The sequence below is a fragment of the Sapajus apella genome, unplaced genomic scaffold (genome assembly GCF_009761245.1).
Source record: "Sapajus apella isolate SASKATOON/1434 unplaced genomic scaffold, GSC_monkey_1.0 scaffold51, whole genome shotgun sequence".
Taxonomy (NCBI): Eukaryota; Metazoa; Chordata; class Mammalia; order Primates; family Cebidae; genus Sapajus; species Sapajus apella.
The window spans coordinates 16,710,894-16,773,251 of record NW_022436991.1 but is presented as its reverse complement, the minus strand read 5'-3'; the positions used below and the strand labels follow the sequence as shown (position 1 = coordinate 16,773,251).

At 40.0% G+C, this 62,358-nt stretch overlaps 2 protein-coding genes and 2 pseudogenes across 10 annotated transcripts; 2 read left to right on the top strand and 2 right to left on the bottom strand.

Moving 5' to 3' along the window:
* The first annotated feature begins 1,783 nt into the window (after positions 1 to 1,783).
* ZNF720 (zinc finger protein 720) lies at positions 1,784 to 37,700 on the top strand. 3 transcript variants are annotated; one of them, XM_032243336.1, is made up of 4 exons: positions 1,784 to 2,168; positions 2,686 to 2,781; positions 19,053 to 19,187; positions 19,743 to 22,127. In XM_032243336.1, the coding sequence occupies exons 1-4, from the start codon at positions 2,135 to 2,137 to the stop codon at positions 20,834 to 20,836; spliced, it is 1,359 nt and encodes a 452-aa protein (XP_032099227.1). In that variant the 5' UTR covers positions 1,784 to 2,134; the 3' UTR covers positions 20,837 to 22,127. The 3 variants fall into 3 exon arrangements, with proteins under 3 accessions (XP_032099227.1, XP_032099228.1, XP_032099229.1); XM_032243337.1 differs by lacking the exon at positions 19,743 to 22,127 and adding an exon at positions 37,611 to 37,700 and having other exon boundaries at positions 1,801 to 2,168; XM_032243338.1 differs by lacking the exon at positions 19,743 to 22,127 and adding an exon at positions 24,988 to 26,435 and having other exon boundaries at positions 1,807 to 2,168.
* Positions 9,336 to 11,189, bottom strand: LOC116526724 (annotated as a pseudogene).
* A 263-nt stretch (positions 37,701 to 37,963) lies between the features above and the next one.
* Positions 37,964 to 39,770, top strand: LOC116526433 (annotated as a pseudogene).
* Positions 39,771 to 52,659: 12,889 nt separating this feature from the next.
* Positions 52,660 to 53,789, bottom strand: AHSP (alpha hemoglobin stabilizing protein). 7 transcript variants are annotated; one of them, XM_032243328.1, is made up of 3 exons: positions 53,503 to 53,789; positions 53,251 to 53,329; positions 52,660 to 53,004 (listed from the first exon to the last, which is right to left on the bottom strand). In XM_032243328.1, the coding sequence occupies exons 2-3, from the start codon at positions 53,323 to 53,325 to the stop codon at positions 52,771 to 52,773; spliced, it is 309 nt and encodes a 102-aa protein (XP_032099219.1). In that variant the 5' UTR covers positions 53,326 to 53,329; positions 53,503 to 53,789; the 3' UTR covers positions 52,660 to 52,770. The 7 variants fall into 7 exon arrangements, with proteins under 7 accessions (XP_032099219.1, XP_032099220.1, XP_032099223.1 ...); XM_032243329.1 differs by having other exon boundaries at positions 53,251 to 53,325; positions 53,503 to 53,720; XM_032243332.1 differs by having other exon boundaries at positions 53,458 to 53,556.
* Positions 53,790 to 62,358: the final 8,569 nt, after the last annotated feature.

Here is a 62,358-nt window from a genome sequence, read left to right as displayed (position 1 = left end):
CCCCCCAGGTCCTGTTTATTATTATGTTCTGATTATGACTTACTTTTTTCCCTCACTAGTATCACAGCAGTGATTATGGGTCCATCTGTGAGTCAGCACTGATACCAATTCATCTCATTACAGCCGATGCTAACTTCATTCACCTGGTTCAGGTGCTCTCTGCCAGATTCCTTCACTACTTAGTTATTTTTCTCTTTGTTGTTAATGAGTATCTAGGAGGGAAGATTTACTGAGAGATGCGTATAAACCATCATGTCGAATCCAGAGACTCTCATTACTTTTTAGCTTCCCTTTGCTTGTAGGTTGCTTTAGAAAGTGAAGGCTCTCACATTTGTTGACTGTAGATCCCAGTTTTTGAAACTGTAAGTTCTGAAACAAGGCTGAGCTCTGTAGGTTTCCTTTTATTTTACTCATATCACAGCATACTCTCCTTATTCTCTGTATTTTCAGAGAAAGATGACAATTAACATGTAATTAATATGTCTATTATCTTAAAATTCTAAAATATAACACAGCACATAGAAAAAATAAAAACTTGGGGGAAAAAAAACAGACTCAGAAAAACAAGCTCTTATTTTAGTTCATATCATTGTATGTATTGGTCTTCATAGTTTGTTTAAAAAACAGAAAAAGGGATCATTCACGAAAAGTTTTATAGTTTTAACACAATTTAAAATATTTCCTAATTTTATTAAGAAATGTCCTGTCACTTATCATGTGTGTATAGTTACCGTTTCTATGTACATGTGTGCTTATGACGTCAGCAGCATTTGATCAGTTTTGTGTTGCTGCCTTCCTGTTGTCATCATTCTCAATTATGACACCTGCTCTGAACATTCTTTTATGGTTGTCTCTGCATATTGGCCTGCGTGTCCCTTTAAAATGAATTCTAAGTTACATACTGGGTAAAATATAAGCTCTACTATGTACTAGATATTTGGCAAAAAGAAATTTTCAGGCTTCAGAGCAGGGGCTGGTTGGCAAAATGTTTTATAAAAGAGGAAGAATACTATTGTTTCTAACATAGATTATTTTTATGGTTTTATCAATACATGAAGAACTGCTAGGATGACATCTAGTATATAGTAAATGTTCAAAAAGGATTCTACTGTTCTTGCTATTATGTTATAACCTGTAAATTTCATAAAACTCTCAATTCTACATCATCTCTGAATTCTTTCCTCAGTGTTCTACCTCTCTACTATTCAAAAGTGTGGCCTCTGGACCTGAGGCATTGGCATCACTGATGAGCTTGTTAAAAATGCGGAAACTCAGCCCAAACCCCAGACCTCCTGAATTAGAATCTGCATTTGAACAAGTTCTCCAGTTTATTGTTGAATACCATAAAATTTACGAAGTATGCCCCTAAGTCACCACGACTTTTCCACCTGACAATTATATACAACTGATTGTAGATCATGTAAATATAACTCTCAAAAATATATATTCCTATGTTGATGCCTTAGTTTTTTATTTTTGGGGTTTTTTTGTTTGTTTTTGTTTTTTGAGATGAAGTTTCTCTCTTGTTGCCCAGGCTGGAAGCACAATGGCGTGATCTTGGCTCACTGCAACCTCCACGTCCCAGTTCAAATGATTCTCCTGCCTCAGCCTCCTGAGTAGCTTGGATTACAGGGGTCCGCTACCAGGCCTGGCTAATATTTTGCATTTATTAGAGATGGGGTTCCATCATGTTGACCAGGCTGGTCTTGAACTCCTGATGTCGGGTAATCCTCCCACCTCAGCATCCCAAAATGCTGGGATTACAGGCATGAACCACTGCACCTGCCCTTGATGCCTTAGTTTTATATTTTATATTCCACATAGGCATAGAATCTACACTGGTTCTGTGGATCTTACATCATTCTCTTTCCACAGTTAGAGAATATGCTAGAAAATATTACTGTGTTTAAAAGTGTCTTATTGAATATTTCAGGTCACTCATAAATCAGTCAGTTCTCTTAACTCTCTTATTTCATCTTGGATCAAGTGATGAAGACTGCCCGTGGCCACATGGTCAATGTGTTAATTATTTTTATTTCAGGGACTGCTGACATTCAGGGATGTGGCCATAGAATTCTCTCTGGAGGAGTGGGAACACCTGGACTCAAATCAGAAGAATTTGTATGGGGATGTGATGTTAGAGAACTACAGAAACCTGGTTTGTCTGGGTGAGGATAACTTGGCTTTGGAATGTCTAATATCTAATAACTAAGGGTTTTATTTCTTTCCTTTGTAGAATGTCTGGGAGCTTATGCTTGGAGCTTATGCTTTATATGAATGAACTCAGATTCCTACTTCCAGGAAAAAAAAAATGTGGGTTTGTTGTAGAAAAAAAACTTCCTAATGTTTGATCTTAATATTTTTGCCTTCTTTCTGGGGTGATGTGCAAGCTTCACTCTAGTTTAGTGGTGATTCTAGAAATTGAGTGATATAAACTTATCATTGCCCACAGTTTAAAATCCAATTCCTTCTTCTTATTTTTGATTCAGTCATACTTGGAAGTGAATCTCAGGATTCCCATATTTAAAATACTTTCTAAATATTTTAAAGAAGCTGACAGGAAACAGATTTGGGGAAGTAATTTTCTAGAATCCTCTATAATGTTCCCTCTTTACTGAGTATTCTACTGAGTTGGCAATTAAAGAACGCCCAGCAAGAGTCATGTGACTTTTTCTCATAAAACAGGCCTTGCTGTCTCTAAGCCGGACCTGATCACCTTTTTGGAGCAAAGGAAAGAGCCCTGGAATGTGAAGAGTGCAGAGACAGTAGCCATCCAGCCAGGTAGGCGGGAGTGAATGAATAGGTGACATGAGTGAGAGGTCCAGAGGTCAGGAAAGAACCAGACATCGAAGTGTGGATTGGGAAGTTCTCCCGTGGAGATGATTTTTGAAATGCCTGAGTTTATTTCTCTTGCTGTCGCAGAGGGATATCTTCTGTCTCACACTTTGAAATTATCTTTTTTTTTTTTTTGAGACAGAGTCTCGCAATGTTGCCAGGCTGGAGTGCAGTGGCGCAATCTCGGCTCGCTGCAACTTCCGCCTCCCAGGTTCAAGCAATTCTTGTGCCTCAGCCTCCCATGTAGCTGGGACTACAGGCGTATGCCACCATGCCCAGCTAATTTTTGTATTTTTTAGTAGAGATGGAGTTTCACCATGCTGGCCAGGACAGTCTCGATCCCTTGACCTCGTGATCCACCCTCCTTGGCCTCCCAAAGTGCTGGGATTACAGGTGTGAGTCACCGTACCCAGCCACTCTGAAATTATCTAATGATTCTCCTTCACCTTCTGTGATCCACCATCGAATTCATAGTGACAGCTAAAGTGCTCCCGTTGGCCTGTGAGGGCCTGCGTAATCTGGCTGCTCTTCCATTGATTTGGGGGCTCTGGGGAAGTCTGTGCCTGTTTCCACCTCTACATGAAACCATTTTTAAAGTTCTGTTTTTGCCTCATGTCAGAAGTGTGTGAGAGCAGTGATGGAAAGTGGGATTTCTTTTAGAAGTTCCAGGAATTCTGTGGACAGATGTCACATATTTTCTGATATTTGAATTTCTAATCCTATAGTGGTTTCCAAGATGATCCTACAAAAATTGAGACTCAGTAATTTCATCAGAGCACAAAGCATTTTCCTAAATATAAAAAAAACTGATCTTGTATTTCACTTCAGCTTTTCATCTTTCCTAGCCTAAACTAAGATTAGTAAGCTCTACATGCACAAAGTCCACAGATATAAAATCATTTAATATGTTACTTATTATGTAGAATTCTTAACTAAATGAATGTCTATGGGGAGCTCAGTACATTGCCCAGTATATAGTAACCTCTCAACTCATATTTAATAACATTTTATAATTTTATCTGGTTAAGTGTGAAGCTTAATGAGTATGTGTTATATTCATTTTCTTTCTTTTCCTTTTGTTTTCCTTGCTTCCTTTCATGTGGATTTTTTCCCACAATTGTAAATTATATATATTTAAGGGATACATCCTGATAATTTGATTTTGTATGTGTGTACATTGTGTAATGATTAATACAATAAAATTAATTAACACATTAATTATCTCATATAGTTGCTAGGTTTTTTGTGGAGAGAATATTTAAGATCTACTGTGTTAGCAATCTCAAGTATACAAGAGTATTGTAAAGTACATTCACAGACATATAGTTTACAAGTATATACATCAGATCCCCAGAATTTATTTATCCTTTAAATGAAAGTTGGTACTCTTTGACCAGAATCTCCCTGTTTTTACCACCTCTTAGCTGCTGGGATCTGTTATCCTACACTTTACTTCCACGAGCTCAACTTTTTTTAGATTCTACAAATAACTGGTAATATACAGTATTTGTATTTCTCTATCTTATTCAGTTACCATAATGTCCACTTGGTCTATTCATCCATATGTTGTCAAAAATGACACAATTACCTTCTTCATTACACTGAGTAATATTCCACTATATATTGTGAATAATCAGCTATGAACATAGTGGTGTAGATATCTCTTTAATACACTGATTTTATTTATTTTTGAGATGGAGTTTCACTTTGTTTCCCAGGCTGCAGTGCAGTGGCACCATCTCTGCTCACTACAACCTCTGCTTCCTGGGTTCAAGCGATTCTGTCATCTCAGCCTCCTGAGTAGCTGGGATTACATGCATGTGCCAACCTGCCTGGCTAATTTTTTTGTATTTTTAGTAGAGATAGGGTTTCGCCATGTTGGCCATGCTGTCTTGAACTCTTGGCCTCAAGTGATCTGCCCACTTCAGCCTCCCAAAATGCTGGGATTACAGGCGTGAGCCACTGAGCCCGCCAGATTGTATTTCGTTTAGGTATATACTTAGAAGTGGGATTGCAGATTCATATGGTGCTTCTGTTTTTAATTTTTTGAGGCGCTTCGATGCTTTTTCCCATAATGACTAGATCAATTTACATTTCCACCAACAGTATGAGGTTTCCTTTTATCCACAGTCACCAATATTTGTGATCTCTCGTGTCTTTGATAGCCATTCTAACAGTATGAGGTGATATCTCATGATTTGATATCTCACTGTGGTACCTCTCTGTAAATGTGAGGTGATGTCTCATTGAGGTTTGATGTGCATTTCCCTGATGATTATTTATGTTGAGCACCTTTCTTAAACCTGTTTGACACTTTTATGTCATCCTTGGAGAAGTTTCTAATCAGGTCCTTTGCATCTTTTTAAGTCAGGTTTACTTTTTTTGGCAGTTGAGTTGTGTGAAATTCTTACATATTTTGATGTGAAACCCTTATGAGATAGATTTTCTCCCAGTCCTTAGGCCAGTCCTTAGGCCAGTCCTTAGGTTGCTTTTTGATGTTGTTCTTTGTTTCCTTTGCTATGCAGACACTTTTAGTTTGACGTAGTCACACCTGTTTTTGGATTTTGTTAATTGTGCTTTTTTGGTGCGAAATCTAAAAAGTCAGTACCGGCCAGGCGCGGTGGCTCACGCCTATATTCCCAGCACTTTGGGAGGCCGGGGCAGGTGGACCATGAGGTCAAGAGATCGAGACCATCCTGGTCAACAAGGTGAAACCCTGTCTCTACTAAAAATACAAAACTTAGCTGGGCATGGTGATGCGCGCCTGTAGTCCCAGCTACTCGGGCGGCTGAGGCAGGAGAATTGCTTGAACCGAGGAGGCGGAGGTTGCGGTGAGCCAAGATCATGCCATTGCACTCCAGTCTGGGTAACAACAGCGAAACTCCGTCTCAAAAAAAAAAAATCAGTACCAAGGCAAATGTCTAAGAACTTGTTTCCTTTCTTCTAAATGTTATACAGTTTCTGGTTTTACACTTAAGTGTTAATTTTTTTTTTAGTTCATTTTTATATGTGGTATAAATGTTCAATCACATCTTTTTGCTCATGAATATCCACCTTTTCCAGCATCATTTATTGAAGAGACTGTACTTTACCCATTGTGTATCTTAGTGCCCTTGTCAAAGATTGCTAACTGTGTATACACATGGGTTTATTTTTGGTTTCCTTATTCTGTCCCATTGGTCTATGTGTCTTTTTAGGTCAGTATAATAGTCATGATTAGTATAGCTTTGTAATAGTTTGGAATGAAGATGTGTGATGCCTTCAGCTTTATTCTTCTTTCTTAAAATTGTGTTGGCTATTTGGGGTCATTTGTGGTTTTATAGAACTTTGAAGGCCAGATGCAGTGGCTCACATCTGTAATCCCAGCACTTTGGGAAACTGAGACAGACGGATCACTTGAGGCCAGGAGTCCAAGACCAGCCTGGCCAACATGGTGAAACCCCATCTTTACTAAAAATATAAAAACTAATCAGTCATATTGGCACATACCTGTAATCCCAGATATTGGGGAGGCTGAGGCAAGAGAATTGCTTGAACCCAGGAGACAGAGGTTGCAGTAAGCCAAGATCACCCCACTGCACTCCAGCCTAGGCAACAGCAAGACTGTGTCTCAAAACATATATATATATAAAATTAAATAAATTTTAGAATTTATTTCTATTTCTGTGAAAACTGACACTGGAATTTTAATAGGGATTGCATTGTATCTGTAGATCACTTTGTGTAGTGTGGACATTTTATCAGTATTAATTTTTCCAGTCCATGAACAAGGGTTATCTTTCCATTTATTTGTGTCTTTTTCAATTACATTCATCAATATCTTACAGATCTTTCACCTCCTTTGTTAAATGGAGTCATACGAATTTTATACTTTTTGATGCTATTATAAATTGGATTTTTGCTTTGCATTTCTTCTCAGATCATTTATTGTTAGTATATAGAAATGCAACTAATCTTTGCATGTTAATTTTGTGACCTCAACTTTACTGAATGGGTGTATTAGCTCTATCTCTTTTTGTGTACTCTTGAGGGTTTTCTATATATAAAATCACCTAGTCTGCAAGCAAAGATAATTTTTATTCTTCATTGCTGATGTGAGTGCCTTTTATTTCTTTTTCTTACCTAACTGCTCTTGTTGCAGGGCAAGTGAGCCCCCAATTGGGGTTTATCCTGGCAAGGTTCATGGCTTCACTCAGGAAGAATTGAAGCACAAGCTAGTGGTAGAAGAAAACAGCTTTATTGAGCTGGCGGTGTTGCAGCTCTGTGACTGCTCCTGTGGAACAAGGCTCCCCTGTAGGCAGTGTGCTGAGAGGAGCAGTTCTGCAGCCGTGTACTTACATGCCCACTTTTCCTTACATGCAAACTAAGGGGCAATGGCAATGGTTTTTCCCTTCAATTTTTTGGAAGAATTTGAGAAGGACTGACATTAATTCATCTTTAAATGTATGATACATGTCACCCATAAAGTCATTTGGTCATGGGCTTTTTCTCATTGGATTTTTTAATTACTGCTTCAATCTCCTTTCTTATTACTGGTCAGTTCAGTATTTCTGTTTCTTCATGATTTAATCTTGGTCAGCCATTCATTTCTAAGAATCTGTTTCTTCTAAGTTATCCAATTTGTTATTCTATAATTGTTCATAGTAGTCTCTTATTATTCTTTGTGTGGTATCAGTTGTAATGACTCATCTTTCTTTCTTTTATTTATTTATTTATTTTTTGAGACAGGGTCTCATTCTGATGGTCAGGCCAATGTGCAGTAGCCTGATAATGACTCAGTGTAGCCTCAACCTCCCGGGCTCAGGTGATTCTCCCACCTCCCAGGTAGCTGGGACTACAGTTGCATACCACCATGCTCAGCTAATTTTTGTATTTTTTGGAGAAGGGTTTCACCATGTTACTCAGGCTGGTCTCCAACTCCTGAGCTCAGGTGATTTACCCGCCATGGCCTCCCAAAGCACTGGGATTACAGGCATAAGCAAGCGCACCCAGCCCATTTGTAATTTTTTGAGTCCTCTCTCTTTTCGTTCCTTTGCTTAATCTTGCCAAAAGTTTCTTAGTTTTCTTTTAAAAACTCAACTCAGTTTCTTTGATCTTTTCTGTTGTCCTTCTAGTCTCTGTTTAGTCTCTTTTTGTTCTAATTCTTATTTCTATAATTACACTAACATTGGGGTTGTTTTGTTCTTGTTCGAGTTTCTTATGGATTAGAGTGCTCATTCAACATCTTTTTTTTTTCTTAATGCAGGACTTTATTATTACAAACTTCTATATTAGAACTGTTTTTGTTGCATCCCAGAAGTTTTGACTTCTTGTGTTTCCGATTTCACTTGTATCAGGGTATGTTTTGATTTTTCTTTTGATTTCTTCTTTAATCCATTGATTTTTCAGGAGTGTGTTGTTTAATATTCACATATTTATGAGTTCCCAGTTTTGTTCCTGCTATTGATTTTCAGTTTTATATCAGTACAATCAGAAAAAAAAAAACTTGATAGAATTTTAATCTTTTTAAATTTGAAAAGACTTACTGTTTTTTATTTTTGGTTTCACATGTGATCTATCCTGGAGAATATTTCATGTATTTTTAGAAGAATGTGTATTCTCATATTGTTGGATGGGATGTTATATGTATATTTAGTCTATAGTGTTACAGGAGTGCACTGTTTTCTTAATTTTGTGCTTAAATGATCTATCAATTTTAAGTAGGGTACTAACATTCTCTTTTATTGTATTTCTGTGTATTTCTCCTTCTACTTCTGTTAATGTTTGGGTTATATATTTAGGTATTCCTTTGTTGGATGCATGTATCTATTTAATTGCTCTATCCTCTGGACAAACTAACCTCTCTATTATTGTATAATTAGCTCCTTTGCCTCTTGTGACAGATTTTGTCAGACAGTCTGTTTTGTCTGATGTAAGTATAACTACCCTTGGCTGCACTCTTTTGTTTATCATATGTATGGAATATCCTTTCCAGTTCTGTCACTTTTAGCCTATTTCAATCAAAAGTGGGTCTCTTTTAAGCAACGTATCACTGGATTTTTAAAATTTCGTTCATCCACTCTCTGTTTTAAATCTGTTTTCTGCTGCTATATCAGAATATCACACGGTATTTTATAAGAAATGGGTGATTTAAAAGGAATACAAGTTAATTTAGCTTATGATTCTGGAGGCAGGGAAGGCAGAGTGCATGACACTGGCATTTGGTGAAGACCTTTTTGTTGCATAATAACAAAGCCAAAGGCATGAGGAGAAGAGAGCTCCCTTTTATAACGAACACACATTTGTGATAACTAACCCATTGCTTTGATAAAAACATTATTTCATTCAGGCAGAGCTCTCATGGCCTAATCACTTCTTAAAAGTCGCAATTCTTAATTCTATCACAATGGCTATTAAATGTTAACCTAAATTTTGGAAGTGACATTCAGTCTATATTGGTATCTGTTTATTGGATAATTTAATCTCTTTATAGGCAATTATTGCTAGGTAGGTATTTTTTTTTCCAATTTTATACTTCATTTGTTTCTTTTTTTAAAAAAACTTGGGTTTTAATTATGTACATAAATAGCAACATGAGAACGAGATGTAGGGCTTGTACATTATATCTCTAGGTGAAAGGGCTTCAGATTAGTTTGCTTGTAGGATGGTATCGCCCAAGATAACGGAAGTCTGGTCTAGTTTTTCCTGAAGAAGAAAGCCAATTTAATACATTCAATACTGACTTCTCTGCCATTTTTCTGTAGAAATACTGATTATTCTGTGGAGTTTCCAATGTTTACCTATAACTGATTAAGATGGGCAGAACATGGAGTTTTCTACTTAGTTCCAGGTGAATTCTTCACATCTCCTGACTTTTGAAGGTTCTCCTTCCACAAATCCTCTATGATGATATATCCTCGTAAACCCGTCATATAATCTCTCCCCACTGACCTGGGCAAACACAATGGCTTGTTGTGGATAATAGAGGGAGTCAGCTAATCCTGTGAAACCAGGCGGATACACTGGCTTCTTTATTTTTGAACCTCTAGCCAAAAGGAGTTCAATAAGTCCAGCAAAACCAATAACACCAAGTCTTCGAAAAAAATCCAGGAGGTGCATTTTGGAGATAGTAATAGCTGTCTAACCCCCATTGAACCAAACTTTGCATCTTGGGCTTACTTTGGAAGTAGGTTTTCTGACACTAGCTTGTGTATGGCTCACTGTAGTGTCAGGGCAGTGAGATGCTTTCTTCAAGTGGGCTCCTTGACTCTTCCATGTACTTCAATTGACCCTCGGGAGCTGAGTAGCGTGAAAGCTCATGAACCTCCATGAAATTTTTGGGAGGTGAGTCCTTTTTTGGTGTAGCATAGACTTTGAAGGTGAACAAGCTCAGGCCGGCTGGCCGCATGGACCTCTGAATTACCCTGAACATGTCGATGGCAGCAGTGGCTCCAGCAGGGTCCTCATTTGTTTCTTTTTTCCTCTTATGCTGTCTTCCCTTTGGTTTTGTTAAGTTTTTGTCTTGTTTATGTTGTTTTTGTATACATTGATTACTTTCTCTTCTATGTATCTACTACAGTTTTTTCCCAGTGATTATAAGACTTACATAAAATATCATATAACAGTCTGGTTTAAGATGATAATAATTCAACTTTTATGCACAGAAAAACTCTACAGTTTTCTTCCCCTTCACACATTTTATACTATATATGTCACGGCTTAAAACTTTTTATATTGTGTATTCATTAACAAATTAGCATAGCTATACTTTTTAAAAATATTTTTGTTTTACAGTTATTATACTAAAATTAAAGGTAATTTAATGCAACACCATTACACTATTCGAGTATTCCAAATTTCACTGTGTGTTTACCATTTCCAGGGATGTTTGTAGTTTTAATGTTTTCATATTTAGTTAGCATTTAATCATTTCATCTTGAGTAATTCCCTTTAGTCCTTTAGCATTTCTAGACAGGTCTAGTGGTGATGAATTCCCCTTAACTTTTTGGGGGAACGTGGTCTTGAAATGTCTTCATCTCTCTTTGATTTCTAAGGGATGCTTTTGTTGTGTATATAGCCTTCTTAGTTGCCTTTTTTCCCCCTCTTTCAGCACTTTGAATATATGGTGTCACTCCCATTTGGTCTGTAAGGTTTCTGCTAAAAAATCTACTGATAACATTATAAAGTTTCCCTTGTATGTGAAGAATCTTTTACTTTCTGTGGCTTTCATGATTCTTGCTTTGTCTTTGAATTTGACAATTTAATTATAATATGTCCCAGGGAAATCTTCATTAGGTTCTTCTTGCCGTAGGTATTTTGAGCTTTATGAAACTGGTTGTTCATATCCTTTTTCAGGTTTGGGGAGTTTTAAGATATTATATCTTTTTTTTTTTTTTTTTTTTGAGACGGAGTTTCGCTCTCGTTACCCAGGCTGGAGTGCAGTGGCGCGATCTCGGCTCACCGCAACCTCCGCCTCCTGGGTTCAGTCAATTCTCCTGCCTCAGCCTCCTGAGTAGCTGGGATTACAGGCACGCACCACCATGCCCAGCTGATTTTTTGTAGTTTTAGTAGAGACGGGGTTTCACCATGTTGACCAGGATGGTCTCGATCTCTTGACCTCGTGATCCACCCGCCTCGGCCTCCCAAAGTGCTGGGATTACAGGCTTGAGCCACTGCGCCCGGCCTAGATATTATATCTTTAAATAATCTTTTTTTCCCGCTTTCTTTCTTCTTCTGAAAAACCTAAAATTGTATATTTGTTCACTTTGTGATATACTATACAGCCTGTATGCTTCCTTCTATAAAAAAAAAAAAATTTTCTGGTTGATTACTTTCAAATGAACAACTTTGAGGGTGATGATTTTTTTTTTTTATGATTGAGATAACCATTGTTATCCTACTGTGTAATAGAACACCAGAACTTATGTCTCCTGTGTAATTGTCCCTTTAAACCTGTTATCCAACGTCTTTCTATTCCTCCTCCTTTAGCCTCTGGTAACCACTGTTATACTCTCTGCTTATATCAACTTTTTTTTTTTAAGACAGAGCCTAGCTCTGTCACCCAGGCTGGAGTGCAGTGGTGTGATCTCAGCTTACTGTAACCTTTGCCTCCTGGGTTCAAGCTCTTCTCCTGCCTCAGCCTCCTGAGTAGCTGGGATTACAGGCACACGCCACCGTGCCCATCTAATTTTTTGTATTTTTAGTAGAGACAGGGTTTCACCATGTTGGCCAGGTTGGTCTTGAACTCTTGACCTAAAGTGATCTGCATGCCTCAGCCTCCCAAAGTGCCGGGATTCCTTGCCCTTTTTTTCTTTCTTTTTTTTAGATTACTCATTTGAGTAAGATCACGAAGGGTTTATCTTTCTGCATATGGCCTATTTACTTAACGTGATGTCTCACAGTTCATCCATGTTATTGCAAAGGACAGGATTTTATTCTTTTTTTGATAGCTGAATAGTGTTTCATTGTGCATGTACACATTTTCTTTATCCATGTATCTCTTGCCCTACATTTGGATTGATTTCATATCTTGGCTATTATAAAGAGTGTTGCAGTAAACATGGGAATTCAGCTATGTTTTGACACATTGATTTCCTTTCTTTTGGATATATATCCAGTAGTGGAATTGCTAAATCATATGGCAGCTGTATTTTTAATTTTTCATATAACAACTGTATTTTAATTTTTCAGGAACCATATTCTTCTATAGTGGCCATACTACTTTCAACCACTTTTGATTCTCACCAGTATTTGTTTTAGTTATATTTTTGCCTTTTTGTTTATAGTCATTTTAACTAGAGTGTGGTGGATCTCATTGTGGTTTAGATTTGCATTCCCTTGATGATTAGTGATGTTAAGCACCTTTGTTAGCCGTTTATATGCCTTCTTTTTACTAATGTCTAATGTCTATGAAGGTCTTTGGCACATTTTAAAATTGGATTATATGTTTGTTTTATTTTGAGATTTCAAATTTCTTATATACTCGATATTAACCTCTTGTCATATGTATAGTTTGCAAATATTTTCTCCCATTGTCTACTTTGTCTCTTCACTCTGTTATTTCATTTGATATGCAAAAGTGTTTTAGTTTGATGTAATCTCAATTGCCTATTTTTACTTAGGTTGCCTTTGCTTTGAGGTCTTTCCAAGTCCAATGTTGTAAACTATTTGCCCTGTTTTCATCTAATAGTTTCATAGTTTAGGGCATTACATTTAAGTCTTAATCCATTTTAAATTGGGTTTTATATATGATGAGGGTTAGGGTTAGGTTAGTCTTATTCTTCTGCATATGGATATTCAATTTTCCCTGTACCATTTATTAAAAAGACTGTCTTTTCCCCAAAGGGTGTTCTCAGCATCTTTGTTGAAAATCAGTCAGCTTTAGGTGCATGAATTTATTTATGGACTCATTGGTCTATGTGTTTGTTTTAATGCCAGTACAATGCTATTTGGGATACTGTAGCTTTGTAATAAATTTTGAAGTCAGGTAGTGTGATGCCTTCAGCCTTGTTCCTTTTGCTCAGGGTTGCTTTGGCGGTTCAGGGTATTCTGTGGTTCCATGTACATTTAGGTGTTTTGTTTTGTTCTATTTCTGTGAATAATGTCATTGGCATTTTGATAGAACTTGCATTAAATCTATAGGTCACTTTGGCCAACATACCCATTTTAATAATACTTTTCCAATATATAAGCACAATATATTTTCATTTATTTATGTATATTTTATTTTTTCATCCATGTTTTATGATTTTCAGTGTTGAGATCGTTCACCTTTTTATTTAAGTTTATTGCTGAGTATCTTAATTTTTGTAGTTATTTGTATACACAAAAAAAATTTGAAAAAATTCAACACTCTTAATAGTGAAAACTGTAAGCAAATTGTATATGGAAAGTAGGTATCTCAACACAATGAAGACATATATGACAAACCAGTGTTAATATACAAAACAGGGAAAAGTTGAAAGCTTTTTCTATGAGATCTGAAACATGACAAGGATACTTACTTTCACCACTCCTATTCAACATAGTTCTGGAAGTCCTAGCCAGAGCAATTAGTAAAGAGAAAAAAATAAAAGGCATCCAAATTGGAATGGAAAAAGTTAAATCGTCCTTGTTTACAGACAAAATGACCTTGTATATTAAAAAAAAAAAAATGACGTTTTAAAACTGTTAGAATAAACAAATTCGGTAAAGTTGCAGGATGCAAAATCTACATACAAATATCAGTAGCATCTCTATGTACTGTTAGAAAACAATCTGAAAAAGAAAATAAAAAATGTAAGTTACAGTGGCTACAAAAAATAACTCAGTCCATTTAGAGTCATGTTTGTAAATGTGCAAGGTAAGGTCCAACTTTATATTTTCTCTTGTTGGTTTCCAATATTCCCACCCTATTTGTTGAAGAGACTGTCCTTTCCTCATTGTGGATTCTTGGAACCTTTATTGAAAATAAGTTTACTATATACATGAGGATTTATTTCTGGATTCTCCAATCTGTTTCATCTTTTATTTATCTTTCTGTCAGTAGCACAGTGTTTTGAGTACAATAGCTTTGTAGTATGTTTTGAAATCAGAACATATGATGTCTCTTTGTTATTCTTTCCCAAGATTGTTTATCCATCTGTGGTCTCTTGAGATTCCATAGACATTTTAGACTATTTTAATACTTGTGCAAAAAGCTCCATTAACATGGAGAGTACATTGAATCTGTGGATCTTTTGGGGTAGTATTGGCATCTTAACAACATTGTCTTTAAACTCTCGAACAAGAGTGTGTTTGAGAGTTTATTTAATTTCCACATATTTGTGGACATGCCATTTTTCTTTCTGTTCATAACTTCTAGTTTTATTCTATTGTAGTAAGCAGTGATGCTTTGTGTGATTTTCATCTGCTTAAATTTGTAAGACTTTTTTTGTGGCTTAACAGGTTGTCTATCTGTGATAAAGTGTCATGTATGGTTAAGGGTATTGTGTATTCTGCTGTTGAATGGTCAGTTCTGTATATGACTGTTAGGTCTAATGGTCTACAGTGTTGTTCACGTCCTCTGTTTCCTTATTGATCTTCTGTCTCTTTTATTCTTTCCATTAGTGAAAGTGGAGGATGGAAGTCTCCTACTACTATTGTACTGCTGGCTACTTATTGCTTCAATTCTGTAAAAGTTTGCTGGTTGCTGCATGTATGTGGAAGCTGTGATGTTAGGTACATATTGTTAATATTTATTACTGCTTCCTGGACAATGAACCCTTTTATAATTGTATAATGCTCTTTCTTGTCTCTTGTCACATGTTTTGATATAACATATATTTTAACTAATATGACAGTATTTTACTTTGCACACTATTTATTTTCCATTCTTAATTCCATATGAATTTTAGAATAGTTTTTTTCTGATTCTGTGAAAAATGACATTGGTAGTTTGATAGGAATAGTATTGAATCTCTAGATTGCTTTGGACAGTATGGTCATTTTAATGATGTTGATTCTTCTATGATCATGAATGTTTTTCCAATTGTTTGTGTTGTCTATTATTATTTTCAACAGTGTTTTATAGTTCCCCTTGTAGAGACCTTTAACCTCGTTGGTTAGATCTATTTCTAGGTATTTGGTTTTTTCATTGTGTGTATGGCTATTGTAAATAGAATTATGTTCTTGATTTGGCCCTCAGCTTGAATGTTATTGGTGTCTAGAAATGCTACTAATTTTTGTACTTTGATTTTATATCTTGAAATTTTACTGGAGTTCCTTATAAGTTTTAGGATACTTTTGGCACAGTCTCTTGAGATATAGAATCATATCAGCAGAAATGATGTTACTTTCTTATTTTTCTCTTTGGATGCCTTTTATTTCATTCTCTTGACTGATTTGTCTGGCTCGTACTTCCATTACTGTGTTGAGTAGAAGTGGTGAGAGTGGACATTCTTCTCTTCTTCTTGTTTTTAAGGAGAATGCCTCCAGCTTTTGCCTGGTCAGTGTGTTGGCTGTGGGTTTCTTATAGATGGCTCTCATTATTTTGAGGTATGTTTCTTCAATTCTTAGTTTGTTGAAGGTTTTTTTTTAATCATTAAAGGATGTTAAATTTTATCAAAAGCTTATCCCATATCTATTGAAATAGTGATTTTTTTTTTTTTTTTTGAGATAGAGTCCCACTCTATCCCCCAGGCTGGAGTGCTCACTGCAACCTCTGCCTACTGGGCTCAAGCGATTCTCATGCCTCAGCCTCCTGAGTGCCTGCATGCACCACCACACCCAGCTAATTTTTGTGTTTTTAGTAGAGACAGGGTTTCACCATGTTGGCCAAGCTGGTTTCGAACTCCTGGCCTCAGGTGATCTACCCTCCTTGGCCTTCCAAAGTGCTGGGATTACAGGAGTCAGCCACTGCACCCAGCTTTTAAATTTTAATTCTGTGTGCTGAATCACATTTAGTGATTTTCACATGTTATACCAACCTTGCATTCCAGGAATAAAGCAAAGTTAATTGTGGTAAATTACCTTTGGTTGTGCTGCTGGATTTGGTTTGCTAGTATTTTGTTGAGGACTTTTATATCTATGTTAATCAAAGATATTGTCCTGCAGTTTTCTTTGTTCATTGTGTCTTTGCCAGATTTTGGTAGTAGACTGATGTTGGCCTCATAGAATGAGAGGGGAGGAGTCCCTCCTCTTTGTTTTTCGGAATAATTTCAGTAGAATTGATACCAGCTCTTCCTTGTACTTCTGGTATAATTCAGCTGTGAATCCATCTGGTCCAGGTTTTTTTTTTTTTTTTTTTTTAATGATTGGTAGGTTTTTTATTACTGATTCAATATCAGAACTTGATACTGGTTTGTTCAGGGTTTCAGTTTCTTCCCTGTTTAATCTTTGGGGATTTTGTGTTTCTAGGAATTTCCCCGTTTCCTCTAGATTTTCTACTTTATGTGCATAGAAGTGTTTATAAGTCTCTGGGAATCTTCTGTATAACTGTGGGATCGATTGTAATGTCCCCTTTGTTGTTTCTGATTGTGCTTATTTGGATCTTCTCTTTTTCTTTAGTAACCTAACTAGAGGTCTATCAATCTTGTTTATCCTTTCAAAGAACCAACTTTGGTGTTGCTGATGCTTGCTGATGTATGGAATTTGGCGTCTCAATTTAATTCAGTTATCTGATTTTAGTTATTTCTTTTCTTCCGCTAGCTTTGTGCTCAACTTATTTTTCTTTTTCTAGTTTCTTTACATGTGATCTTACATCATTAATTTGAGATCTAATTTCTTGAAGTAGGCATTTCGTGTTATAAACTTCTTTTAATATGGCTTTAGCTGTGTCCCAAAGATTTTGGTATGTGTTTTCTCTGTTTTCACTTATTTCAAAGAATTTTTTTAATTTGTACCTTGATTTCATTGTTACTCAAAAGTTGTTGATTCAGTTGTTCAATTTCTATGCGTTCTGTGGTTTTGAGAGATCTTCTTGGTATTATTTTCTGTTTTTATTCTATTTTAGTTCAATAGTATGGTTGGTAGTGGAAAAAAAAAGAAAACAAAATTACTTATACCCATTACTGGAGATAGTAAAAAAAAAAAAAAAAAAAAAGAAAAAAAGAAAAGAAAAGAAAAAGAAACAAGAGTATGGTTGGTATGATTTTGATTTTTTTTTTAATTTATTGAGACTTGCTTTCTGGCTGAGCATGTAGGGTCAATCTTCAAGTGTGTCCTGTGTGCGTATGAAAGATATGTGTGTTCTGTGGTTGATAGGTGAAGTATTCTGTAGATGTCTATTGCTTCCAATTGGTCTATTCTGTAGATGCCTATTAGGTCCAGTTGGTCATGTGGAATTGATGTCCAAAATTTCTTTGTTAATTTTCTGCCTCAATGTTCTAATGATGTCCATGGGGTATTGAAGTACCCCACTGTTACTATGTCGCCAATTTTTTCTCAGGTCTAGAAGTACTTGTTTTATGAATCTTGGTGCTCCAAAGTTTGGTGGATAGGTGTTTAGCATATTTAAATATCCTTATTGAATTGAACTCTTTATCAGTATGTAATATATCCTTTTCCTTTTGTGCAGTTGTGGGCTTAATGTCCTCATTTCTTAAAGAAAACAGAGAATGCCAGGTGCAGTTGCTGGTGTTATCCCAAGGCTTTGAGAGTCTGAGGCTATAGGATTCCTTGAGGCCAGGAATTCTTAAGCATCCTAGATGACCTAGCAAGACCCTATCTGCACAAAGAATTTTAAAAAGTATTCAGATGTGGTGGTGCACTCCTGTAGTCATAGCCACTTGGGAAAGTGAGGTAGGGTGACTGCTTTAGGCCAGGAATTCAAGGTTCTAGTGAGCTATGATTGCACTCTGGCCTGGTGACAGTGTAAGACCTTGTCTATAAGAAAAAGATATTTTAAATTATTTTAAAATTAATTAACAGATTACTACTTCTCTAGCTTCACTTGGATATTAATATGTTAGTTAATAGATTTCTACTTCTTTAGATTTACTTTCATTTTGGTCCTTTGATTGGACCACGTTTTTTAATTACTTTTTCTTGTGATTTTGTTAATATTTTGATCAATTAAGAAACAGCTACCTATTCATCTTTTATAGAATGAATTTGTACAGGGGAAAACAGATACCTATCAGGCTATAGTCATTCTGGGTAATTCTTCAAACTGCTGTCAGGATATGTCTTCTTTGGACTACTGTGTTTATTTTCATATATAAAAGATTTGCTTTTTTTCTCTCTTAGGAGCCTTTAATCTCTCCCTTTGATGACTGTCATAGACACTAATGTCTCTCTGTTGTTGTAACAAGCATTCATCTTTGTTCTCAGTTGACCTGACATGTCATTTCAAATATATCACCATTTTCTTCAGCATCATTAAAGGAAGCAATGACCAGTCCTTAGATAGCCCCAGAATAACCCAGAAGTTTGGACATGTTTCACTCCTTTTTTTTTTTTTCTTTCCTGAGGGTGAAACACAATATGAAAAGTTTTAGTGTAACTGCACTGTACTGTGGTGCACAAATACAACAAACTTTCTTCCGTCTGGATGCAACCATTCTTGGCTTTGTGTTCACCTAGGCACTGCAAACTCAACTGGCTTTAGTCACCCTATTATATATAAGTACATATATCAATTGAGAAAACAAAGGGACCTCAAGTTTTTGATTCAACTATCATGGTGTTCTCAACTTGTTGTAATTTTATGTATTAGATTTATAAATTATTTTCTCCTGAATGTAGTAATTGGAATTTTCACAACTTTTGGTATCTTTCAGATATATTTTCTCATGATACTCAAGCCCTCTTGAGAAAGAAGTGCATAGAAGCATCATTCCAAAAAGTGATATTGGATGGATATGGGAGCTGTGGACTTCAGAATTTACACTTAAGGAAAGAGTGTGAAAGCGACGGTAAGTGTGAAGTTCACAACGACTGTTATGATGGACATACAGAATGTAGGACAACTACCTATAACAAAAGCACCAGTACTACAAGAGGTCAAAAACATGAAAAAACTCAATCTATGTCAGTTGCCTTTTCTAAACCATGTATTTCTGTAACTAAATGTCAACATCAATTTTTGAAACATACCTTTTCTTTGAAAGGAAATATGGAAAATCTGAATAGTGACTTAGTCCATGTTTCAAATAATCATATAAACCAATTAAAATATAGAACTGGAGTAAATGTTCAGTCAAATATTTCTGAAAAAGAGAGATTTCAAATTGAAGAGGTGATTTCTAAATATGATCAGTTTGATGGATGCTTTGTTTAAAGTTCGTTTCACCAACAAATAACACCTTGTTCTGCCTCTAATCAATATATAAAGGTCTTCATTCATTCATGATTGCTTAATCAATATCAGGGCATAGATAATTTGGGAAAATATCACACGTATGATAAAACTTTAACAGCCTTTAAACAGGACTCTACCCTAAATAATTACCAGGATATTTGTCTTGCAGAGAAAAATCAGTACAATAAATCTGATGCAACATTAAGCCAAGGCATAAGCCCTAGAAGACATCAGAAAACTCATTTTCTACAGAACCATTACAAATGTAAAAAATGTGAGAAAGTCTTTCATGAATGCACCAACCATATCCATCAGAGTATCCATATTCAAGAGAAGTCTGCCAAATGTAATAAGTGTGTAGAAACTTTTATCCAGTCATCAAATACTCAGCCTCAGAGAATCCACATTGGAGAAAAGTCACACAGACGTAATAATGGTGAGAAAATCCTTAGTAAATTGTCGAGTCTAAGAAAACATAAGATAATCCATAATGAAGAGAAACCTTACAGATGTAGAGAATGTAAGAAGGTTTTTAACTATATTTCACACCTTACTCAACATCAAAGAATTCATACTGGAGAGAAACCCTACAAATGTAAAGAATGTGGGAAAGCCTTCAATTCTAGTTCATATTTTAATAGCCATCAGCGAATTCACACTGGAGAAAAACTTTACAGGTGCAAAGCATGTAGCAAATGTTTTACTCATTCTTCAAATCTTCTTGTGCATCAGAGAATTCATACTGGAGAGAAACCTTACAAATGTAAAGAATGTGGTAAATCATTTAGACTATCTTCAGTCCTTACTCAACATGAGAGAATTCATACTGGAGAGAAACCCTACAAATGTAAAGAATGCAGCAAAGCCTTTAACTGTAGGTCTTACCTAACTAAACATCAGAGAATTCATACAGGAGAAAAACTTTACACATGTAAATCATGTAGCAAATCTTTTTCCCGTTCCTCAAGTCTTATTGTCCACCAGAGAATTCATACTGGAGAAAAACCCTATAAATGCAAAGAATGTGGCAAAGCCTTTAATTGCAGTTCACGCCTTACTCGACATCAAGAAATTCATACTGGAGAGAAACCGTACATATGTAAAGAATGTGGCAAAGCCTTTAACTGTAGTTCATACCTAACTAAACATCGTAGAATTCATACTGGAGTAAAACTTTACAAATGCAAAGCATGTAGCAGATCTTTCTCTTGCTCCTCAACCCTTACTCGACATGAGAAAATTCATACTAGACAATCTCTATAGTTGTAGTAAATGTGGAAAGAGTTTTATCCAAAATTTAGAACTTAAAAATTACCATAGAGTTTATAGGGAAACAGACTTTATAGACTGAATAAATGGGAGGAAGTATTTAATCAACACTCAAGTCTGAATGTGTCAAAACTTACCCAAAAAAGGACTAAAGCACAGATCCTCAGACTTTAAATTAAATAACAAGAGTATTTATTACAGAGAATTACTCTAAAGCCAAAGCAGTTATTTATTTTGTTTCTTAAATTAGTTGTTACACCTTAATGCCTAGTTTATATAAAAACATATAGTCTATTTTTTCTGCATCAGAGCTGTGAGAGGTCATTCTAGGGTAGATGAATATCATTAATATCAATTTATTTTCATGGAAGTTTAATGGCAAATATAAAATGCATAAAGAAAATCTAAAAGATGCTCTTTGTGTTTAAATTATAAAACAGTAATGCATGTAAGCATATACTACATATTTAGGGCATTATTATTCTATGCTAAAGCAAAAGAGGAATAGTCTGAATTTATTAATTACATCAGTTGCCCGTTAAGTAGAAGAAAACTGATCAGTTATTTAAAATACTGGCATACCATTATAATACAGTGAAGTAGTAATCTTGGATATTATTTGATGTGTTAAAAATGTCTTCACAGATATGAGAGAAAAGTGAAAACTTGTATCTGAAAGATCGTAAATATACCTCATATCAATTTTCAAGAGGACTTTAATATTGATAGTATTCTCATAGTTACTATATTGTATTCTTTCCTGCTTTTTGTAGCTACTAGTGTACTAAAGCAGCTATAATAAAGATTATATGGGAGTATACTTAAAAGCCATACATTTAAAATCTTGAATCACTATTTTTAAAATTATATTCAATAGTTTTCTTTATACATGCCCTTTTTCAATCCAATTGAACACTTACAGATTTTTCTTGGCTTTGACTTACATTAAATGGAATATACAGATATATCAAGATAGAAAGAAAAAGGTGTAAGAGAACTATACCAGCAGAAATGCATGTGTGTGCACCTATCTTCAAATGGAAAAGAAAATCATGGATCACAACAGGAAATTTGAGAACTGTTGATTTACTACCAAACTAGAAAATTCACAAATTCTCAAAGCAGAATAGTTTCTCTATAGTACGCTGAAATTTTCTCTCATAAATCTGATGTCTTCTGGGTTCAAAGTCTATCCCATACAAATCCTTTTTTCTTGCCTATGATTCATGTAAGAATAATTATATGATTTTCTTATTTCAAAGCTTATAAAATGTTGCTTATATGTACCCTTGGATTTAAGAACGTTTTCATAAAATTTAATGGTGCTGGCCAGACATGGCGGCTCATGCCAGCAATCCAGCATTTTGGGAGGCTGAGATTGGTGAATCACCTGAGGTTGAGAGTTCAAGACCAGCCTAGCCAACATAGTGAAACCCCGTCTCTAACTAAAAATATAAAAATTAGCCAGGCGTGGTGGCACCTGTCTGTAATCCCAGCTGCTTGGGAGTCTGAGGCAGTAGAATCGCTTGAATTTGGGAGGCAGAAGTTGCAGTGAGCTGAGATCATGCCATCTCAAAAAAAAAGGAAGTTTTAATGGTACTTAGAAATTAATCTGAGAACATAAGTAACTACAGTGATCTATTTAGTTACAATACAAAGTTCTGACCATTTAGTTGAAGTAAAAGTAGTGTCAAAGATATAAAATCTTGAAAACAGCCAGTTCAAAGCAAGAAATTACATAAAAGGAAAAACAATGTAAGTGTAGTATAATAAGTCATAATGGTTGCAAATGACAATGGAATTACATTTTTTAAGTCCAGATAGGAAAACCTAGTATCAACACAAGATTCTGTACTTAGCAGAATTCTTTAAAAAATGAAACCAGGCCGGGCGCGGTGGCTCAAGCCTGTAATCCCAGCACTTTGGGAGGCCTAGGCGGGTGGATCACGAGGTCAAGAGATCGAGACCATCCTGGTCAACACGGTGAAACCCCGTCTCTACTAAAAATACAAAAATTGAGCTGGGTGTGGTGGTGCACACCTGTAATCCCAGGTACTTGGGAGACTGAGGCAGGAGAGTTGCTTTAACCCAGGAGATGAAGGTTGTAGTGTGCCAAATTTGTGCCACTGCACTCCAGCCTGGGTGACAGAGTAAGACTCTGTCTAAAAACAAAAAAAATTATCTGTCATCCACCTATTGACATAGACCTACTGAAGATGATGGGGATTAAAAAGTCTGGATCTAAGTCACTTTGAAAAATGCTATTTTGATTGAATGCTGTAAGAATATACAAACATTGTATTCTACTGAGTAATATTTTCCCACAAGGATATGAATTAGCAATTTTGAAACTATTTTACAGGTTATTATGTAATATATGTAGACTGTTTCTCAGTGTAATTCACAAAAGTTAAAGGGTGAATGCTAGAATGAATCTTGTGATTCTAGCCTAAAGTTACAAATATCAATATGAACCCACGTCTAATATATCTGGATGGATGGATGGATGGATAGACAGACAGACAGACAGACAGATGATTCAGAGATAGAGTTCCAAACTCTTGATGGCCAAGAAGCAGTGACATCTAGTATCAATGAATACACCTAGGCCTACAGTCTTGGTTTCTAAACACCATTCATTAAAAGGAATCAAGGCTACATGTAAAAATGGATAATTCCAGGCTGAAGTTGGAAAATACAAGTTGAGCTAGAGTATCTTGTAAAGCCACAAAGAGAAAAGTGCTTAATGCAGTTGATGGGGACTTGTCAAAGGGAACCAACCTGAAAGACCTCCCAATGGCCCAAGCTGCAACAATACGGGCAATAAATAATGATAGCTTTGGATTATGGCCCAGAGAATAAAGTAATATTCACACATCTCTACTGACATAAAAGTGATTAAATAAATAAGGAAAGAAGGAAGGAAATCTTGCAATATTCAAAATACAAATCAATGTAATTGATAATGCGAAATAACACTAGAACATACCAGTAATAATTACTGCAGGCAAGATTCCCTGAGGGATTCAAACATTTCAGGAAAAACTTAAACATTAAAGAGTATATTTGGGCCAGCCACAATGGTGCATGCCTGTAATCCCAGCACTGTGGGAGGCCGAGGTGGGTGGATCACCTGAGGTCACGAAGTTCGAGACTAGCCCAGCCAACATGGTAAAACCCCATCTCTACTGAAAATGCAAAAATTAGCTAGGTGTGGTGGCAGGCACCTATAATTCCAGCTACTTGGGAGACTGAGGAAGAAAAATCGCTTGAACCTGGGAGGTGGAGGTTACCGTGAGCCGAGATCGTGCCATTGCACTCCAGCCTGGGTGACAAGAGTGGAACTCCATATCAAAAAAAAAGTATATTTTCATATTTTAAGTGTCTATTGTCTAATATTTACTAGTACCATTTTTCTTAATTTCTTAGACTTGTGACTATTTGAAACAAATTATAACACTGTATTGTATTGCTTTGAAAAGGGGTGAAGTTTATATGGATCTATTTATTTGTCTAAAAGTTCCAGTTAAGGTTTATGCTTTGTAATATATATACATCTTCACAAAAAATATCTTTAAAAAGTGAAGTGGGTGGGGGTAGGGAAAGGGTTGAAGTACAGATGAAGCAGAAGTGGTACATGATTAGTAGTTGAGTCTGGGTGACAGGTCTATATACTATTTTGGTTTTTTGTGTTTAATAGCATTTGTACACATGTGCAATATTCATTTACAGTGTTTTCTCAGGATCTTGTTCACCTTTGGACAGGGAGGAGGGGAGAAAGTTATTTTCTGAGCAGGAATAAAGCTGCCTCCACTCCTCAGTTATGTAAAGTCCTCTGTTGTAATCTATAAAGCTTCACATGAATGTTTCTGTATGCATGTTTTATATCAATAAAAAGTTAATTACATATTTGCACAACAATCCTAACTCACTCTCAGAATATTGTCAGTGTTTTCTTTTGTCTTGAAGTGGAACACAATCTCTCATGGTGTTATCAGATGGGTTTGAATATTCTAAAGTATCTGTTAATGTCCTGATCTTTTGGACACCTCTTGGGTCTTTCCATTTTTGCCTTAATTTGGTAAGTGGTGTGGTTTTGATTTTTTTGAGATGAAACTTTTCCTAGCAAAGTCTTTTCCCCACAGTGATGCTCTGAAGGCCAGGACACCTAGCACAGGACCCTGGGCACAGTCTGCACTCAGTACATGTGGAGCATGTTGATCAGGAACAAAAGGAGTAGCAAAGGTCAGTCCTGCAAAAGATGAGTAGATTTAATACAGGTATGACTGAAAGGCAGCAACTCAGGGGTAAACATTTTATATTCATTCAAGAGACAATTTGCAACTAGTACACCAAAAACATTTGGCTTAAAGCAGTACTTTGGGGGCTTGGCTACACTCTGTAATCACCTGGAGAACTTTAAATAATAACTGATGTCTGGACCCCACTCCAGGGATTTTGATTTTATTGGTATATTGCAATTTGGGTTTTGGGAATTGTAAAACCCCTACATGTGACTCAATAATGTGGAGTCAGGGGTGAGACCCACTGTTTCAGGGTGAGGGAGGCATTGCCTGTGTGTGATTTCCATGTGTGCTGCAGGTATTTGCCCTATGACCACTCCTGTGTTTGGAGTCTTGGAAATGGCAGCAGAAGGAAATATCTGTCTACCTATCTGTTTTTTATATCACTTGCTTTTAGAGTAAGAGGTTATTTCAGGCACAGTAATTTGGTTTAATCTTTGTTGAAAGCATAAATAATCTGAAAATACCAAAATGAAAAGAATTTGCAAATGTGAGAATTTGCAAAGATGTGGAGCATGTTCTTATGTGTTTTCCAATTTCTCTGATGATGAAAAATGAATAATGTTGGGCCTTGATGTCCTAAGCTCAGTTCTCAGACACTTTCTCAGATTATTTGAATACCTTCCAAGTTGCTTCAGAAGCATTGTTCAAAGGAGATTATTCCCAATAGTGAAGAGCAATAGATGGATGAGAATGTCTAAGGAATGCTGCTTCTGTGGCAGAAGTGGCACTCTCCAGAACCTCAGGGGCCCACGGAGTTCACGGGTTTGGAGTCAGGCAGAGTTGACCCTGAGTCCCATCCAAGCCTCTTAATAGACTAGTTAGTTGACTTGGAACAGTTATTCAAGAAAAGGCATAATGATACTGATTGCAGAAATGGGAACAATTCATTCCTCTATCCATGCCCTTTGAAATGTGTGCTTTTCGCTGCTCCCATGGAGGAAAAGATTCTGCTTACCCAATACTTGGATCTGACTGGCCTTACTTGCTGTGGCCAATTCATACTAGTTGTTCTAGTGCAATAATTAGGCATGTTTTACTCCTCATTCTAGTCTTTAATTAAAATAAAAATTATATTTTATGAAATTTTATTTCTTCTGTATTTGGCTATATTCATTCCGCTCAGTATTCTAGTTCACTATTCCTCTTATCATCCCTGTTTAGTGGTGAACCTGTACATTGTGTAATAACTTAATTTTGTATTATTCACACTCTATTGGACTGTTGTGCAAATGTGGCTTTTAAACTTTAAGTTTCTTGTTCTTTCCGCAGAAATAAATGTTGATTTTCTACTTTTCATTGTATTCATTTAAACATTTTAAATATAATTCCAGTGTGCGAAGCTGTTGCATATTTTTTCTTCTGACATTTCTTCCTTTTTATGTCACTCAGTTTTTCCTTTGGTTCTCACTTTTGGGAGATACCATGTCTGAGGTGTCTGTAGTCATATGATTTCCAGTGTTTCTTCCATTTTCCCTGGGAACAAGATGAACACACACACAGATTTGACATCCTTGTGATCAGCCTGTATCTGAAGGGAGCGTTTTTTTCTTAGTTTGACTACTCTGGGTCATTCTGTTGATTTCTGCTTCTGTAGAGTTCTTACACTTTCCTTTAACTGCATTCGGCAACTTAAAGATTCTTGTAACTTCACAAGAATTTTTAAGTTGTTTATCTTAAACTATTTAATAATATATAGCATTTTTCCTAAAAGCACAAATATCCACAGTATACATGAGTAAAATATTTCAATAGACATTGTGCCGCATACAGCAGCATCTTATGAGATATCCTGTTTCTTCATTCAGAACATTCCTCTCAAATATGCCATGTGGTAACAGGAATTTGTAAACAGTAGTTTTTTTGATAACTTAAACAATTGTTTTTTGCACACTTCTGAAAATACATACTTCACACCAATGAACAGAACTGATATAGATACAGCCAGAATTACTGTTTTCTGTAACATTAATATTGATAAAATTATTTACCTGAATTTAAGTCTTTTGGCTTTAATCACTCTGCTTCCTTTTTAGCATGTTCCTGAATTTACAAAAAAATCTGGATTTTCTACTTACTCTATAAATTAATTAAAAGATACAAGGGAAATTTGTGTGGCTAGATAGTACCTGGTTACAATTTATAATTTCTAGTGCCGTTTTAGTTGCCTAGAAAATGGTGACCTATTAAATTTCTGCTCTCATAAAATTCATGACATTGCTAGGCCTACACTTTGCCATTTATTTTTTTCACGTCTGGTACTGGAATATCATGTGTGTCTTCTCTTTACTGGTGAAAAATGCTACCCATTTGTCTCTACCTAATTAGTCAAACTTTCACAAAGGTATTTAGAATGTGTATGTTCATTTACTTACTGTATACCAAAACATTTTATTTCTGTGATGGTCTTAATGTTACCTAACAATTGTAAATAAGTCAGTTTGTCATTTTTCATGAACTTCTGTATTATACATTTCAGGAATTAAGTCCATGTGTAAATGGCATAGAATAATCCCTATCACATGGTAGGGGCTACTAAGTAGCGACTTTCCCAACGTGCAACTGATAAACCCCAGGCATGTTTGAATTGTCCCACCACATGTAATTTTTCCATCTCTGTGTTTATACATTAGCTACATGTGATACCAACTCATGACCCCTTGTATTAACTTACATACCCCTGATGAGTTCCCTTAGAATTAGGTAACTCCTGATGAGTTCTCTTAGAACTGGGTAACTAGCATGATCTCCGTTGCGCAGGTTGGGAGAGTGTGGATCCCCTGAGAATCATAATGGCATATCCAGGATGACATAACTGGTAAATTTAATAAAAGGAGGTTCTGACCTAGCTCTCCTCAACCTATAGTCCAGGCTTCACTGAGTCTTCTCATAGGCTAGGGGAGAGGGGTCTGTGTTTGCATAATTGTGTGCAGGTAATAAAATAACATGGGGAAGGAAGATGAGCAGTCAGCATCCCAGAGAAGCCTTTGGGTAGATCTTAGTAAGAGAATGATGAAAACTTGAAGTGGCCTCACTTCCCTGGTGTAAGACCCCCAACAGAACTTAGAACATTAGTAACCAAGCACTCAGATTTCTGAAGACAGTCTCCCATCAAGCTTAGTTATCCAGAGACTGTCAAGAGTGCAAGATGTTCTGCTGTATCTCAACTTTTCAAAGCTCTTGCTTCACTGAGAGCCTTTTCTAAAGATGCAGAATTTGGCTCAGCTCTCAATCTCTCAACCTCCATGCATCAGGCCATTTGGCAAGAGGTACCCCAAAGTAACCACAGGGTAGCCCTTTCCATGCCAGTCCTCGAGATCCCATCTGGAAAACCTCATCCCCTCTCCTCATCCCCATATATGTGTGTAGGGGTGGGGAGCAGAAGGTGAGGTGAGGCTCTTCCTGGGAAGGAGCAGGTTGTTAGGTGCTGGAACTCTACTGCATTCATACCCAGGTCATGACTGGCAGGATGGGAAGGTGAGTGTTGGGGATTAAGCTTGTTTACTCAGATTTGATTCTGAGACCTCAAGCTGTCATGTGGTTTTTGCCCTGGCTGGAAGTTCTTGGAGATGCTCCTCTGTTTCTGATCTAGAAAGTATAACTTTAATCAGAGTATTTCCTTGTGGGAACAGCCAAGCAGGCCACTAAAACCTCTCAATCAATTTGCTGGGTACTCTAATTGCAGAATTCTATGCAGGAGATCAGTGAAGAGCTGTTTGATAGGTGCAACCCTATCTCCTTGGACAAAAGACAGTAGCAACACATTATCAACCATGGGTCACTGCTGGGCAAACATGAGAGTGAGCACAGAAGGGTCAACACAGATAACAACCCGAGATGACCAGAATGGGCCCAGGGCCCAAACCTGAGTACAGAGACTCCCCTGGGCTCTGTCCTATATTTTTGCCAATTTAGTGGCCGATAATCCCATTCTCAAAGGAATCTGGCCTCCATTAGTCCCCAGTGCACCTGACTTGGCTAGGTGCAAAGTCCCTGTCCACGTTTCTAAAAATATCAGAGAAAACACTTTTTCATTGTTTTTACTTTACAATAGGCCAGGAGTATCTTTGCATGTTGTCGCTGTTTATTGTTTTAACTTGCTCCAAGTATTCTATGTAGCAGTCAGCTCCACTGCTCTTCCAGACCTCCCACCATTACTCTAAATTGGGTGGTTTCTAGAGGAAAAGGAGGGGTTTAGGCTCTTCTGTCATTTGTTTGTAACTTTCAGTCTTATAAAACATATCATCATAACCCTGCCAGGTCAGAAACTGCCCTCCCTTGTCTTCAAGATATTCCATAAGCGAGGCTGTTTCCCATGGTGGCGCATCCTTTCTGTGCTGATGCAGATTGTTGTGATTCAGTTCTGTGGTCATCCCAGCCACATTGTAGGGGACATCCTAAGTTTGTTCTGATAGACGATTATCAAGTTTGCTGGGGCTGCCATACCACATTACCAGATTACCACATGCTGGGTGGCTTTAGAAACAAAAATGAACTCAATTCTGGAGACTAAAAATCCCATATCGAAGTGTTAGCGATGATGATTTCTTTCATTCAGTGACTTCCATTTTCATATTTTCATGGTGTTTGAAAAAGAAAACATTTTAAATTTGGTAAAGTGTAGTTTTCTCTTTTTGATTATCCTTTGGTGTAAAATCTAAAATATCATTGCCTAATGTTACAAAAATTTAATATTCCTCCTAAGAATTTTTTAGTTTCAACACTTACATTTAAGTGTATGATCTTTTTAACTTATTTTCGTTGGTTGGGTGGTTTGTTTTTTGATGTGTGATTTGAGTTAGGAATCCAGTGTCATTATTTTGCAGGCCAGTATCCAATTTTCCAGTATCATTTGTTGAAAAGTCTTTTCTTTACTCAGAAATTTCTTGGCCCCTTTGTTAAAATCACTTTACTATAAATGCATGTTTATTAATGAAACTTCCTATGTATTTCATTGTTCTATGTTAATCTATCCCTTTGCTACCTCCATAGGCTTGATTATTGTTACTTCGTAGTAAATAAAAATTAGTTTTATTAAGTTTAAGTTATAGAATTTTGTTACTCCTTTTTTTTTTTTTTTTTTTTTGAAATGGAGTTTCACTCTTGTTGCCCAGGCAGGGGCATAATGGCACAATCTCGGCTGATCGCAACCTCCACCTCCCAGGTTCAAGTGATTCTCCTGCCTCAGCCTCCTGAGTAGCTGGGATTACAGGCATGTGCAACCATGCCTGGCTAATTTTGTGTTTTTAGTAGAGATGGGGTTTCTCTTATTGATTAGGCTGGCCTTGAACTCCTGACCTCAGGTGATTCACCCGCCTCTGCCTCCCAAAGTGCTGGGATTACAGGCATGACCCACCACACCTGGCCGAATTTTCTTATATCTTTTAAGGATTGTGTTTGTGTTTTGGTTTACTTTGCATATATATGTGGATCTTGAGAAAGCTTGTCAAATTCTATAAAAACTATGGAAACTACTTGAAATTTGAAGTGATTCCATTTAATTTGTAGGTCAAGTTGTGGGGTATTGTATTCTTTGCAATATTACTTAATCTGGAATGTCTTTCCATTTATTCAGCACCTTGATTTATTTTAGCATAAGGAAATCTTCCAGTGTAAAGTTCTTGCACTTCTTTTGTTAAATTTATCCCTGGGAGGCAGGGGCCAAGAAGCCAACTAAAAACAGCTGCAGTTGAAGGCTCCCAATGAGAAAAATAAAAACAGCTAGTGAATCCTGCACCAGCAACTGAGGTATCCAGGTTCTCTCAATGGTACTGACTGGGCATGGGCATTACCCACGGGAATTGAGGAATAGCAGGGTGATGCGATGGCCCACCTGGGAACCACACAGGGCAAGGGGAGCAGCCAACCCCATCCAAGGGAGGCAGTGAGTTATTCTGCCACCCTGCCTGGGAAGCCATTGGTTTTTCCATGGATCTGTGAAACCTACAGATTAAAACATCCTCCTCATGAGCCCACACCACCAGGGCTTTGAGTCCCAAGCACAGAGCTATACCGAGTTTTAGCAGCCACTTGGCTGGAGACTGCCTAACACTACCGAGTTCCCAGGAAGAGGGGTGGCCATGATCACTGCGGCTGCCTGATGCCTAAGATAATTGAGCTCCCAGGGGGAGGGGTGGCAGCCATCACTGCAGTTCCGGTCTGCCATTTTTCTTCTGCCAGTGCCAAGGAAACTGGAACGTTTGGACCCAGAAGGAATTCCCCACAGTGCAGCACAACAGCTGTGGCAGATTGTGGCTGGACTGCCTCTTCAGACTGGACCCTGGCCCAACCCTCCTCACAGGGGGTGGCATGGGGGGGCCTCCCTAAAGGAATTTTAGCAACTCCAGCCAGGGGTTTAGGGAGAGAACTCCACTCCCCGTGGGACTGAACTTCTTGGGGGAGGGGCAGCCACAGTCACCATGGATCAGCAGTCTTTCCCCCTGCTTGCTGTGAGGAATTCGGGCAGTCCAGATGAATAGGATTCTCCCAGTGCAGTTCATCCCCTCTGCCAATGGGCAGCCAGAATGTTTTGTTAAGTGGGTCCCGAATTCCATGCCTCCTGACTGGATGAGATCCCCCAACAGGGATCACCAGGCACCTTATACAGGAGAGTTCCTGCTGGCACCAGTTCAGTGCTCCTCTGGGACAGGGATTTCAGAGGAAGGAGCAGGCAGCTATCTTTGCTGTTCTGCAGCCTCCACTGGTGACACCTCTGGGTGGGGGAGGAATTCAGGCAAATAGTGTCTGGAATGGACCCCAGCAAACCACAGCAGCCCTATGGAAGTAGGCCCTGACTGTTAAAAGAAAAACAGAAAGCAACAACAACAATAGCATCAACAAAAATGTCACCACAAAAACCCTATCCAAAGGTCAGCCCCCTCAAAGATCAAAGGTAGATAAACTCATGAAGATGAGAAAGAATCACCAAAAAGCTCTAAAACCTCAAATAGCCAGAGGATCTTTTCTCCAAATGATTACAACACCTCTCCAGCAAGAGGAAGGAGGCTGAGATGGATGAATTGACAGAAGTAGGCTTCAGAAGGTGGGTAATAGTGAATGCTGAGATAAAGACGCATGCTCTAACTCAATGCAAACAAGCTGAGAACCATGATAAAGCATAAGGGACTGTTAACCAGAGCAACCAGTTTAGAGAGGAACATAAAAAACCTGATGGAACTGGAAAACACAGCATGAGAATGTCACAATGCAACCACAAGTATCACTAACCAAATAGACCAGGCAGAGGGAAGAATTTCAGAGCTTGAAAACTATCTTGTTGAAATAAGATAAGGTAAGAGAAAAAAGAATGAAAAGGAGTGAACAAAACCTCCCAAGAACTGTAGGATTATGTAAAAACACCAAACCTACGACTGATTGGGGTAGTTGAAGAGACTGAGAGAATGGAACCAAGTTGGAAAACATAATTTAGGATATCATCCAGGAGAACTTCCCCAACTCAACAAGACAGACAATATTTAAATTCAGGAAATCCAGAGAACCCCAGTAAGATACTCCATGGGAAGATCAGTCCCAAGACACATACTCATCAGATTCTCCAAGGTTAAATGAAGGGAAAATGTTAAAGGCAGCCAGAGAAAAAGGCCAGGTCACCTACAAAGGGAAGCCCACTGGACTGTCAGCAGAAACACCACAAACCATAAGAGATTGGGACCAATATTCAACATTCTTAAAGAAAAGATTTTCCAACTGAGAGTTTGTATCCAGTCAAACCAAGCTTCATAAGCAAAAGAGAAATAAAATCTTTCTCAGACAAGCAAATGCTGAGGTAATTTGTCACCACTAGGCCTGTCTTGCAAGAGCTCCTGAAAGATGCACTAAATATAGAAAGGAAAAACTATTACTAGCCACTGCAAAAACACACTGAAGTACATCCACCAATGACACTAAGAAGCAACTGTATCAACGAGTCTGCAAAATAACCAGCTGACATCATTTGACAGAATCAAATTCACACATAACAATATTAACCTTAAGTGTAAATGGGCTAAATGCCCCAATTAAAAGACATACAAAGGCAAGCTGGATAGAGGCAATCAAGATCCATCCATGTGCAGTATTCAAGAGACCCATCTCACCTGCAAAGACACATATAGGGTTAAAATAAAGGGATGGAAGAAAATTTACCAGGCAAATGGAAAGCAGAAAAAAGCAGGGGCTGCAATCCTAGTTTCTGACAAAACAGACCATAAACCAACAAAGATCAAAGAAGACTAGAAAGACATTATATGATGGTAAAGGAATCAATTCAGCAAGAAAAGCTAACTATCCCAAATATATATGCACTCAATACAGGAGCACCCAGATTTATAAAACAAGTTCTTAGAGACTTACAAAGAGATGTGGACTCCCACACAATAATAGTTGGAGACTTTAACATCCCACTGTCAATGTTAGACAGATCGAGACAGAAAATTAAAAGAATATTCAGGACTTAGCTTTGGATCAAGTGGACCTGATAGATAACTACAGAACTTTCCACCCCAATAGAATATACGTTCTTCTCAGTGGCACATGGTACCTACTCTGAAATTGATTACATAATTGGAAATAAAACACTCCTCATCAAATGCAAAATAACTGAAATCACAACAAACACTCTCTCAGACCACAGCACAATCAAATTAGAACTCAAGATAAGGAAACTCACTCAAAACCACACAGCTACATGGAAATTGAACAACCTGCCCCTGAATTACTCCTGGTAAATAATAAGGTTAAGACAGAAATAAACAAGTTATTTGAAACCAATGAGAACAAAGAGACAATGTACCAGAATCTCTGGGACACAGATAAAACAGTGTTCAGAGGGAAATTTATGGCACTAAATGCTCACATCAAGAAGCTAGAAAGATCTCAAGTCGACACCTTAATATCACAACAAAAACTAGAGAAACAAGACCAAACAAACCCAAAGCTAGCAGAAGACAAGAAATAACCAAGATCAGAGAGTGGACCTGAAGGAGAAAGAGACATGAAAAACTCTTAAAAAATCAATGAGCCCAGGAGCTGTTTTTTGTAAGAAAAAAACAAAATAAATAAACCACTAGCTAGACTAATGAAGAAGAAAGAGAGAAACATCAAATAGACACAATAAAAATGATAAAGAGGATATTACCAATAACCCCACAGAAATAAAAACAACCATCAGAGAATACTATAAACACTTCTATACAAATAAACTAGAAAATTTAGAAGAAATAGATAAATTCCTGGACACACACACCCTCCCAAGACTAAACCAGGTAGCAGTTGAATTCCTGAATAGACTGATAAGAAGTTCTGAAATTGAGGTAGTAATACATAGCCTACCAACCCAACAAAGCCCAGAACAGATGGATTTACAGCTGAATTCCATCAGAGATACAAAGAGGAGTTTGTACCATTTCTTCTGGAGCTAATCCAAAGAATTGAAAAGAATGAACTTCTTCCTGACTTATTTTATGAGGCCAACATCATCTGCCTACCAAAACTGGCAAAGAAGCAATTAAAAAAAAAGTTTCATGCCAATATCCCTGACGAACATTGATGCAAAAATCCTCAATAAAATATGGCAAACCAAATCTAGTTGCACATCGAAAAACTTATTCACCACAATCAGCTACAAATGCCAGTTTCTTCCATGCATACATTGCATGGTGGTGATGTCTGGGCTTTTAGCATACCCATCACCCAAATAGTGACATTTTTGCCCAATCATTTTTTACCCCTCACCCCCCTTCCACCCTCCAACCTTTCGTGGACTCCAGTTTTTTTGTGGACTCCAGTGATTGCTATTTCACTCTATAAGTCAATAAGTATCCATTGTTTAGCTCCTACATATAAGATCAAACAGTATTGAATGTTCTCTTCCTGAGTTATTTCACTAAGGAAAATGGCTCCCAGTTTCATCCATGTTGCTGCAAAAGACATGTTTTCTTTTTTTTATGGCTAAGTACTTTGTGGTATATGTGTACCACCTTTTAATTTTTTATTTTTACACAGTAACATTTTTTTGGGTAACATAGTAGGTGTTGTATGTCTATGAGGTATATGAAATATTTTGTTACAGACATACAATGTGTAATAATCACATAGGGATCAATGGGGATTCCTCACCTCAAACATTCTTCCCTGTGTTATAAACAATTCAATTGAGAGATGATGTAACAGAAATCGTTTTCAACGTCTATTTTATGCCATGCTTCAGAAGACCTCCTTTAATCTTTGACTTTGGTCCCTGTTTCTAAGAAAAGTAACTGAAAAGGTCAAAATACCGCCCTTCAGAAGAAAGGAACAGCGCTAAGTAATCGAAAAAATGCCTCCTCTTGAAATAGATAGATTTGGAAATAGAAGATATAGGAAGGATTGAGAATCATAGATACAGGAGCTTAAAAACCTACGCACGATGATAAAGAGAGTAATGTCAAAGCACTTGGAAAATACCAGGAAGTTGAGAGAGTTAACAGAAGGGCACAGGCTGAAATGGCCACAAAATCGAATTACTGAAAGACAAGAGTGTAGACTGGAATGCAGTGATAACATCATAACTCACTGAAGCCTCCAACTCCTAGGCTCAAGTGATCCTCCTGCCTCAGCCTTCCAAAGCACTGTGATTACAAATGTGAGCCACCAACCCAGGACATTTACAGCCTTTGATAAATCAAGTAAATGGGAAGTTAAGAGACAAAAGATAAGTAGTTAAAATGTGTGTGTATAATATATATTAGTTTTCCACCTTGTTTTTTCATTCTTTTCAAATTATCCTGAAGTATTTCTAAATGATTTTATACTAAGATGTAGAGAAAACTTTAATAAATTTCTAGAAAGCAGTCATGACCACATTACAAAAAAAAACAAAAAAACCAATTATACTCTTTTAGTCATTTTTAAACGTACAATTACATTATTTTTACTATAATCACCCTATTGTACTAGCAAATACTGTATTTTATTCTTTCTATTTTTTTATATACATCAATTATCCCCACTCTTCCACCCACTGGTAACCATCAGTGGATTATGGGCTGAAGGTGCATATCGTCCTCAGCCTCTGGTAAACACCATTATACTCTCTACCTCCATGAGTTCAATGGTTTTGATTTTAAGCTGCCACAAATAAATGAGAACCTGCAAAGTTTGTCTTTCTCCGCCCAGCTTATTTTACATAATGTGATGACTTCCGGTTCCATCCATCTTGTTGCAAATGATAGAATCTCTTTTTAACAGCTGAATGGTAGCCCATTGTGTACATATACCACATTGTTTATACATTCATCTGTTGGTGAACACTTAGGTTGCTTTCGTATCTTGACTATTGTGAATAGTCCTACAATAAATGTAAGAATGCAGATATCTTTTTAATATAACGATTTATTCCCTTTGGGTATATACCTAGTAGTGGGATTGCTGCAGCTAATGGTCGTTTTATGTTTAGTTCTTTGAGAACTCTCCATACTGTTTTCCATGAAGGTACTAATTTACATTCCCACCAGCAGTGTATAAGCGTACCCTTCTCTCTGTAGCCTCACCAACATCTGTTGCTTTTAGATATTTTAATAATTGCCATTCTGACTCATGTAAGATGGTATCTCATTGTGGTTTTCATTTATATTTCTCTGATGATTAATGATGTTTAGGATCTTTTCATATGTTTATTGGCCACTGGCATATGTTGTGAGATAGGGAAAGTTTCCCTCTTCAGCTGGACTTTTTCCTGCCTGAAGAATTCAGTTGATTGCATTAGCTTTACATGTGATCTAATCAGTCCAATGCAGTCAAGTTTGATCTAATCATCTCCCCCACATTCCAGCTAGGAAAGGATATTTTATTTGGTGTTTACTTTTTCTCTGCATTATTATCTTACCACATATGCATATATCTAATATAACAGACTATAATTTGATATTTGAAGTTTCCAAGCATTTGAGAAATTGTAACATCTATGTGTACAATTTTAACACTATATATAATTTTCTTCATGTGCAAAATATGTATACTCATGTCAATATGCAGTCTGTCTAATTCTGCATCTTGAAATCTGGGCAGGGTCTTAAATACTTCTAGGTGGGAATTGGGACCCAAATCAGATAGGGATAATTTCCTCACATTCCCATTCCTGTGCCCCCAGCTTTGATTTCTTGCTTATTAACACAATGATGGGGCTCTGCAATTCTCCCCTTATCGGTGTCTAGGTCCCTAGGGCTTTCACAAGGGAAAAAATTTCTTATTGAGGCCATGATGAGTGGCAGGAGGGAGAAATCTCCTCAGCTAATAGGAGTGAGTCATGCCCAGCTTAAGGGCTTAGAAAAGCCAGGTTCACAGGAACAACCTGGACCTCATTCTGTGCATGTGTGTGTGAGACAGACCACCTTTCACTGGAGCTTCACCATGGGATGGGGAACTGAAGACCAGACTCCCACTGCCCCTCCATCCAATGCCCCATTGACCCACCTTCTTTCCACCAGATCTCCTTTACAGAAAGCGGCTTGGATAAGGAGGAGAGACCATTAGAAGAAAAGATGCTCTCTTCTCGTTCAAGGAAGAGTCACGCCCAGGCAAGGTAAGACCTTTGGCTGTTCCTTTGGAGGCTAGCAGGAGGAATAGAATTAGGCATACTGACCTGTGTCTTTGGCAGGGTTTCACTTTGAGATTAGAAATAGGAAATGATCAGCTACTCAGGAGGCTGAGGCAGGAGAATTGCCTGAACCCAGGAGGCGGAGGTTGCGGTGAGCCGAGATCGCACCATTGCACTCCAGCCTGGGTAACAAGAGCGAAACTCCGTCTCAAAAAAAAAAAAAAAAAAAAAAGAAAAAGAAATAGGAAATGATTTACAGTCATCAGAGGGATTTCAGAAATATGGCGTTGATCCCCTGGAACTCTGTGCCATTCACACTCCAAACTGGCTGAACAGCCTCAACTGAGAGAATGACCCACAAATATGGGTCAGGTATAGACTTTAGGGCTCAGTGCCCAGGAAGAGATGAGTCACCTAAACTTTCTTTTGCACTGAGATCAGAGCCCAATCCAAATGAGGAAGATAATTCCAAGGAAACTAAGCTCTAAGTCAGAAACAGCACTGCTAAATTATGTAAGATGTGATTCTTCCAAGGTGAGAAGAGATTGTGGATGGAAAAACACAGTCTCCTCTGGGAAGGGAACCGGGAGCTCTGGCATCCAGGGTCTTATAAATCTTGGACTCTGGAGAACAGAGAAGAGCCGAGTTTTGGTGGCAGCCTCAGCTCTGGTGTGTCCAGGATGGACTAGAGCTCTAAAGGTGTTCAGTTGGAGGCAGTCACTCAGACTTTCATTTTATCCACGGAATCAGAGTCCAGCTCAGATGCGGGAATTCCAGGAAGAGAGAAATCTATTCCATGGACCGCTGCCAAGATAGAGCAGGTAGGATCTTGCTATTTTGTTGCAAAGGGCAGATGAGCAGGTAATTTATACAGAGCTTGAGCAATAAAGGGGTTTCTCAGTGGCTGTGAGGATTTTAGAGATTCTAACATGCAGAGAGCATTTGGGAACCCAGAAGGGGCTTAGCCTCACTTCCTTAGGGAGGCAGAGGGGGCCGGGAAGGAGGAGAGATTAATGGGGTTCACCTAAAGGTGCATGGGGACCTTCTGGGAATAAGCATCCATGGGAGCTGTTCTGGTAAATCTCTCATTCACATGCTTCCTCTTCAGGACACTGTCAAGGACATGAGCCAAAATTGCAAAAGGATTGCTTGACTGGAAAAGAAACCAAAGGCCTCTGACCCTGTACACATCAACAAAATGAGGAGACCCGTGATGCCTGTTGTGGGTGACCTTCAGAGGCCCACGCTGGACACAGCAAGAGGCCCAGATCTCAATCTCTAGGAGACCACCCACTGCCACCTGAGAAAAGTCTGGTGACCTCTCCGCACACTCTGTCTGAAGCCATTTATCAAAAAACAGCAGATGTGGGACCAGCAGGTCTATTCCCTGCTGACTTGAGCTCACCTGGCTCCAGGAGCCTCTGTGCTGTGATACAGACCTGTGCAGTGGCCACCCAGGTGGCCCGTGTCTTCCCCGCTGAGGGCTGCTCATCCCAGCCACACTGCCAGGTCCCTAGGATCCAGCCCTGGATGGAGAAGCTCACAGCTCCTAGGAAGAAAATGGGCCCACCCCTTCCCTGGACAGAAGATAAAGGAGCCTGTTGGTGGATCAAATGAGGATTAGGGTCAGGGGCACTCAGACCCTATTCAACCTATTCAACAGAGGACACAGCTGTGAGAGTGAGAACAAAGATGTACTACTTCTCAGGCAATTTTAGGCACACTGTGTTAAATAGTGACACAGCCGGGTCAGTCTTGGCAAAGGAGTTTGAACAATATCCTCAAAGTGGAAACTGTGTTTCGTTTAGGTCTAAAACTACTCACAAATTTTGTATTTCATGTTAGACATTTGATGTTTTTGAATGTTTTGTGACAGTCATGCATTTCTTTGTAATCAGAAAATATTAGAGTATAATCATTCATACGTGTTTATGTATTGCAAAGTACAGCAAAATGAATGTATATGTAGATCCTCCCTCTTTAAGTCAGAAAAGCCTGTAGCTCTTTACCCTCCCACTCTGAGTCAATAAAGCACTGATAATCTACTAAACTTTAACAGCATTCTCTCTGGAGAAATGTTGGTATTTTTTCAGTTCAATGAAACGATAAAATCACCATGGCATTGTTTCATTTTCTTTGTTCTAAAACTGTCAGAATGTATTAAATGCTTGTTGATCATATTTCTTTCTTCCCCAACCTGGATTATATTATTTGCCTAATTTTAATCTTTCATTTTATAGGTCTCATTGGAGCTTATTTTTTAAAACAACTTTATTAAAGTAGCATTAACTTTCAATAAGCTGCACCTATTTAAAGTGTTCAGTTTATTTGGTTTGATGTATGTGTATACCTGGGGAATCATCAACACAGTCAAGACAATGAACATATTAATTTCCCCCAGATACTTTATCATGATTACCCCCCATTTCGATTCTTCCTTTGCGCTCCTTCCAACCCATCTCTAAGCAACCACTGCTTCTAGTATCAATAGATTGAGTTTCACATTCCAGAATTCTATATAAACAGAATCGCACAGCATAAGATCCAGTCCCAGTGTAGCCGGTATCAACAGTTCATCGCCTTTCCATGCAAAATTGCATCTAGAGTTTGTTTATTCATTCACTAGTTGAAGACCATGTGAATTGTTTCTAGTTTTTGTCTATTACACATAAAACTGGCATGAATATTCATGTGCTGAATAGACATATATTACAATTTTCTCTTAAGTGAATACTTCAGAGTTTAATGTTTAAAAAAGAAAACAACCACCAAAGTGTTTTGGAAAGGGGTGGCATCATTTTATATTCCCATGAAGACTGTACAGGGGTTCCATTTCCCCTACATTCTCATCACATTTAATGTAGTCCCTCTTTTTAATTTTTTATTTTTCTCTTTTTTAACTTTTATTTTAGGTTTGGAGGTACATGTGAAGGTTTGTTATATAGGCTGAAGATTTGTTACATAGGTAGATGCATATCATGGGGGCTTGTTGTACAGATTATTTCACCACCCAGGTGTTAAGCCTGGTACCAAATAGTTATTTTTTCTGTTCCTCTCCCTCCTCCCAATCTCCAGCCTCAACTAGACACCTGTGTCTCTCGTTCCCTTTTTTTGTGTCCATGTGTTCTCATCATTTAGCACCGTCTTATAAGTGAGAACACGGGGCCAGGCGTGGTGGCTCAAGCCTGTAATCCCAGCACTTTGGGAGGCCGAGGCGGGTGGATCACGAGGTCAAGAGATCGACACCATCCTGGTCAACATGGTGAAACCCCGTCTCTACTAAAAATACAAAAAATTAGCTGGGCATGGTGGTGCGTGCCTGTAGTCCCAGCTACTCAGGAGGCTGAGGCAGGAGAATTGCCTGAACCCAGGAGGCGGAGGTTGCGGTGAGCCGAGATCGCGCCATTGCACTCCAGCCTGGGTAACAAGAGTGAAACTCTGTCTCAAAAAAAAATAATAATAATAAGTGAGAACCCATGGTACTTGGTTTTCTGTTCCTGTATTAGTTTGCTGAGGATAATAGCCTCCAGCTCCATTCATGTTTGTGTGAAAGACATGATCTTATTCATTCTTATGGCTGCATAGCATTCCATGGTGTATATGTACCACATTTTCTTTATCCAGTCTGTCATTGACTTTACGTGTTTGCTACTGTGAATAGTGCTGCAATGAACATTTACATGCCTGTATCTTTATGGTAGAATGATTTGTGTTCCTCTGGTCACATATCCACCAGTGGGATTACTAAGTCTAATGGTATTTCTGTTTTTCAGTCTTTGAGGAATCACCCATACTACTTTCCATAATCATTGAACTAACTTACACTCCCACCAACAGAAACCTTAGGTGACCCCCTCACCTCAGCCTCCCAAAGTCCTGGGATTACATGTTTTCTTTTAATGATCTCTTAGGGATCTAGGACCTTTTCTGGATTCATCCGCCACACACAAATAGACTGGAAGATGTAGACTGAAGCTTTGGTTCTCACTGTGAGCCCTGCCCTGTCTCACCATCTTCTCTAGAAGTACAGTGTTATAATTGCTCCTGAGAGACCCCATCTCAGGTGTCTCTCTATGCCAACATTCCAAATGTTGACAAATGTAGATTCATCTCTAGGTGATAGAAAAGAGGAAGGAGTCCCAGGTCACAGAGAAAGTAGAAAATGAATTCATGCAGGCCACGGCATCTCACGCCTGTAATCCTAACACTTTGGGAAGCCAAGGTGGGTGGATCACCTGAGGCCAGGAGTTCGAGACCAGCCTGGCCAACATGGTGAAACCCCATCTCTACTAAAATATAAAAACTAACCAGGCATGGTGGTGCATGCCTATAATCCCAACTACTTGGGAGGCTGAGGCAGGAAAATTGCTTGAACACAGGAGTGGGAGGTTGCAGTGAGCTGGGATCACACCACAGCACTCCAGCCTGGGCAACAAAGCCAGACTCCATCTCAAAAAAAAAAAGAAAGAAAGAAAGTAGATTCAATGCACCATAGATCAAGCTTAATCTCAAACATAGGGTACTAAGTAGCCTCAGGGGAAAAAAAAAAAAAAGGCAATTGTTCTCCATCAACTGAAGCAACTGTGGCCTCAGACAGCTGGGTACTGAGAAAGCACACTCCTGGTGGATTCCACGCCCACATGACAGAGGAATGGAATAGCTCATAGGGATTCTTAAGGATGATGTCAAGGACCAAATAAAGAAAATGAACCCACAGCCCCTGCCCAAACATCTGTTTGACTAATTCTACCTCCACTCTGGGCTATTCCAGGATGATTCAGAAAGACAAAAGGTTACTAGCGCCTTTCCATTTCCTGCAGCTCCTGGGGCTAAGTTGTTCATGCCTCAGGTTTTAGGTTGCTGCCCTCCCCGTGTGTCCCATTTCAACACCTCTGATTTCACCTTTATTCTAGTCACCCCCTACTTTCTCACAGACATTTTATCGAGCAGAGCCAGCTGAAAGAATATGGGTGTTTATCTAAAACTTTATATGAGGATGTTTATCCAGAAGTAAGTTGGAATCCCATAATCCCACTCCCCGCTGGGCTGCCACTCAGACGGTGTACAAACCAGGCTGGCCTGGGGTTGCACCTAAGGGAAGGAAACCCACATCTTGCCCAGAAATGGTCAGTGTGGAATCTCAAATTTGGAAAATTATGCCGACAGCATCTTCAACCATTTTGAACTGTTCCCTAAAGAGTTTTCAACAACAACAAAAAACAGTAAGAGAAATTCTTGAGTTTGCAGGATGGCAGATAGAAAAGAATTTTCTGAAACACTGAAACTCCCTCCCCTTGTGAAATAAAAGAACTGACTGGTGTTGGTTGGAACCAACATGGCCAAATTGAGTTTGCACAGAGTGAGCCTCTTGAGGTCACAGTCTACATTTCCACCATGTTTCATACCAACAGCCCTCAAGTTTGCACGTGTGACCCATGAGGAGGCATGCAGAGATAACTGTACGTGTGTGAGGACTTTCCAGACCCACACTTTCCTTCCACCAATCACCTGCTAGTCTCAGAATCCACCCCCTAAGCTTTTTCTGGTAAAATTACTGCTTTAAACCCAGCACGGGGAGATAGATTTCAGTTTGATTCCTGTCTCCTTGGGAGTTGCCTTTCAGTATAGAGTTTTTATTTTGTTTTTCAAAAACCCAGTGTCATACTATTGGCTTCGAGCACATTGAGCAGCAAACTCCTTTTGCTCAATAATTATCTTATTCTTATCTTGGAGACAGTCAAGAAGAGATAATCACTTTTTTGGGACAGCCACATTTAATCAACAAATTATTTAACCAACATGTGTGGACATAAAAGAGGAAAAGGAGATAAAAACCAGATGGTTGGCTCATTTTAGCAGATTTGGTGATAGAAGCCTGAGGTCCTGACAATGGACACAAGGTGTGGCTGGAGTCAGCTAACTATTATGCTGAAGCTGTCAACAGTGATGACAAGAAGTGGTCAAAAGTCCAATCCAGTCATTCTGCCACAAACGGTCTGGGACCTCCCCAACCATGAGACAAGTAGATCAACTTTCACCAAGAACCACGAGTCCAGCATGCCATGATGCCCTCTACAGTAGATAAGGGTTCAGGCTCAATCCACAGTTTGACCGTGTTTATTCTCTCCAGAGATGTGACCCTAGCCACAGACTTCTAAATGAGTGACCTGACAGATTAGCAGCTAAGATTGTTTTCAGTTTGCAGCCCCATAGATGATGTCTTCTTCATTCAAATAGTCTATAGCTTTCAATATGGAAGACCAAACAGCTAGAAAGTAGTCAATGACACAAAACCCTTGAGTTCTGACCACTGAGTGGAGTGGCCACTCCTGCTTCAGGTTCCGCATGGCTGGCACTGAGGTTCAACACCCACAGCAGCCCAGTGGAACCATGAAGTGTCATTCCTCCTGATCCATTAGAAAATGAGGACTAGGCATTTAGTAAATACTCAGTGAATCGTGTGTTGGGGGCGGGAGGTGGGGTCCCATAGAGCCAGCAGCATTGCTTTAGACAATGGAGGGGAACAAAACATTCACACCAAAGATAAACCCTAATTTTTTTTAGTGTTGAGATATTTCTGTTCCAGTCTCCTTCTAGAATATATTATTTCTATTTACCAACTGGCATTCTGAGTTCTTTTATAGAGTCTGAATTGACCCATCTCAAAATTGAAATTGAAGTAAAAAACTGGAAATATATTGTGATATAAAGTTCCCAGCCCTAAGTTTGCCAGGAGCTCCTGACTTTAAGCAAGCTCAAAGCTGACTTCAAAATCAGTGTAACTAGTAGTGTTATGGTTGCTATGAGTCCAAGATCCAAAGAATACCTCTAGGTGGAGGCCGACTTCTTTGTCAGAGGCTCCAAATGGCAAAATCCTCAAGTTTTTCTTGACAACAGGAAGAATTGAGTAATGCAAATCTGCCCACATAGTTCCACTAAACTTTAATTGGAAGGTAAGACTAGATGTTTACCCCTCCCAAAATATGAATCTTCTGTTCTTTTCATCTGGGATCTGTGTGTATATGTGTTGGGGTATGCTTTACCAACCAGCAACGAAGTTCCAACTCCGTCTTGGCTTTTACTTCCTGCTTGTGCAGAGTTTGAAGGACAAACAAGTGACAGCTGAAGATCTTCTTGGGTCTTTCGTGAGCATGTGCCTGGCCCTGAGCATCCTCATTTCCTCCTAAATTTCAGGACTATGATCACAGTCCTAATTCCCAGTGTCTCCTTCCCCAGTCTTTCCTCCTAGGGCTTTTCAGCATCTTTTATTTTTTTGAGAAAAAGTCTCACTCTGTTGCCCAGACTGGAATGCAGCGGTACAAGCTCGGCTCACTACAACCTCCACCTCCCAGGTTCAAACGATTCTCCTGCCTCAGCCTCCCGAGTAGCTGGTGCGACCACTCCCAGCTAACTTTTGTATTTTTAGTAGAAACGGTGTTTTGCCATGTTGGCCAGGCTGGTCTTGAACTCCTGACCTCAGATGCTTTGCCCACGTTGGCCTCCCAAAATGCTGGAATTACAGCCATGAGCCACTGTGCCCAGCCATGACTCTCTTTTGATCCAACTGAAATTCTTCGCCCCTCCTGGGCTGGGCAATTCACTTCCATTAAATGCTTTGACAAACATTCGAGATTGTTCCACTTTTTTAATGAAGTAATTCAGCTTTTCTAATGAAATAATTCTAAGTAATTCTGCTATGGTATACTTTGGACACAGGGATGTTCCAAATGAGGAAACATGGAATATTTCATGACTGCATTTTATGCTGCAAAATATCTATGTGAATATTTTACCCATGGGTACACTGTGGATATTTGTGCTTTTAGGAAAAAAATATACAGTTATAAACCTTGTAATGTGCACAACTGAAAATCTTCAAGAAGCTGCAAAAGAAAAATGCTGAATAGAGTTAAAGGAAAATACGAGCACTTCACAAGAGCAAAAGGAAAGAAAGAGAACCATGTAGAGAAGAAAAACTAAGAAGCAAGTTCTCCTGGCAGATGCCGCCAGATCACGAGGCTGTTAAAGCTCTGTGGGCTGTTCGCCTGGCCTGGTTAAAATGTAATAAACAAAGAAATAACATGACCAGAGGCATCCCTGATGTGATGTTTCCCAAACTGAGAACCAAAATAAAAACTATGAAAGACACAAGGAAATAAGGAGGAAGTATCTCAAGAAAGTATATGCAAAGCTTTGTATGCCGGAATTACATTTAAAACATTTAAATAAATATAATTTAAAAAGAAAAGACATATTCATTTTATGGAAACAACAAGACACTATGAAGTTTAAAGGCGTATTTGAAAAAGAGTCAAATGGAATACAAACGAGAGAAAAAATATCAGGCTAGTAGTGAATGGGTTAACCATTAAACAGATGGCGAGAGGACTAGGGAACTGGACTACTAAGCAGAACAAATATAGCCACATACACTAGAGAGGCAAATTTTATAAAAGATGAGTATGGTTACACACAGATGAGGACCAGAAGGAGTGAAACACACCCGTTTCCGCCAAGCGCGGTGGTGAGCGCCTGTAATCCCAGCACTTTGGGAGGCTGAGGCGGGTGGATCACTCAGGAGTTCAAGACCAGATTGGGTAACGTGAAACCCCATCTCTACTAAAAATAGAAAAATTAGCTTGGTGTGAGTGGTGGCGAGCGCCTGTAGCCCCAACTACTCAGGAGGCTGAGGCAGGAGAATCGTTTGATCCAGGAGGCGGAGGTTGCAGTGAGCCGAGATGGCCCCATTGCACTCCAGCCTGGGTTACAGAACGAGACTCAGAGGGGAAGGGGAGAGAAAGGAAGGAGGGTGGGAGCGGGGAGAGAGAGGGAGGGGAGGGGAGAGAGGAAGGAGGTGGGGGAAGGAGGGAAGGGAGGGGAGGAAGGGGGAAAGGAAGAGGAGAGGGGGAGGGGAGGAGAGAGGGGAAGGAGGGAGGAGGGAGGGGGGAGGGGGGAGGGGGGAAAGGTGTTGCTGTTCTGACTTCCCAGAATAGGGAGGGAGGGATGGCTCAACTCCTAATACAGAAGAGCGAGTGCTACACTTTCCTGGAGGTGTGTCTGGGCATGGAGCAGAGAGAGGGCTGCTGCACCAAGTTCTCTGCCCAGGGAGGAGCAGCTCAGGCTCCTAACCCAGGCAAGTGGCAAAAACTGCAACCAACCTAATAATTCTGTCGCCTACTCTAATAAATGAGCCACAATAACATGCACTCATACAGATAAGTTTCCAAACATGTGGAATTCAAAATCTACATACAAAATAAGTCATGCTATATGATTCCATGTATATAAGCTAAAAAGCAGTTGAAAGTACAGGTGAGCTGTACTGTTAGGTGTCAGATCGTCGTTACTCCTGGGGCAGTGACTGGCAAGGGCCCGAGGAGGTGGCTGGGGTCTGACGATGTTCTGTTTTACAACCTGTAGTTGTGCACTCGTGGCCTGTGCAAGCATTACAACTTTTTACCATGAAAGCCGTGATAAGAGGGAGGTGTAGAGAGATGAATGCCTACACTTAAAAAGAGAAAGCTCTCAAAATGACACCGTAACATTACACCCCAAAGAACTAAAAAAAAAAAATTAGCAGAAAGAAGGAAATGATAAAGATCAAAACAGAAACAAACCAAATAGAGAATGGAAAAACTATAGAAAAATTAACAAAACTGAGTTGGTTTTTACCAAACTAAAATCAACAAACATCAAGACTAATACAGAAAAAAGGAGACAATATGTAAATAAATAAAATCAGAAATGAAAGTGGAGACATTATCTCCACTAGTAATGTATCAGATATAAAAAGAATCATAAGGGACATTATAAACATCTATATACCAACCAACTGGATAGCTTAGGGAAAATAGAAAAATTCCAATACACATTCAACATGGTACTGGAAGTCCTAGCTAGAGCAGTGAGACAAGAGAAAAAAATAAAAGGCATTCAAATTGGAAAATAAGTCAAATTATCCCTGTTCATTGATTATGTGACCTTATAACTAGAAAAACTCTTAGATTTGATAAATGAATTCAGTAGTTTCAGAATACAAATTCAATACACAAATATCGGTAGCATTTCTATATACCAACAACGATCAAGCTGAGAACCAAATCAAGAAGGCAATTCCATTTTCAACAAGTACAAAAAAATAATAAAATACCTAGGAACATACGTAACTGAGGAGGTGAAAGATCTCTAGAAGTAAAACTACAAAACACTGATGACAGCAATTGCAGATGACGTAAACAAATGGAAAAAATCCCATGCTTGTGAATTACAAAAATTAATAGAGGCAAAAAGACCAAACTGCTTAAAGCAACCTACAGACTCAATGCAAATTACCAATGTCATTTTTCACAGAATTAGAAAAAACAGCACTAAAACTCATATGCAACCAAAAAAGAGTCCAAGTAATCAAAGCAATCCTAAGCAAATAGAACAAAGCCGGCCACATCGCATTGCTTGACTTCAAATTATACCATAAGGCTATAGTAACCAAAACAGCATGGTACTGGTATGAAAATGGACACACAGATTAATGGAACAGAATAGAGAGCTCAGAAATAAGGCCACATGTTTATAACCAACTAATCTTTGACAAAGTTGACATGAAAATACACTAAGGAAAGGACACCTTATTCAATAAGTGGTGCTGGGAAAATTAGATTGCCACATGCACAAAAATGAAACTGGACCCCTACTTATCTATCTATCACTGTATGCAAAAATCAACTCAAAATGGATTAAAGACTTAATGTAAGAATTGAAACTATAAAAATACTAGAAATAAAACTAGGGGAAACTCTTCCAGACATTGATCTAAGCAAAAAATTCATGACTGAGCCCAAAAGCACAGCCAACGCTGAGTGCGGTGGCCCATGCCTGTAATCCCAGCAGTTTGGGAGGCCGATGCAGGAGGATCACCTGAAGTCAGGAGTTCAAGACCAGCCTGGCCAACATAGTGAAACCCCATCTCTACTAAAAATACAAAAAACAGCCAGGGGTGGTGGTGCATGCCTGTAATCCCAGCTACTTGGGAGAGAATCACTTGAACCTGGGAGGTGGGCTTGCAGTGAGCCAAGATTGTGAAACTGCACTCCAGCCTGGGCAACAAAGCAAGACTCTGTCAAAAAAAAAAAAAAAAAAAAAAAAAGCGCAGGTAACAAAAAGAAAAACAGACAAACTGAACTTAATTAAATTAAAAAGCTTCTGCACTGTAAAATAATCTACAAAGTGAACAGACAACTTGAATAATGGGAGGAAATATTGGAAATACTTATGTTTCGGGGGACTAATATCCAAAATTTATAAGAAATTCAAACAATTCAACAAAAAAAAAATAAATAATTCTTTTTAAAAGTGTAAAAAGGACATGAATAGACATTTTCAAAAGAAGACATACAGATAGCCAGCAGGCATATGAAAAAATACTCAACATTACTGATCATCAGAGAACTCCAAGCTAAAACCACAATGAGAAATCATCTTACATTAAGTCAGAACAGCTATTATTAAAAAGACAAAAAATAACAAATATTGGTGAGGATACAGAGAAAGGAGAACCCTTATATACTGTTAGTAAGAATGTAAATTAGTGCAACCTTATGGTAAACAGTATGAAGATTTCTTAAAGAACTGAAAATAGGGCCGGGTGCGGTGGCTCAAGCCTGTAATCCCAGCACTTTGGGAGGCTGAGGCGGGTGGATCACGAGGTCAAGATATCGAGACCATCCTGGTCAACATGGTGAAACCCCGTCTCTACTAAAAATACAAAAAATTAGCTGGGCATGGTGGCGCGTGCCTGTAATCCCAGCTACTCAGGAGGCTGAGGCAGGAGAATTGCCTGAACCCAGGAGGTGGAGGCTGCAGTGAGCCGAGATCGCGCCATTGCACTCCAGCCTGGGTAACAAGAGTGCAACTCTGTCTCAAAAAAAAAAAAAAAAGAACTGAAAATAGAACTACCATTCAATCCAGCAATCCCACTATCTGGTACCTACACAAAAGAAAGGAAATCATTATATCAAAAAGATACCTGCCCCTCGTATGTTTATTGCAGCACTGTTCACAATAGCAAAGATATGGAATCAATCAAAGCATCCATCAATGGATTACTGGATAAAGAAAATGTCACACACACACATACACAGATTACTACTCAGTCATAAAAAAGAATGAAATTCTGTCTTTTGCAGGAACATGGATGGAACTGTGGACCATCATCTTAAGTGAAATAAGTAAGACACGGAAAGATAAGTATTGTATGTTCTAACATACAAGTAGGGACTAAATAATGTGTACACATGGATGTAGGGTATGGGAAGATAGACAGTGGAGACTTGTAACGGAGGGGTGGGAGGAGGTGGGTGACAAAAAAGTATTTCCTGTGTACAGTGTGTGCTATTTGGATAATGGATGTCCTAAGTCCTGACTTCATCACTATGCAATTTATGCATATAACACAATTATACCTATACCCCCTAAATTTATACAACTAAAAACATTTTTACCTGCCAAGATATAATCAAGAAGAAACAGGAAGCATGAGCAGACCAGTAGCAAATAAAGAAATTGAAGTAGCAATTAAAATCTCCCAAGAGTCTGGGTGCAGTGGCTCAGCCTGTAATCTCAGCACTTTGGGAGGCTGAGGCAGGAGGATTATCTGAGGGCAAGAGTTTGAGGCCAGCCTGGCCAACATGGCGAAACCCCCTCTCCACTAAAAATACAAAAATTATCTGGGCCTGGTGGTGGCTGCCTGTAATCCTAGCTACTTGGATCGCTGAGGCACACAACACCGCCCAATTTTACTTCTTGTAGATTTACAACCAGACACTTTGGTGATAGTAATGTGAGAACAGGAAGTGCAGGTACAGATTTTTCTGTCCTAAAAATATTTTTTGCAGCTTCTCAATTGCACAGGCTTATGGAATGGTCGGAATGGAGTTTCAATGTTGAACTTCCCACTAAGAATCTTTTCTACCTTGTACCTGTAATTGGTCATTTTTCCTCCGGCATCTGAGAAGTGGTTAGCTCAGCAGCTCCCACAGCTGGATAGTTCTAAAGGTATGGAAAATTCCTCTTCATGAATTGAGCCAAAATGGCTTCTGACATTCTTTTCAGCTAAGCTGAAAGATAAACATAGTGGTCCCTCCGTATCTGTGAGTTGCGTATCTGTGGATTCAACCCACCACAGATGAAAAATATTTGGGGAGAAAAATGGATGGTGCCTCTGTACGGAACATGTACGGACTTTTTTTCTTGTCGCTAGTCCCTAAATAATACAGTGTAACAACTATTTACGTAGCACTGACGTTATAGTCTGTATTATAAGTAATCTAGAGATGATGTGAAGTCCACCAGAGGATGTGTGTGGGTTACATGCAGTCATTTCGCCGTTCCGCATAAGGCACTGGAGCAATGAGCTGTGACTCTCCTAATGTTCCCCAGTCACTGTCCTCCACCCACGCACACCTGGCCAGGTCTTTCCTGCAAAGGTGAGGCTGCCGACTATGTCCCGCCTGAACTGGCCGTGGTCCCATTCACAGACTGAGATTTCCTGAGGAGGACGAAGGAGAAGGCCCCAGCCTCTGCCTGGACCACCGATGCCACCCAGAGGTGCTCGCCGCCTGCTTCCCTGGGAGGCGCCACTCTCCCAGGCTGGGTCTGGGGCGGACCACACCCCAGGGTTGGAAGCTCCGCTGGGGACACTGAGCTAGTTCCCTTTTCACTCTGATCCAGGCTGCAGAGACCTACAAAACAACAGTTGGTTCACAGGTCCCAGAGGTTGGAACCAGGAACAATCGCTCTGAGCCCAAACTGTTCCCGCGTTAGAGAGAACACGGAAAAGACCCAAGGGGGCGCCTCCAGGTTCCCGCGAGCGCCCAGAGCCGCGTCTGATTGGTGGGTGGAGCCTCCTCGCCACGCGCCCCCGCCTCGCTCACCCACACCGCGGACAGCCCCACCCCCCGGGCACCCCGATCCGCCCCAGCACCCCCTCCGCGCGCCCCTGCCCCGCTCACCCACACTCCGAGGCCCCCGCCCCCAAGGCATCCATGATCTCTGCCCACCCTCGCCCCGCACCCGCACCCTCCCTGCGCACCCCCTTGCCCAGCTCCGCGCACCCACACCCCGGGCACACACGGCCCCCGCGCGCCCCCTCCCCGCGCACCCTCCCCGAGGGCCTTCCCCTCTGCTCCTGGAGGCTTTTTCTGGAGACTGCGCCGCGGGTCTAACACCTTCCTTTCGTTTTTAAAAAGCTTGCGAGCCTGGCCCGGCCCTGGTTCCGCCCAGAACCCTAAATAAGGAGGCTTCGAGTCTAGAGGTCTGGGAGAAAGGGCGCCCAGACCGAGAATTGACCGGAGAAATTTGGGGCAGGGGGAAGGCGGGCTCCTCTGCTTCCCAGTCCTGGTATCTGCGCCCAGGGATGTTGGACCCAAGGGGAAGGGACTCGCCCGCCTGAAACATAAGGGGCGCGCTGAAGGGTTCCCAAGATTCCTTCCAGCTCTAAGTTTCTGCGATGCTCGGGGATCCGAGGAGGTATTCTTTGGTAGTCAGAGTCAGAAGATCCCAGAATGTTGTTTGAACCGGGGCTACGGACAGGGGATCGGAAAGTTGAGGCAGGGGACCTGGCGCAGGATGAACAAGGCCGGGACACTTCCAGCAGCGTCCTCCTGGACAAGCAGGTCAACGGACCACGTCTGGGGGGCTTCTATCCCCCTTTCCTGTTTCTGCCACCCCCTCTCCGGCGCATGCGACCGCCTCTCTAGTCCCTGCCTTCCTGGCCCTCGTTCAGCCTGTTTTAGTTTAGAATCTATGCCCAGTGGTCACTCAAGGCTGCTGACCTTCAATCTAAGGCATTAAGCTTCCAAAAGCATATCTAAGAGGGAGGGCAGAAGGAAAGGGACCGACCGCCTCCGCAAGTCAGGACAGACCGTGGAAGAGAAGCCAGGAAGTCCAACAAAACCAGCACTGCTCTTTATTGAGGTGTCGGGGTGGAGCAAGAGCATAGCCTGAGGACAGGAAGCTCTCCGAGTTTCTCAGAGAGGAGGGTCTGGGTCCCTGGGCTAGGAGGAGTGCGGTGGGTGACTCGGGAGCTCACGAGACTTCAGGAAGTCCCTGTACTTGGCCAGGAAAGGGTTGATCAGAGTGTTCAGCTCTTGCCGAAGCTCCTGCAGAGCCTTGTCTCGCTCTTGGGGATCCCCGGTCACCTGCTGCCGGTAATAGTTGATGTAGAAGTTCATCCAGTCCTCCACCACAGTCACCATGTCTTCTTCAGAGATGAGAGGGTCATTGAAGACCTGGGGGGTGGCGGAGAGGTAATTGGCAAAGGAGAATGTGGTCAGCAATGGAGTTCAGAAAACCCAGAATAGTCCGGCAACACCAGTTCTCACATTCTCCTTCCTCTGCGTTGCATCCCGCGTCTCTTGCTGTTTCCATCAACTCCACCATTACTTCATCCGCTCCAATTATCCTCTGTTTTCTGCCCTCATCCTCCACCCCCCAGTCTCCAGGCCAGTTCTTTGAAAGGAAAAGCCTGAACTCACCTGCTGATTCAGCAGAACGTTGAACTCCTTCAGTCCTGCGGAAATGAGATCCTTATTGGCCTTAAGAAGAGCCATCTGTCTGGGTAGAGAAAAAGGTAGAATTTACATATTCGTTTTCCTCCTCACTGGGTGTTTCCCCCAATTCACCCCCTCCCCTTAAATATCCCTCCTGCCCTGCAGGGCCACCTCCTTTCCAAAACCTTTCACATCCTGCTCTGCTATGAGGTAATGATTTTCCCAGGTTAGGCTCACCTTCAGCTCTAACAGGCTGTCTCACCCACGCTCTTGAGGGTGCCTCAATCTCTTTGTGCCAAGCTATAGATGTAGGCAAGGAGTCGAATGTCAGCCTAAGACAGAAACGCCCTGCAACTAGGTCCTGAAGGAGGGTGATAGGTCATTCTGGGGAGGAGAAGAAGGGAGAGGCTTCCCTGAAGTTAGAAAGATAACAAGGCAAAAAGAAAAAAAAAAAACAGATAAATGAGGAAACCCAGAAAATGCAAGAGCCAAACCGAGGACATGTCCTTGCCCTTTGCCCCATGTCTCAGTATCCAGGCTCGAAATGCTATGGAAACTGACATTTACTGAGACCCTGTTACATGACAGAGGCTTTCGTGTAATCACAATGATGTGATGGCAATTATTCTCCTAATTCAGAGATGATGTATTAATGACAGCTTGCATTACACTTATTCATTTGTGCCAAACACTGTTTCAAACACGTATAAAAATTTATCCTATAAAATTTCTTTTTAGACACATTTTGCAGATAAGCCATCTGTAAGTGTGTGGATCAAACTCCACCAGGCCTCGCTCCACAACAATGGAAATGACTAGTTGGGCGTGGTGGTGTGCGCCTGTAGTCCCAGCTACTTGGGAGGCTGAGGCAGGAGAATTGCTTGAACCTGGGAGACAGAGGTGGCAGTGAGCTGAGATTATACCACAGCACTCCAGCCCGGGTGACAGGGTGAGACTCCATCTCAAAAAAAAATAATAAAAAACAAAGAATGGAGATGCACTTGTGTTGTTCATTACCACGTGAATAGGTACCCAATAAAGCAGAAATACTTCTTCTTTTTAAATATTTTTCCTAGTATTTTCCATTTTCAGTAGATGTTTCTCAAATTTCAAAGTCACTACATACTAATTGAAATAAAACAATACAGAAAGGTACACTGAAAAGTTGAATCATTTTTGCCACCTTTAAAGTAACCAGCATTAAACATGTGTATATTTCCTGTCACTTTTTCTTCCATTCAAAACCCAACATTCATGGGTGCCTATGCACTCATAAAGGTTTGCTGATTTGCTTTTTTGGTTGTAGCAATTTTAAATTAACATACAGCAAAATTGACTTCCTTTTGGTGTGCAGTTTATTAATTTTTATTTTTTTTGAGACGGAGTTTTGCTCTTGTTACCCAGGCTGGAGTGCAATGGCGCGATCTTGGCTCACCGCAACCTCTGCCTCCTAGGTTCAAGCAATTCTCCTGCCTCAGCCTCCCGAGTAGCTGGGACTACAGGCGTGCACCGCCATGCCCCGTTAATTTTTTGTATTTTTTGGTAGAGACGGGGTTTCACCATGTTGACCAGGGTGGTCTCGATCTCTTGACCTCGTGATCCACCCGCCTCAGCCTCCCAAAGTGCTGGGATTATAGGCGTGAGCCACCGTGCCCAGCCCTTATTAATTTTTTTTTGAGAGGGAGTCTCACTCTGCGACCTAGACTGGAGTGCAGTGGCACGATCTCGGCTCACTGCAACCTTTGCCTGTCTCATCCTAGATGAGTCACTGAAGGAAGGGTTGAATGTGAGATTACAAAAGCACATGCTCTAAAGAACTGTAGAAAACCAGGATCACAAACCCATTCTGCAACAGAAAAATAAAGCACTGCTGATTTACAGAGGAATTCACAATAGATGATGTCTCTTAAATTAAGAAACCTAATAGGAGCTCCCTCATCGAGGCAGGCTCTGAACAAGAACTTAGCCAGAGCCAGAGGGAGGAAAAAAGAACTGATATGGTAACTGTTTGGACCTCCAGGAATGTCTCTCCTTCCACTGAGAGGGCTGCAGTGAAGACCTCAACCATCAGGGAAAGAAGAACCTTGTCCAGAAATCTGCTTGGAATTAACGACACAAATCCCACTCTCAGCCAAAGCAAAACACTGACTTGCTCATGACGGTACCAGGTGAGAATCAGAGCAAAAAGCAGGCTGTAGATTTCACGTTACATAGTTTGGCCGTGGTTTCCCCTGTAAACACTTTGGGAGGGAGGTGAGAGCTGAGGTTAGGTGGAATCTTGGTCTTATTTTCTGGAGATGTGACATTTTGGGGGCCTGTTCCTGCTGTAACTGGCACAGCAATCAGGACCTGCAGCCACCAGAGGGTCCCAGGGCTAGGGAGGAGACAGGGGCCTTGTGCATCTGAAGGGCAATGTAGGAAGGAGGAGCTTTCTCTGGGTCCATTCAGGAGAGACTTGTCCCTTCCCCCTCTCCTGCCCCACCCCACGGGGCACTCTCCTGTCCCCTGACTCCCACTTTGTTTTCACTGATTGGAGCTTAGCTCAGAAAATGAAGGGAATTGAAGTTATGAGTTATGGAGGGGGGATTTCGGTTTGGGAAGACTCCTTGATTGGCACTACCAGCGACATCTGCAGCCACATGAGGGTCCCAAGGGTGTGGTAGGGGGCAGTGTGACTGGCCAAGAACCAGGGTCTCCCAGGGACTCACAGACACCTGCCCCACACATCCTGAGGGTGCTGAGGGAGACCCAGCCAAGATCAGCTGTGCTCCTGGGTAGGCGACAGCACGCCCTGCGGGGACCCAGCCCACTCAGGAAGGATGCCCAGAGTGGCTGAGTGTGCACCTCCCTCTTCTGCCTCTCCTTCTCCATTGCAGAACACTGGGGCTCAGAAGTTACAGCTGCCAGAGTCCAGAACGGCCCTCCTCCCCAGCAGTGTGGGTGGGGTAGGGGGCCTCAGATCAAATTCAAGAAAAATCTTCCAGCCACGTGGTGTAGAGCCAAAGCTAAAGAGGCTGCCCTAATAATAGACAGCAGCAGCTCCTTACAGACAGGCTTAGACTCACAGGAGCTCAGAATGCAAATCTCCACAGTAGAAAGGACGCCTGCCCTAACAGAAGACTGCACCCCTTTAAGCAAATACAGGTATATCCCAGTAGACAAACTGGGGTCATCTGGCGCATTATTTAAAAGTACATCTGTATGTTCAAACTATGTTGTGGAATAAAAGTCATGACATGAACATTTTCCTTGGAAAGCAACATCCCGCAAATGGCTCCTGCAGCCTAAAACATCCTCTGGAACTTCCTTGAGGCCACGCACATCATGACCACTACAACTATGATGAGAACCGAGTCTCATTTTCCTACAGGTAAATGGAACAATTTTGGAGTCAAAGGCCTGGGCAGCCCCATTGCATGTTTCAGGAGGAAAAGTAACGTCAGCTAGGGGATTAGACCTTCTTCCAGATATTCTTTCCTTTAAACTAATTGTCTTCAAATTCTTTGTCCCTTCCCCCTAGAGAATCTTTGTGTACATCCCACACAGGTGTTGTAGACACTTATTTTTGCATCATATGTTTAAATTATAGCAAAGGATTTTAACTGTGGCGGGATCCAGACACATTAAAACAAACCGCACCTCACTCTTTCGGATGTGTCCAACACAATGTTACTGGGGTGGTGATTTGGCCCTGACCACTATATAATTTTTAAAAAACCAGACAAGTCCTTCGTTAGCAGCTGCAAGTTTTACATCATGCCTTTTACTTCTTGAACTTGTATTTCTGTTTCACTACCCCCACTTAACTTCATCCTAAGGTAACTTACACGCTTTTATGCTTCTCAGTGTTCTGTTCAGTCCCATTCTACTTACTTGCAACTTCTCTCATTTTCCATCTCTATCTGTTGGTGTCTCTGTCTCACTCTCTCCCCGTATAGATAGATGGATAGATAGCTCTGACATATACGTATATATTCAAGAGGAAATTTATGTATATATAACATATATATACATATTTAGTAAAACTCAGTTCACCAGAGTGAATGTTTCCAATTGTAATAAATATTTGTCAAACAGAAATTCCAATTGTATTAGAAATAAACCTCTAATCAGATGGATGGCATAGAACTCGGGGAGTTGCTGAAGGATCCCTATTCTAAAGGTCTGAGACAATACCCCTTGTAAATTTCAGGCAGGTGAGATTGGCAAGTGGGAGAAGGAAGGAGGCATGAGAAGGGCCCGGGGACAGGGACTCCCCTGAACACAGTTTCTGGGTCTAGTTGATTTTGAGAATGAGTGAGAATGGACTTCAAAGATCTGGAATTAGATTCTCTAAACCTTCCCAGGTCCACATACCCAGTGGAAGAGGTTTTCCTGCTCATCTTGAGACCATGGTGCTCTGATTGCTGGGGCCTTTGAAATACTTGGATTAATAGGAGACGGCCGAATTCTCACCACCGCCTCTGTTCTGGGGAATTCCACCCCACACTGATGAGCAGAGGAAAATGAAAAGGTTAAATAACGTGGAGTGTCAATTCAGACATGGTTTGGCCTCATAGATGCCATTCTGTGAATGTCAGGAGTCCCCGCCACACTGAAAACCCCTAATCCTGATCAAGGAAACCAAGCTTCAAGGGACAGGGGAAGCTGGAGACAGGTGAGATGCAGGGGAGTTGTTACTAAAGGCATGATTGGGCATGCACTGCCTACGTCTCTTGTCGTGGACCTGGTTGAGAGTGGACAGCAGTGGCGTAACTGACTGCAGAGCGGACAGATTGTCCAAGGTGAGCAGCCACTGCAGAATGAGCTTGGCTTGGCTCCTTCTGCGCTCTGGCGAGGTGGGTCTCAGTGGGAACTCCCACAAGGGTGGACCCTGGAGGCAGCATCCAGGCTGGAGGATTTGGGGTCATCTTGGGGGAAAACTGAGCTAAGATTCCCACAGAGGCCATTTAAAGTGTGGGCTGGTGGCATGAGCCATCCCTCCCGGCCTTCTCCGGCCTTAAAAATATTTTTTTTATGAAACAAAACTTTTTAAATTGACATGATAAAAATTCTGTGATGGAGAAAGATGTAGATTAGTATTTAGAAGACCGCTCTGTGCACCTGAACCCTCCTCACTGGACATGGCTGGCTACTCTGAACACTGTGAGAATGAGGGACAGAAGCCATGCACTTGGCTCTTGGCTCTTTGCAGAAATTTTTTAAATGGGAGGGAAATACCTCCTGCTTATGTTTTGAGAACTCTTCCTCTTCTCTCATGTTTGATAGGGGTAATAACCTTGTCCAGGTATAACAGGCACAGTTACCAACAGCACCCTCATCAGCCTCTCACATGGGTCCCTTTCTGGCCCTCAAACCAAGTCCTGGCCTCGACTCACCCTCCCAAAAACATCACCAACCATGTTCCTCCCACCTAAGGTATTCCAAGCTCTTGTTCACCTTGGTCACGTTAAAAAAAAAAAAAAAAAAAAAAACAACTTCAGGCAAATTAAGTTGAACAGGATTTAATTGAGCAAAGAATGACTTGCAAACCAGGCAGCTCCCTTAACCAGAATGGTTCAGAGAGACTCCATGCTGCTGTGTGGTCAGAGAGGATTTATGGACAGAATAAAGAAAGTGACATACAGAAAAAGGTACAGAAGTGGGGTACAGAACAGCTGCATTGGTTACAATTGGCATTTATCTTATTTGAACATGGTTTGAACAGTTGGCCAAAGCTCAATGATGGGTAGAAGTCTTCACATACATCGTCTGTTCATACACTGTCCAGCATCCCCAAGCAGTTTCTCTCTCCCTGGTCTGTTCACAGACTGTTATCACCTGTGGGCTTGGATAGGAGCGGTCTCAGGATAGTCTCACACCAGGCAAGTTACCAACCAAAGAAATTACTGAAACAGTATGTGACTTTTTAGTGGGTCAGATGCAGCTGATAAAGTGTTACTAAAGGCAGTCACATCTCAGCTTGCCAGAAAACAAGCTGTGGGCTCTCAGAACAGGTTAAATATGTATGGTGCCAGAAAAAAAAAGTTATCCATCAGACAATAGCCAAAGCTGCTCTGTTCAAATGTTGAATATCCTTGCACTTGTGGAAACACCATCTCTGTGGCAACAAAACACAACAGAAGACAAAGGCTCAGCTACACATTTATGGGCTGTGGTCTCCAATGAGACCTCCAAGTCCACAATTCTACTTTTGTCACTGCTGTCTTATTGTAAAGAACATTTTCACATATTTTATTCTATTTTAAAATTTGTATTCCACTCATTTCTATTTATATTCACGAATCAGCAGTCCACTATTTTAATTCCTACATTTTATTTATTTATTTTTTTCCTACAGAGTCTTGCTTTGTCACCCAGGCTGGAGTGCAATGGCGCGATCTTGGCTCACTGCAACCTCTGCCTCCCAGGTTCAAGCGATTCTCCTGCCTTAGCCTCCCAAGTAGCTGGGATTACAGGCACCTGCTGAGGCCCAGCTAATTTTTGTATTTTTGGTAGAGACAGGGTTTCACCATGTTGACCAGATGGGTCTCAGACTCCTGCCCTCAGATGATCCGCCTGCCTCAGTTTCCCAAAGTGCTGGGATTACAGGCATGAGCCAGCGCACGGGGTCCCCATGTTTTAATAATATATGACAGGGGAAGTCACTCTTCTTTTTTTATTTCAAATTGTTCATGGATTTTTTTTGTTCACTTTTCATAGCAATACATTTTTTAAATCTTCAGAATTCAAGTGTATGGTATTATATTTAGGTCAAACTCAATATATAAATTTCTTCAAAGATTATTTGACTTCTCAATATTGTTGAATTTTCCTACCCAAACATTTGGAGTCATTATTTTTCATTTGTATAAGTCTATTCTCGTATTTTTCAGAAATCTTTCCACCAATTTCTTACTAAATGTATTAAACATAATTTTCTGTAGAATTCTGCCATTTCTTTTTGCACTGATGAACAGTCACATGACATTCTCATTCATTCTATTAATGTGATTAATTTCATCAATGAATTTCTTAATATTGAATCATACTTCCCTTTATAAGATAAAGGATAATTGATTAGGCATTAGTATACTGATGCAATATTTTCTAATATTTAATATTTTTATTCTTAAATGTATATGTCCCATTTGTCTATAGTATTCTACATGGCTAAATCTAGGCAAGGTTCTGTTATCACCTTTATATAACCTTCCTAAAAACTATTTCAGGAAAGATGGACCACTCTATAACTCTTGAATAGTTTAGCATTGGTTTATTGATTACTCTATTAATAGAATTTCCCTCTGAACTACATAAACTTGGTGCTCGTGTGTGTGTGAGGAAATTCCTTATTAAATGTCTTCATTTCTTCTATGAATATTGCTCAGTTTAGAGTCTATCTCTATTGAGTTACATTCTGATAAAACATATATTCCAAACATATGTATATATGCAATCTACATGTGCATATCAACGTGCATTGAATTACACAGGTGTCTCTATTTTCTGTCAATGTTGAACCTCACATTCTTTCTGGCACTGTAATCTGTTGACAAATCCGTCTCAAGTTACTTGTGTGATCCCATTTCTCTATTTGTAATTGAATGATAGTTCATCTAAAGAATTTGGGGAGTAACAGAAAATTAGCTTCAGCAAAAACACATCCCAGGAGGCAAAGAATCCAGCACCCACTGTGCTTCACTCTCTTCCCCTTCTGTCTCAGACTCCACAATTTCTGCTCCCTCCAGGAGAGCCCCTGTCTGCCTCAAAGGATCACAGAAAAACAGGCTCTCCAGGCACGGTCATCTCTCTGGAGGTGCTGCAGGGAAGTTGTCATTGTTTTTGGAAATTGTAACTGGGACAAAGTTTTTCAAAAATATTTTCAATTCCCTATGTGTATACTGTCAATGCTGTCCCAGGTGAAAGTGTAATTGCAGTTCTGTGGGGAGGTGAGGTCACAGGATCTTGAGCCAAAATCTCCAACCTGGCCGCCTCCCTCCACGCACTTGCTGGCTGTCCTGACAGCCTGGCAGCAGGGAGACGCCTGGTGGGTGTGTTACATTTTGGTCTATGAGGGAGCATCTACAAGAGGAGCAAGTGTATCAGGAGGTGGGGTAAATGCTCTGGTGTGGAAAGGAGATCTCACTGGGCCAGAAGCTGACCAGTGCCAAGGCCATGTGGGGAAAGGAAATAACTGCTGGGTCATGGACTAAGTGGTGGAGAAAGAGCAAAGTTCCACGAACATGGCCAGTCCCCAGCTGTGGCTCATTTAACTTAATGAAATCCTTGTGCTTGTCATTGTTGGTTTTTGATGCAAGAGGCCAAAACTTTGTTGTTTCTTTTCTTTATTTGAAACTGGGTCAGGTCCTGTTGCCCGGGTTGGAGTACAGTGGAATGATTTCAGCTCACTGCAACCACCGCCTCCCAGGTTCAAGTGATTCTCCTGCCTCAGCCTCCTGATCAGCTGGGACTACAGGTGCCCACCACCATGCAAGACTAATTTTTTTTTTGTATTATTAGTAGAGAAAAGGTTTCACCATGTTGGCCAGGATGGTCCCAATCTCCTGACCTCAAGATCCACCCACCTCAGCCTCCCAAAGAGCTGGGATTACCGGCGTGAGCCACCGCACCAGGCCAATATTTGTATTTTTAGTAGAGACAGAGTTTCATTATGCTGGTCAGGCTGGTCTTGAACTCCTGACCTCAGGTGATCTGCCTCAACCTCCCAAAATACTGGGATTACAGACATGAGCCACTGCGCCCAGCCTCCCCATCCCTTTCAAAAAATAAAAATTCATTATTTCCACAAATTGGCATTTAGCACCTACCTTGTGCCAGGCATGGATACAAGGCCCCAGAAAGAGATTAGTGCTCCTGGATCTTATGATCAGTAGGGGAAGCAACAGGATGAGTGGCAGGGGTGAGGTCCGAGAGATCGGGCAGGGCCGGAGCTGCAGAACTTTGTTTGCTCTGACAAAAAGTTTGGGTTTTATTTTCAAGTATGGAGAAAAGTCACTGAAGGCTTTGGAGGAGAATGTCACAATCTCCTTCCATAAAAGTAAGGAGAAGCCACCGTGAGGTGTTTTTGTTGTTGCTGTTTTTGAGACAGAG

What these genes read in the sequence shown, in the direction of transcription:
- ZNF720 (XM_032243336.1), top strand. Translation starts at nt 2,135, where the DNA reads ATGTTAGAGAACTACAGAAACCTGGTTTGTCTGG. An exon ending in CAGAAACCTGGTTTGTCTGG is followed by an intron (nt 2,169 to 2,685) that starts GTGAGGATAACT and finishes CTCATAAAACAG; the next exon opens with GCCTTGCTGTCTCTAAGCCG. An exon ending in GACAGTAGCCATCCAGCCAG is followed by an intron (nt 2,782 to 19,052) that starts GTAGGCGGGAGT and finishes GGTATCTTTCAG; the next exon opens with ATATATTTTCTCATGATACT.
- AHSP (XM_032243328.1), bottom strand. Translation starts at nt 53,325, where the DNA reads ATGGCTCTTCTTAAGGCCAATAAGGATCTCATTTCCGCAGGACTGAAG. An exon ending in ACGTTCTGCTGAATCAGCAG is followed by an intron (nt 53,005 to 53,250) that starts GTGAGTTCAGGC and finishes GCCACCCCCCAG; the next exon opens with GTCTTCAATGACCCTCTCAT.